The following is a 72089-nucleotide window of genomic DNA, read 5'->3' as shown; positions in this document are numbered from 1 at the left end:
TGGCAACATTTTCAAAAAATAGGACAAGTTTTTTACGCCAAAGCGTTATGCGAAAAGATACCTTTTAGAAAACTATAAAATTGTTATATGTTCTTAAAGAAAATTTTATTTTATTAATAAAATAGTTAAGACACATTTTTGGCAAAAAAACGCCAAAAATCTAAAATTTTTTGAATTTTTAAATTAAAAAACGTATATTTTTGGATCAGTAAATGATATTGATCTGAAATTTTTTGTATATTATTGGAAATTTTGTTGTCTAACTAACAAGAAAAAATTGAGTCCATTTGGTCCAAAATTACGCCCGGTATTCAAAAAAAGGCGGACCAAGGTATGGTAAATTTTGTATCACTAAATTTTTAAATGCCTATAACTCGGATATTATAAGAGATAGTAGTATGTCCAAGCATGTTTTTTCAAGATCTCGTCGAGCGCTTTCACAAAATATAAAAATCTTTGTAAAATGGCACGAGTTTAAAAATTTTACATGTCGTAGATACCCTACTTTGAGCCGCCACAGCGCCGTCCCTGGGGCATTTGCAGGGTTCATCTTCAAAACTTAAACTCGAATACTCCTTGGCTACGCTCACGCCAAATTTTATCCCGATCGGATCAGCCGTTTAGAAATGCCAGATTTATTTCCAAAAAATTTCCATTCTGCCCCACTGTGCATCCGAAGGAAAAGTAAACTTCTTCGAATAGTTACCAACATAAGTACTAATTCCTCGGTGCACTAAGGACTTATTTCATCAGAACACTCACACTGTGTATTCTCGATTCGTCAATGAAATGAAAATATACCATAGGATCGTACAAAGTTTAACACTCACGCTATTTTTAAAACAGAACCTAAAAAATTATGCAGATTTGACATTTCGGAATTAAATTATTAGTCCTGATATTTAGAAAGGTGATATTTAGGTCAAATGTGTTTCAACTTCGCCTTCAATCCTAAGAACCTAGAGAATCCTATGGAATAATTAAAAACACTTAAAATCAAAAATCGCACAAATGTTAACACTACATTTCGTAAACACCTTAAATACAAGAAAGTCAATGATTTCTAATGTTCGCTCATCCTTTAGAAAAACTGTAACCCTAAATATCTAAAGACATTCAAACAAATTAGAGCCTAAAGGGTTCTAAAGATTTGTTTAATTTTTTTTCTTCTTTTTTCATTTACAAACTTGGTCTTCTGTTATTTGTTTCTTGGTGGGTCTTTCATAGTTAATGGTGTCCATTCGTCGTTGGTATTATCATTTTAATTTTAATGAGTCAAAGTGAAAATTTTGTTAAACATTTTCCATCAAAACATCACTTAAGGCTAAAATTTAACGTAATATGACAGATAATATTGTGTGTTGTTTTTTTCATGTTGGACTTGGATTCAAATGATAAATGAAAAACGTTTTTGTTTTCTAGTTTTCTTTGGAAATTATTTAGTTGAACCATTTTTAATTTGTTAGAGAGTTGTTTTGTTTTTAGTTTCTGTATATGGAATTATGGTGTTTTTTGACCAGCTATCAATCCATCGTTAAGTTTTTGTGTTGTATTTTGGTTTTGTTTTTGTGTAAATTATCTTTAAATACTTGAGATTATCGTTAATTATGAAAAAGTCTTTTTGATACCCTACTTATTGTGGCATATGTTTTTTCATTCGTTGGAAAAATTCAATTTATTGTAAATCAGTGATAATTCCTTTTAATATTATAGTATTGCAAAACTGACAGGGGATCTAGTCTTTGTTTAAATAATTTAAAGAAATACAATTTAAAAAACTCTTGCGAATTGAACAGTTAAAAATTATCACTCTGGCCTAAAGTTCTAGTTTGATGAGTAACTATAGATGTTTTGGTGGTGGGTATGTAAAATTCGTTGCAAATGATCCATCCTTACTCTTCAGCTGAAATACCGATAAACATTGATTTCTGTAGATTATTTAATATTTTGTGTCCAATTTTGGTTCATTTTCAATTTTAAGTTTCATAAATAATCGTTAAAGTAGTCATAAAATGTATAATTATGCATAAATTCTAAAACAATGATCGATGATGTTTCTGGACAAAAATAACAAAAGAAAACATACCAAAAAATGTTTTTCAAGTATTTTGACTTACTGCCTTTACATACAGATACTATAGTAAAATGTATATGTATTTATTTATATATGTATTTGCTCTAAAACATAATCACATACACTGAAACTCTTACCAATTTTAAAAATTGTATGTGTTCGAGTTTTTAATTCCTCTTAAGTATGATTTTAATTAACTTAATTTGCGAAACGTTGCAAAAATTCTGAAAAATGATTTTGGAGCTGTCTTCAGTGAAGATAATAACCCATAATTTACAGAAATTATATAAAAAAAATACTCACAAAATGTATGTTTTTCTTTACCAATCAGTTGGAGTTCACATTAAGAGGTGTAAATGAAGAAAATTGGCGTGCTAAAGATTTCTTTTCATCAGATCTTTAGTATTTTGTTAATTACATGTCGAGTTTCAGCAGAATGAAGGTGGAATAGGTTTGAAAGTTCAATAAGGAAATTGTTAAATTTTTTTAATGACATTTGTGATTTTAGAAAACTTTCTAAGATACCAATCAAAGCAGAACATGAAATTTCCTTTTCCAATAAGGGTAGTTGAAATATTTCAGTTTATTCCACAAATATTGTATGGTAAATTAATCTAACTATCATCGATAATCTATTGGAAAAACTTAATGACTTAGGTTTCCGTACATATGGTTATGCCGACGATCTTGTCATATCTATCACAGGGTTTGACGATGTAACAATATCGGAAACAATGCGGCAATTAACATTACAACCAATTGGTGTGAGGAAAGAGGACTAACAATTAACCCCTAAAAAACATTCTTATATTATTTACTAGACGTTGATCTCTGAGACTTATCGAACCAACTCTAAATGGTTCTTTTAGGAAGTCAAATACTTAGGGATCATTCTCGACAAACCCTAAATTGGATCTTACATATATCCAATACGATCAATAGAGCCATTATAGCATTATACATATGTCTACCTGTCACACTTTTAATATCATAATAAAGCCCATTTTGACTTATGGTGCCTTAGCCTGGTGGCAAAAGGTGGAACAGGCAACCACTCAGGGTTCTCTGAACAAAATTTATCATCTGTGTTTCTATAACGGGGCCATGAGAACATATGCTACCTCTGCCATTGGAGCTATACTTCACTACACTTTGCTACACTTCACAAATAGGGGCGCCCATCACCCATTTATCGGCCCGAACCAATCTTTGGTATCCCACAAGGGTATGCCAGAGAAAGCGAATCGTAGGTCGAATCGGAATTTGCTAGCCTGCGGTCTCAGATATCACCAATTTTCATCCTAGGTAACACATATTGTGTAATTGTCCAATGCTAGGATTACGTCGGGCTAAAATCTTGGGTGCTGCTTCGCTAGCCCAGAAGAATATATTTAACATCTCACCAATCAAACCTGTTATTTTCATGCGTGAGTTGAACCTGGTATGGTGAATTTACGGGCTGTACGTATTCAATATTTAAAATAGGGTCGTGGTGCTTAGTTCCCTTTCTAATCTGATCTAACAAAGTAAATGGGATACTTTTAAATGTATAATACTAAACACATAAATTCTAATATATAAGGTAGTAAGTTTATGTACAATTTCTTTTATATATAAAACAATTTAAAATTTAAAAAGTAACACAAAAAATAATAAGGCGCTTCAAAATACTACACTTAATTTATATTAAGAAATTATAATCTCAGTTATTTTCTCATTGGTATATGATTTGCTGCTAATTCATTAATAAATAATTCAATTAATGTCACTTTAAAATTTAACTTTTAAATACAAACATTTCAACTTATTATCTCTTCAGTGTGTTTAATAAAAATTGTATTTACTAGTACAAATCATTAATTATTCTAATTTGAATAAATTGTATATGGTTAGAGTGTTAAAGTTAATTATTTTCAAAATTGTCAAATTAATTATGTCCGTATTAAAAGTCAATACATCGTTAAACATATTTTGGCATTTGGTGAAATGAACGATAGACATGATGTACTACTAAATCAAATCATGTCAACAAATAGTTGTGCAAATTTACATAAAAAATCAATTCAATAATACCCAATAGAAATTTTTCATATTAAAAAGAAAAAGTTTTAAAGTTTCACAAGTAATTTAGGAAAATCGACTGAATAAGAATTTAATTTTGCGCTGCGATTTTCACCGAAAATTATCTATCTATCTATCTATCTATCTATCTATCTATCTATCTATCTATCTATCTATCTATCTATCTATCTATCTATCTATCTATCTATCTATCTATCTATCTATCTATCTATCTATATCTATCTATCTATCTATCTATCTATCTATCTATCTATCTATCTATCTATCTATCTATCTATCATCTATCTATCTATCTATCTATCTATCTATCTATCTATCTATCTATCTATCTATCTATCTATCTATCTATCTATCTATCTATCTATCTATCTATCTATCTATCTATCTATCTACTATCTATCTATCTATCTATCTATCTATCTATCTATCTATCTATCTATCTATCTATCTATCTATCTATCTATCTATCTATCTATCTATCTATCTATCTATCTATCTATCTATCTATCTATCTATCTATCTATCTAGTTGGCAATGAAACAGCGAATGTAATAGCTATAAAAGGAAGGGAGCTCGAGGTAGTTAACCTGATATTTTGTAAAGAACACCAATTTGGTATTTCTAGTTAACAATTAAAAAAATATAACATTTTATCTTGTAAACTGAAGTTCAAATATCTGATGTGACATGTCCTGACATTCCTAAAAAAATACATAAGGGTCATAACCTATCATAAATTTACTCGGGTCATTTTGGTCCAAAAACTCTCCGCGTCAAATCGATTTTCTAAAATCATTCACATACAAATTTACACGAAATTCTAATAGTAAGTATAACCTAAAATTTGAAAGAGCCAAACAATGACACTAATGTATATAAATAATTTCCGATTTTATGTTAATAATTTAACTCCACCTCCGATTATCGTTTAACCTGTAGATATTCTGCCAGTTCAAATATTTTTTGGATGAAAACTGTCAAAATATAACCAGACATTGAGAATTTGGGGTAAAGATTTTGTTTCGTGAACTTAAAAACAATTGCCGTGAAACTTTTATAACGCTCTGGAAAAAGTGATATACATACATACTTTTTCAACGTACTTTCATAGTCTATGTGGATTGGATAGATCCGATTTAAAATTTTCTATATGCATGGGAAGCAAAATCGTGTTTCTGTTACCCCTCTCAAAATTTCCTTTGTTTATGTTGAATCCCAAAATATTTTAAGCGTAGCGTTGGGCATATGTAAGCTGGGCCAAATTAAAAAAGGATTATTTTCAAATTTTAATATCGAGCCCTTTTCGCACTAAAGACGTAACCGACAAAAACTAATTTTTACAGGAGAAAATAAAATAACTAAAACGGGCCTTTTTGTAACCGGTCCACCTCACGAACGGCCGCACTTTTCAGCAGAAGAAGGATGACAGGGTCGCTATTAAGTTTGCAGACATCCCCATTTCCGACCCTGATGGGTGCTCGCGCGCATTTTGCCGGAAATTCATTGAGCACCCTGAGAGAGACAAGGCGAAACGAAGCGTTGTTCGCAAACTTCGCAACCTTCCAGTCACGGACATACCACAGCCCTTCACCCCAGCTGAAGTTGCAGACGTCATCAGCAACGCCAAACCATCTAAGTCCTCGACGGAATATCCATGCTGATGTTAAAACACCTTGGCGAGCGGGGAGTTGAGTACCTGACTATGGTCTTCAACAAGTCAGTGAGCAGCCTCGTAATACCCGAAGCCTGGAAAAAGGTAGAGCCATTCCCATTTTAAAACCTGGGAAAGACGCGACAGAGGGACAATAATACAGGCCGATTTCCTTCCTATCACCAGTAGCAAAGACTCTTGAGGCGCTTCTCCTCCTCCAGCTGTCCAGCCACCTAACAGCAGCACGTCACCAGCATGGCTTCCGCAAAATGCACAGCACCACCACAGCATTAACCGTCATTGCCACTCAGATCTCACAAGGCTTAACTCAGCAGAGGCCCTGTGAAAGGACGGTCCTAGTGGCTCTTGACCTGTCGAAGGCCTTCGACACTGTCAATCACGCCACACTCTTCGAGGATATCCTGAAATCCACAATGCCCAACAACACGAAGAGATGGATCGTAAATTATCTGAGTTGCCGTCAGTCGTTCGTGGATTTTAGAGACAGACGCTCCAAACCTCGTAGAGTTAAACAAGGCGTACCTCAAGGTGGAGTACTATCGCCACTTTTGTTTAACTTCTACCTCTCTAAGCTCCCCGCACCTCCACAAGGCGTGGAAGTGATTTCATATGAGGACGACTGTACAATCATAAGCCACAACATTGATGAATTATGCGTCCTGGTGAATGGTTATATCCACGAAATACATCAGTTCTTCATTGCGCGTAACCTGCAATTATCACCAGCGAAGTCGTCAACAACACTTTTTACCACCTGAACGAAGGAAGTAAACCTAAACCTTGGTCGATGGAGTCCAAATTCCGACCGTGCACCACCCAAAGATATTGGGGTTCACATTTGATAGCCTCTTTACTTCCTCAGCTCACGCCACTGCAACCACGCACAAATTGCAGATATGTGCGGGACCAGTCCTCGTATTCGGCTGCTTTGAACGACATTCATAGAGACCCAATAAATTCCGCGGTAACAGGATACCGCATGAATGTCGTACTTGGAGGTCGCACACCGCCCATAGCAGACACGGAAGAAAACCTGCCGCGGAAAACAAGAGTAGTTCTGACCCAACTAAGATCGGGATGGAGCAACAGGCTCAATGCCTACTGGTCACGTATAGACCGTGCCGTCCCCAACGAATTTCCTGCATGTGGTCGGGGTCCTCATGATACCCACCACATATTCAACTGCTCAGCCAACTTTGTCCAATGGATTTATGAACGCATCCAGTTGAAGTAGCCCAATTTTTAGGCCTGGACATTGATGTAGAACCCCCCAACTAGATTATTGTACAGTTTTAGCTATTACAACAACAACGAACGGTCATCGATAGACTCAAAATATTTTGGGAATCATCATAAAACAAAACTGATTTTTTGAAACTGAATATGTACAAATAATCATGTAAAATGTTGTCGACGAATGAACAACACTCAATCCAAAATATTTTTGGGAACAATATATAACAACGTGCATATAAATATTTAAGGGTAACTCAGTCGAGTCGATCTAATATACATAAATTCATACTACTTATATAACGGCTTTGCTAGACTATTGTTTAAAATCAAACTTTGCTAAACCAATCAATACTTTAACTTTAACTGTCTTTAAAGTTTTTTTCCTTTTATTATAGGGAATTACGATTATGTTTGATATTTTCTATACAATGGGAGTAGAAACTTTTTCTTTCTGATGGGTTTCTTAAAACAACAAAGAGTCAGTCAACAAACAGTATTAAAAATACGTACAACAAATAATAATAACAGCAACAACAAATAAAACATCACAAGCAGCAGCAACATAATGTGCCACAAAGTAAGTAAATCATTAATCAAAGTTGTGCAGCAAGTGAACTTCCTTTGCCGCTTGACAGTCGCAACTGATTGCAAGAGTTTGTATTGGGATTTTGTATTAAAGTTGTTGTTCTTGTTGTTTTGTTTCTTGTTCTTCTTCGTTTTATAATTTTTTTTTCTGATTCCATTTGGACTGAGGCCACCCCATACGATGTACAAGCAGACATGTTGTATTTTTTCCGTTCTGTTGTTTGTCGTTTTAATTTTTTTTTCTGTTTTCAACATTCTTTTAGCCACATTTCACGAAAAGTAACATTAACTGTCATGTCAATCATTTGACTGACTGACCAATGTTATTTTTGTTGTTTTTTTATCAGATATTTCTACTTTTTCAATGTTTTTATTAAAATAAAATACAAATATATTACGTTTTTTTCGATTTGTTACAATGAAAATAGGAGAGGGGAGATCCAAACATTTTGGGCTTAATTCTAGTACATTTCATTCATTCATTCATCAATTCAAGCCAATAAGTATTGAGAACTTGTGTAAATCTTTAAATGACATTTTTATCCAAAAGCAAGAATTTTATTTTCAAAATATTATTGGTGAAAGGTTGATACTTCCCAACCATATTATTAGAATACATACATATGTATATGATAATGTTGCCAACATTGTCAGCATTCTAGAAAAATCAATTGGCGCCTTTCTCCAATATAAAAAAAAAACATAATATGTAGTTACTTTTCATAAACTTTTTACCAACTGCATATACATACATATGTAAATAGTTATGTGGAATAATTAAAATATTTGTTTTTACTTAATTGTATAACAAGTTTTATTTTAATCATTAAACGATTTGCTATATGTTTAACATACATATGTTGCCCACTTTGAAAAGACACAACAAACACCTACGTTTTCAATGAAAATCGTTCAAAAAGTAATTAAGGTTTTTTACAATATAAACAGTTATTTTAATAGTAATTAAGCGACTTCAGTAGTTACAATCCAGTTAACTCATTTGCGACTCTATATTAATTCTATATAAGGTAATGGCAAATAACTTAGGAATACTACATTCCCTTCAATTGGAAGGAGTTGAAAATTTATTCTATAGTTTATTAGTTCTTTCTACGATACATATGGACTGTTACTGTTTTAAATAGAAAATTTCTTAAAATCGTATGTAATATCCCAGATTTGGTTTCCGAATATATCTGGGTCCTCCAAAACCTGATTTTAATAAACAGACGGACAGACATTTGTTGCGGAAGTTTGTTTTTTCAAAATCTCTCGGGAATGATATAATTTTTTTTGTTTGAGTACAGCAAGAATCTGTTTTTGAAATTTCCCAAAAACCTCCAAAATCTTGACTATGGATAAAACTCCGGCAAACCCCAGTAACTTGATTGAGTCTCAAACGATTTAAACGGATTTAGAAAGAACGGTAGGTATGGTTAAAAATTTTTTGAGAGATTTTGGTTCCTATAAGATATTTCTTTGTGTCGAATTTAATTGCTGGTATATTTAAACGTTACCTATTTGCGGAAATAACAATATATATATTTTTGGTACTTTTTATAAAATATAGTTTGGTTTATACATATGAATATTTAAAAGTAGGCTCCCACTATGATGTTCGAATGAAATGTTTGTTGCATTTTCAGGGAGAGAAAAAGTATCAAAAGGGGCGTAAAACTGGAATTTTTATTTAGTCACAGTAAATGATGTTCTTTTTGTAACTCTGATTCCAAGCCCAACTTAGGGCCAAATTTGGGTAAATAATTTGATACTTTTTTAAAATGGTCTTTTGGTAGATGAAGAATTTACAGGAGTTTTTTAACATACATAGTTCTAATGGAACGAGCAATGTTTAGGGGAATCTTTTTGATTGAATTGGAACCAATAATAAAGAACATTGTGTCACTATTTTGTCTATCAATTTATATCAATTTATAATATGGAACCATATCAAATCAAAAGCAATTTTTGTATAATTCTTCTTTCAGAGAAAGATTACACAGACCCACGATGAAAGCACGTTTTAAATAATTTTCACCAATTCCAGTGTTATTTGATGTGCTGATTTCGAATATGGAAGTCGTATCACCCACCAATTTTTCACATTTTCATCTTTTAGTCCTTATGACTTTATACTTGAGACCCAAATATAAAATTCTGGAAAAATTTAGCGCGATAGAACCACGTAAACTGGTAACACACGGCTTGAATATACATATACATAGATACAGAATTTGACTAAAATATAGCTTTTATATACAAACATACACTCCTCGCCACTTGAATAGCACATATATCAATTTTTTTCAAAGCTTATATTTTTGGATCGGGAATTTCTGGAAACTTCTTTATTCCCCTAATTTTAATATTCTTTGTTATTAATAAAATGTTTTTTGATTTTATATAATTTTTTTTTTTGTAAATTATCTAAAAAAAAGCTACTGTTAAAAATTCGCCACTTGAATAGAACATCCCCCAGAAAAAGTGATTTTATAGCAACTTTTGTAATTAGAACTTATTGATCTAGATTATTTACAACGATATAAATTAAATCAAGCTATTTTAGTAATGTGTTGAACCTCCTTGGTTGACTAACACTTCGCAAATCCTGTTCATATAGTTTGGCCATGTAATTCAGTTGTAGTGAGCTCCAGACTTCTTTAATAAACTTCATAAACTTTTCGGGCAACCCATTCCCACAAGTTTTCTATAATGTTTAAGTCTGGTGAATATGGAGGGCAGCTCAACAATTCAACATTTTGGAACTCTATATAAGATTTTATATTCCGATAGTGTGGATCGGGGCGTTATCTTCTTATAGGATCCAAGGGCTAGGTCCATAGAGGTAATTGAAAACCGAAAAAAGCCTTTTTTATTAACCCAATGTAGTTCTTAGCATTTATTCTTCAGCTTAAAAACTGATGCTCGAAGGTGCCATAATAGGAAATTGCTCCCCGTACCATGAAACCACCAACACTGCGAAGGCAATATTGAAGTTTTTATTTGTATGTATGAGTTTTCATTAAATACTTCCACAAATGGGAAATTTTAGCGTTTAAACCCAGCAAAAAATAATTGATGTCATACTTTACAAACGACATCTTAATCACATCTAAAAATGCGATTGCATACTTTTCGCTTTTATAAACCAAACATATCTTCACAAATGAAAACACAGTTAACAAGTAAGAAAGTATAGTCGGGCGTGGCCGACCATATGATACCCTACACCAGTTATGAATATTAAATGTGATTTATTTTTCATAATATCGCATTTATCTTCAATATTCCCTTGTTCCGATACATTTAAGCAATTTATGGATGAAAAACTAATTTTCTGAAAGAGGCTTTATATGGGGGCTAGGGGCAAATATGTACCAAGCCCGATAAAATTTTGTGAATATATTTATATTTACATAATATTTTATTGTGCTGAATTTGTGTTTATAAGTTAATTTGGGACATTCAAGTAATTTTCTGAAGGGGACTTTGTATGGGAGCTAGGGTCAAATGGGGCCCGATCTTTATGAAATTTGGCAGGGTTATCAAGATTTCTATAAAACTTAGTTGTGCCGTATTTTATCGATATATCTGTATATTTAACATAATTATGAGCTCAGAAGCCCTTTTCGGGGGGTTCTGTTCTATGGGGGCTAGGTGAAATAATGGACCGATTTTAACCATTTTCAATAGGCTTCGTCCTTGGGTCAAATAAAACGTGCGTGCCAAATTTCATCCAATTATCTTGAAAATTGCGACCTGTAGCTTGCGCACAAGGTTTACATGGACAGCCAGCCAGCCAGCCTGCCAGACGGACGGACGGACGGACGGACGGACGGACATAGCTTAATCGACTCAGAAAACGATTCTAAGCCGATTGGTATACTTTAAGGTGGGTCTAGGACGAATATTTTTGTATGTTACAAACATCAGCACAAATCCAATATACCCTCCCCACTAAAGTGGTGTAGGGTATAAAAATGAGAAGAGATGTAGAAAAGTCACTACAAATTTTGATGAAAAACCAATGAAATTTACATAAGCGTTTCATTGAAAGAATGTGGATTATTTTTGATATACAAATATCGGATTTTTAAAGCTTCTAAAGATAAGATTAGATGTAGTTCAATGTTGTCAAAAATGAACAACATCCCTCCAATGACACGCTAATGTAAAATTCATAGGTTTTTCACCTGCATTTGAAGCACTGCGGGTTACTATTTGTGATGAAAATTCTACATCTTTTTCCACACTTTTTTGCTGGGAACTATCACCTTAATTATTTTCTTACATATAGGTGGACAGTAGCAAATGTGTACAGTGTTTATAGCTAATTGTTATTTCTTATTAAGTATTCAAAATTAAATGTTAAAAAACAAAATAACCACAATCGCATAAATTGATCAAAACAACCAAACAAAAACCAAGTTAAAATACAATTAATTACGGGCAAGTAAAGTTAAAAGCCATACAAATGAAATAAAAATGATACTTGTTATATTTAACACTTGCAATACACTTTAAACAACAACTAATTACCTAATTAAATTAATTGAATTCAACGTCTACATAAAATACACAAACAATCTATTTACTTAAAGTTCATTGGTGTATGTATTATTTCATTGATTTTCACAAACAAGGTTCATTCAACACAATTTATTTACAAGAAAATGTTGCATGTCATTATGGACAACAAACTTACACATTTACACACACGTCATACATAATTCAAGTAGACTGATATTACATCTACAAATACTCCATCTATGTACATATTTCATCCATATAACTGAAGAATCATTAAATTACAACAAAATAATGATGATGACAACATTAACAATGTTTGTAGCAACTATTTGTAAAAAACAATAGTTTATTATATGTGTGTAATACATCAATTTTAACCACAACAAACATAAAAAAAACTTTAAAAAAATAAAATTGCAAGTCAGCAGAATGTCTGCATCAAAAATCAAACGACCTGAATGAACTCGACCGACCATTATTATGTCGATGTTTTTTATCTTACCACAAAAGCTCCAATAGATATAAAAACGTGCACTTTTACTTCATGTAACAAAAACTAATAATATTTAAATAAATATTATTACACATTTATTAGTAGATTTTTTGTTTAATTTGTCGAGTATTGAATTGCTAAATAGATAGATGTGTACAAATATCGATATAGAATAATACAATTCGCAATAAATCTAATAAATTATATACATAGGGCAAAAGAACCAATCCACAAGAATATAAGACCGCTTTCTGAAATTCACTTTAACTTTAAGACATATCGCCTAATTAATACAAAAAAGTCGTTTCAAGAAAAATGGCTTTTAATATTTAATGGCATTTTACTGTTTTTTAAATAACTTTTAAACAAACCAAGAGATTTGAAAAATTAAACCAAATTCAGATAGTAGAGGTTAATATGTTTTTCATCTATATTTAATTTTTATTTATCTATTATTCGTGAAAACACGAGTTTCAGTTTTTATGTTTATAACAAAAAATCGACCTCACACCGAAAATAACAGGTATATTTCAAATTTAATAAATCTATATGTAAGACTTTAGTATGGCGCTTTCAGTTCAAAAACACGATCTTACTTCTTTAATTATACTCTACATTACTAATATGAGGAAGGGATCATGGGTTTGTGCTGTAAAAGGCCAATATGTTGAAATTACTTTGAAGTTAACTTTTTTAAGTCATCTAAAACATCTAAAAAAGTCCTAATATTCAAAAATAAGTTTTCTGGGCCCGGTGTTTAAAATTTAAACATTTACCGAATAATACACCTTTACGTTAGAATAGTAAAAAAATATACATATATTATAATTGAATATCCAAATTATAGTTTCCATATTTGTTAAATCCACTTAATAAAAGAACTTGATATAAATTTCATAAAATCCATAAACGATCGATTTTCTTCACCTTCAAATGCAAATAAATTGAACATTTCTTTATTTGTTTCATTTGCAGCGAGAGAAAAACAAAAATAAGTGCTGAAATACAAAGTACAACAACAACACAATAGTTGCAAAGCAAAGAAGCAAATAATACAAGTTTTATTTTGTTTAATTTTTTCGTTTAGTACAATATTTGTGTTAAAAATTGATTCTCATTTGAATATGTGTAGCTGCTGTTATTTGTGTGTTTTGTATGAACATTCATGTGGGTATTGAAAAGAGGCGTTACCATGTCAAATACGATGACGTTTCAAAATATTCATGCGCCATGCAAAATAATTTTAAAGAGATAGGCTCTATAACTGTTTCACTCATGTGTGTTCTATTACAATATAAGATGCTAAGTGTAAATAGAAAACAGTCTTGTTCAAATAATAAATTCATATTAACAATATTTAGCCTAAAATGTATTTGAAAATGTATATAAAATTTTATTCAAATAAGAACTCAACGGGATTGATTAAACAAATCGATCACATAAGTTCTTGAACCGAGTGTAAAAATCTATTTTTATGCTGTAAGCTACATAAATACGTTCAAAATTATTAAGTACTCCCCATTCTGGAGTTAATCAAAACGAAATAGTCAGAATGGAAATATTCAAAAGAAGAGAAAGAACAAATTTTTTTATTAACCTTACTATTGATACCACTACAGGTAGTAATGTCTAATTACCAGGGAAATCAATAATTCTGTAAAAACTAAACATATGCCCTTAAAATTTATAAAATATGCTCTAAAAATAATAGTTTCAACGATTTCTTAACATTGAAAAGCTCAAAAGGGCTGAAACTATGTTTGGAAATAAAAATATTATGTATGTGTCTTCGAGGACTAAGGTTCGAATAATCGAACAAAGTCGAAAAGTCGAAATCGACTATTATGATCCAATAAAGTCGATAACTCGACTATCGTCTACGAAAAATGTCGAAATGTCGGCCTTGTAAATAAATGTCGAAAATTCGGAAAAGTTAAAAAAAATCAAAAAGTCGAAAAATCGAAAATTTTAGGTTTTTTTCATAATATATGTCTCATAGCCGAAGGCCGGCTATGAGACATATATTATTTATTTCGCGTGACAAAAGTAATATAATGAAATAACTCCCCAAAAATATTTTTGAGGAATTATTTCATAATGAAATAACTCCCCATTTTAAATGTGAATTATTTCATTTTTGTTTTGTGGAGTTATTTCGTGGGGAGTTATTTCATGACGCCATTTATTTCCTTTCGGAAAAAGTCGAAATAATTCGGAAAAGTCGATAAAACAAAAAATTCGAACAGGCGACTTTTCATAAAACGAAAAAAAGTCGAAAAATCGACTTTTCATAAATTGCAAAAAGTCGAAAAATAGACTTTTCATAAATCGCAAAAAACCGAAAAGTCAACTATTTGTTTCAACTAAAGAATCCTATCGAGGATATGCTTACAAATGTAATTAATATGTATGTTAAAAATTAATGGAATTTTTTACGCGGTTTAGCGCAATTCATAAAAAACTCTACATAGTACTTTCTGGAGAACGCTTTATGTATTGAAATATATGTACTTGCTTTTTATGCACAGATTTGAAGAATTTTGCTCGAAATTGGGTTTAGGAGAGCATTACTTCCATTACTTCAGCGATATTTTACTTTGTAAACATACGCAAAATAAAGAATTTAAGATGATATATTAAATGATATGGTGAGAATAAAAACTAGACAATCAAAATAAAAAACTGAAAGTCTTGGACTTTATGACATAGGGGAAATCATAAGTCATAAGTATCAAATCTTTGCACATATTGCGATTATTGATCCTAGTGCTGCTTGAGATGTAATAACAATTTTTGTAGAGAATACAATTTCCAATATTTTGGTAAAGATTATTTTCGCTGATCATTAGTTGTTTCATTTATCATTGTTATTTTTTTAAATACAATCGAGATTAATACTAATAAAGATATTGTGATTACTATTCTTGCATCTATTTATGCAAAATTTTAAATAGGTTTAGAAATTGCAATTATACTTTTTTCAATTTGAATTTTATTTTCAAAATTCACAAAAATTGGGATTTAAACAAAAAGTTCACATAGAAAAAAGTGATTTTAAGGTGATAAGTAAAAAACCAAAAGCGAATCCATTATTTATAATGTTATACATATTAACAAATGTACAATATGTCACGAAATGGATTGTATATAGGATGATGACAAAAACTGCTAGAGAAAACGTGAAACTTTTGAAAATACCACTTTTTTACGAGACAAACAAAAATTTTATAATTTCCTACTTTAAAATCGGTGGCACATGTTTCAAATCTTATTCGGAAAAAAAATCGAAAAATGGCTAAATTTTAATTTTATTTTCTTTTAATATTTTGCGACAGAAAGTATTAAATGTTAAAATGACCAACAAAAAGCATGTATACTAAAAAAAAATTGTTCATTACTCATCCATATACGAAAATATCGCAGTTTTTGAAATAATATTTATAAAAAACGCAATAACTTTGACGTACCTTGGCATAGTTGAGAGTATGTCTACATGTGCATAAAAGGACATCAATATATACATACATACATATCGTCGCCTGAAACGCAAACGGCCCTAACTAAACAAAAATTCAAAATCGATTTTAATGTTGATTCTAATGTATTGCATCAAAACAAATGTCCACACCAAAAATTGGACTCTTCTGACATAAATTATCCATTTTATTGACCAAAAACAAAAGGCCCTATCTACAAAAACATTTAAATATTAAAGGTAAAAGTTAAAAATTTATCGATTTTTATATACGCCATTGTCAAATATTATAACAAATGATAGGTTTCACTATTAAACAATTTGTTTATTTACTACAAATAAATCGCGTTGATTGAAACAAACTTTTCAATATATGTAAATAGGTTTTTGCTTCTCCTGTAAAATTTTAAAAATGTTAGATATGGCCGTTTGCGTTTTAGATGACGATATCTATATACATATCGTCATGAAAATAAAAAGCGCAGACAAAGTTAAAATTTGTAAAATAAGGAAATAGCGTATAAAAGTCACAATAAATTGGCACATCTGACACTTATAGATCCAGGATGTCTCAACCTAAAGAAATTTAGAAACATTCATTCAATATCGAACATTGCAAATAACATCGTCACTAAAGATTTAATTCTAAATGTAATATTTAACAAAATATATCCATCCTAATAAGTCAGTACACCACTGTAAAATTGTAATAGATTAAGGCCACATTCGTTATTCATATTGGGGAGTGTTTTAAACATAAGCTATTTCACTTTAACATTGCAGTCAACTCGCTCTAACGACAGAACAACGATACCACGGATATGAAACTATAAACATGGTGGCAAACCATTGTGTATTGTTTGGTGGTGCATGCAATCAAAAATTAATGGTAGTGACAGGAAGACGACACGCAGTCATGGCTTCTCAAATACTACACACACATTCGCACACTCTCTTAACCAAATATTGTAGAGTGATACTGTGCGTGTGGGCTGGTCCAAGTAAACACTCATACACACGTTTGACTACATGGTGAGTTGAGCTACCTAAATACGTATTATAGTCGGACGGACAAACGTACGAGCAAACTAATGGATGGATATTGTTTAAAGGTTTGTTATTGAAAACCAGTAAATCAAGTTTGGAAATGAACAAAAACGAAGAGAAGAAAATTGCAGAACTGAGCTGAATGAACAAACAAACGAACGAACAGACGTTATGGAAACATACAAATCAATGAAGTTGGTTGTGTTTCGTGCTGCTGCAAGTTGTATGTACTTTGAACAGTGAGCGAGCGAGCAAATGAATGAGCGAGTGATAGACAGACTGACGGACAGACGGGTAAACTGAGTATCTTTGCGAATGCGTACGAGGCGAACAGGTTCGCTTGCAAACGTTTTTCTGGCGCTTATACACAACAAAAGAACGTCTCGTCACGAACGGTACGGACGGATTGTGTTTTTGTGAATTGTTAACGATAGCGTGTGTTTGTGTCAGTTTTGTTGTAACGTCTCTTGCCGTATGAGTAGAAGTGTTGTAAGCTTAGATCCATTCTAGGCCAAGTTTATTATTCAATTTCGTTTCTCGCTCCAAATCCGCGGAAATTTCATTAGTTTTTCGTGTTCCAAGAATAAATTTCATCTTCTATGATGGTACAAAAGAATAGCAAAACAAAATTATTTAGTTCTTTAAAGAGTTCATGAATACAAAACCAATTTTAATTTAATTAAACAAAAAATTGTTAAAAAAAAATATATTTATAAATAACCAAAATAACAACAAAATACCTCCTGCCGTGCTAGTGTTTAATTAACAAAATAAAAGATTAAAAAATCTAAATACAGAAAATAAAAATAAAAATTAAAAGTGTTTAAAAAAAGTTTGTTACTTCAAGGTTATTTAAGAATCTACAAAGGAAAAAAAATACAAAATATTTTTTTATGTTGTGAATAAAAAAATTAGTAAAAATAACAAAATATAGAAAGAATACTAGTGTGATAAAAAAACATAAAAACCTTAAATAATTCCGATAGAAACCTGTACAAATATGAGCTCATTTCTAATGGGTTATCATCCACATGCTTCCCATCATGTACAAAGTTCCATGGGCATGAACAATGGTCTGGATCCTAAGTTTCCACCCGTTGCCGATGATTATCATCAGTATAACAGCCACTATTCGATGACTGCCTCGACGGGCCACATGGTGCCAGGTGGGGGTACTGGTGCCGGTGGAATGCCCTCACATCCTCATGCCACCCATCCCGCGGATATGGTCAGTGATTATATGGCTGCGGCAGCTCATCATCATTCCGCCACCAGTCATCATCACCCGCACGCCCATTCTCATACGAATAGTGCATTGTCGGGTCACCATCAAACGTCCAGTTATACCAATTATGCCTCAACTACACCCACCCATCATCATCACCATGCCCACCATCAGAATCTCGGTTATTATAATCATCATGCCGCTGCGGCGGCAGCAGCAGCCGCTGTCCATCATACACCGGATTATTTATCGGCCGGTTCAGCGTTACACAATGATCCGTCGGTAACCTCACTTGGTACAAACAATACTTATGCTCCAGCTTTAACATCCCCTAATAGTAGTGGCAATCCTATTGCCACCAATGGATATTATGGTGGTTATTACGGTACAAATGGCAGTGTGGGTAGCACGCACTCTCAGGGTCATTCACCACACTCCCAAATGATGGATATGCCACTGCAGTGTTCCTCCACAGAACCACCAACGAACACTGCATTGGGATTGCAAGAGTTAGGTAAGATTAACGATAATCGAATGAATTTGATTCTATCGAAGTCAAACCGTTCATAACTTGTCAGGGTTTAAGCCTTTAGGTGAAACGTATAAGTTAGTTATCCTTAAAATGTAGTCAGAAATCGGCAAATCGCACTTTGTCATTTTTATGGTCGAAAATCGGCAAATATGACCATAGAATTTCTATAGAAGCTTGTTACAGAATTCTATTCCGATAGAATGTGAAATTATTTTTCCTATTTTTCTTCTTACAAAATGAAAACTACAACTTTTTTGGAATGAAACCACCTGAAATTTTCAAAAAGGAATCGAAATTTGTTTAAAGTTATTGATTTTTAAGTTTTATTCAATTTATTTACAATGAAATAATTCCACTTGCGATTGGAATGGAATTCTGTGACAGACCCCATAGATGGTTAATTGAAGGAGGACTTTAAAATTGGTTTGGAGAGATTTATTTTATTATATTTTTTTTAATAGTTTTTTTAATAGATTAAAAATAATTTTTTTACATATGAACTTCGAATTAAGTTTTTTTAGTGACGTGCCATACAAAGTGCAGAAAATGATATAGATAATTCTCTTTTAATCACAAGTTTCAAGATAAAAATCAATATAATAAACTTTTATATAAACATAGAATCTTGTGGGTCTCCGGTAAGCTCAGTCCAAAGTTCGTGGATTCGTTTCTTGGCAGAGTCACAGTAAAGGAGTGCATAACAAGCCCGAGAGTGGACTAGGTGAACTTTATATGGTCGGCCATTTTTTACTTTTTTTTTATTTAAATATTAAAAATTGTTCTTAACCTCAATATTTTAAAAATGAATTACCATTCAAATAGTAATTACTTTTGCAAATTATGGTTTTAAATATTGTATCAACATTTATATTCGAGTTACTCATAAATGTTTTCTTTTAATGTTAAAGTATAAATATATAAATATAAATCTTTTTTCAAGCAATTCTTTCTAATTCTCAAATCAAATCAAGAATTCTAAGGAATATAGAAGAATATCTACTTTGAAACCTCTGCACTACATAGTAAGAAATTTGGCATTTTTAGAACGACAATAATCAAGTCTGAGAGATAATGAGCTCCAATTTTAGTAGCAGTTAGCGCATAATTGACCAAACATACCACATAAAAATTTAACAAGATTAAGCTGCTGTCACTCTCATCTTTTACAATTTTATATATATTTAATAAAAATTTTATTTTTGTTTACACATATCGAATTGCTATCGATTTTCAACATTTATATATTTTTAGAAAGATGATTTTGTATATATAACGAATTACTTGGATTTAATATGGCTTTAAACTAGTCCAATGTATCGAACGCGACATTCGAACACACTTAAAGTGATAAAAAGGTCAAAATAAAACCAATTTTTTGGCAATAACCGTTACTTGCATGGGACCTAAGTGAAATAACATTATGCGACAATAATAAATACCTGGAAAGTGATACTATTTTTGTGAAAGGTGGACCCGAGTAGAACAAAAATCTGTTTTTGAAATTTGCCAAACACCTCCAAAATCTTGACATACGGGTAAAAAACGGGTTTTCTTACCTTTGAGCACTTATGCATAATTCAGTAACATAGTTGAATCTCAACCGATTTTAAGTTTCTCAACGGATTAAATTTCGCAGAAGCTAAGGCCTTTTTAATGACATATATGAGGTTTAGATAACCTGTAGAATTATGTGTGCATTTCATCGGTAAACATATTTTTACAAAGTATTTATATAGCAACCGTACTATTTATTAATTAGAAAACTATGTCTGTTCATATTTAAAACTCAACTCAACTCTTTTTAAAATCCATTTGCAATGAACGACGTTATTGATCTTTTTCTTAATACAAAATTGTTCAACAACTGATTTTCGGAAAGATGCATGGGAATAGGGTTAAATATGGGCCGATCCTCATGAAATTTGGTGGAACGATTAATGTTTATATGAAGTTATTTATGCTGAATTTCATAGTGATAATAATATAATTAAGAGAATTATAGAATTAAAGTCATGGAAGGGTTTGCAAATTTTGTTAAATTTTCTTGAAAAGTACGAAGGTTTTTTGTTCAGTCTTGGTAGACCTTCTCATGGAAATGCCCATACATATATAATTTTTTTAATGTAGCTATGATTACTTATTAACTTAAAAATTTGTTTTTTGTTTATTAAATGTGTTATACTTTGATAAATGTGATCAAAACCAAAATTAATTTATTACCCTAATGTGTGTTTACATAACATATTTATATAAATATAAAATTTTTTTTAAAATATTTCTGAAGATCGTAGCCAATATTTATATATGAGTAAAAATACATATCGTCACATATCGCAAACGGCCCTAACTAACCAAAAATTCAAAATCAAATATGTATGCATGTTTCTATACAAAATAATTACTATTTTTATACCCTCCATCAAAAAAAATTGGGGGTATATTGTTTTTGTCATTCTGTTTATAACACATCGAAACATTGATCATAGACCCAAAAGTATATATATTCTGGGTCCTTATTAAATTCTAAAACGATCTAGCTATGTTCGTCCGTCTGTCTGTTGAAAACACTATAGAGTCCGAACGAAAAGAGCTAAGGAGCTGAAATTTTGCATAAATATCAATCAATGCAGTTTGTTTGGAATTGAAAATGGGCCAAGTCGGTCCATGTTTTCACAAAGTCCCCATAGAAGTGCCCCCCCGAAAACTGTGTAAACAGTAATAGCTGTCTTAAAAACGTCAGTATGCTAATGAAGTTCCACACAAACAAGTTTTATATGAACCAAAATCTCTCTCCCAAATTTTATGGAGATCGGACCATGGGTTCCTATCCGAAAATTACTTTAAAGCTTATAACTTGCTTCAAAATTCCAGTTAATCAACGAAAATCGACGAAAACAAGTTTTAAAGGAACCAAAATCAATCTGCCAAATTTTATGATGATCGGTTCATAATAGGCCCTACCCCCGATATAAGGTCCCCTCAGAAAATGACTATAACGCTCACAACTTGCTGCAAAATGATAGTAAAGCAATGAACGCACCAAGTTTTCTGGAAACTAAAATCTCTCTGCTAAATTTTAGGGAGATCGGTCCATAACTGAACCTACCCCATATAAGATTCCTTATAGAAAATTACTATATATATATAATTTAGTTCAAAATTCCAGTATATCAACGAAATTGACATAAACATGTTTTATAGAAACTAAAATCTCTCTCAATAATGATTTAATTGTGGTAGCATAATTCACTTAAATTTTAAGACACACGATTTGATGGTGGGTATATAAGATTCGGCACAGCCGAATATAGCACTCTTACTTGTTTATTTTTGTCGTTCTAAAAGTGAAAAAATGTCTCATTTTTAGAACGACATAACGAAAGAGCAAGATAGAAATGCTGACAAGGCAAATTAAAATTTTCAGTTTTGGCCACAGGTTACTTGAAACCTTTAAAATCGATTTTGAACTGTTATCTATTTTCAGAAGCATAAATTTGCCCAAAAAATTAAGACTATTACATAAATCATTGATATATAAATTTAATTTTTATTGAATTCTTTAACAAACTCTTCGGGAAAATTTTATATTTGAATTTATTGAATTTTTGAACATGATCCATTGGAAGGATATGATCATCATGATTTCAGAAACGGTGGCTCAGAAATTAATTTCATCGACCAAAAGACAAATGTTTTGTTTACACTGAATTCTATAATTCTATATAATGCCATAGCAAACGCATTAAAACCAAGGTAGCTAAGGTTCTAGTAGAACCTGTTCTAGAATTGATAAAGTAGAAACCTGATCTCAAAATTATAGGTAACATTATTTTTTTTTTTCTAAAAAACGATTCTAGTAGAAAATTTAATTTATATGGAAGGTACCATGCCCCTATTGCTAGTCCGGTTATTTTTCCCCAAATTGTTCACATTTTCAGTGTTTCTCGTGCAAAATTTGAGGATTCTAGCTACAATGGTGTAACCGTTATTTTATATTATTTAATTTTCATGGGAGGGCAAATACTAACATGGATGATAAAATTGTTTGTGCAAAATTTGAGCATTCTAGCTCCGATAGTTTCCCCGAAATACGAATTTTTGTATTTAATTCATATGGAAAGTACCACTCACCTATTTCTAGTCCGCCCACATTTGTCTTAAATATTCAATTCAAAGTGACTCCGACAATATTTGAGCACTCTAAATTATATATTTTTAAGATATAAGAATTATGGTATTAAATATATATTTGGGAACTGTAGCTGTTATAATTTTCCAAATTTACGTCATTTGATATTGGCTAGTGATATAGGAGTGAGATGTGCCACACCCACTATATCTAGTTCGCCTATTTTATTCCCCAGTTTTCATATATGTGTCAAAGTTATTCGTGCAAAATTTGAGATCTCTAATCGCATTAGTTTCCGAGACATACTACTTTTAATAGTGGGCGTGGCAACTCGCCACTTCAAACAAACATACATTCATATGTACATACAAACAAACACACATTATTTTTATACCCACCATCAAAAAAGATGGGGGGGGGATGGTATATATATATATATAGGGGTAGATTTTGTCATTCCGTTTGTAACACATCGAAATATTGGTCATGGACCCACAAAAGTATATATATTCTGTGTCCTCATTAAATTCTAAGACGATCTAGACATGTCTGTCCGTCTGTCCGTCCGTCTGTCTGTCTGTTGAAAGCACGATAGAGTCCGAATGGAAAGAGCTAGAGGGTTGAAATTTCACATAAATATTTCTTACAGGTAAGGTTTGTTTGGTATTGAAAATGGACAATATCGGTCAACGTTTTCTGATAGCCCCCATACAAGTGGCCCCTCGAAAAGCAGCTTTAACAGCCATAACTTGTTTAAAAATACGAATATAGCGATAAAATTCGACATAAGTAAGTTTCTTATGATCCAAAATCACTATGCAAAATTTTATGAGGATCGGTTCATAACTGACCCTACCCCCCATATAAGGTCCCCTTCAGAAAATGACTTTAACGCTCATTACTGGCTTAAAAATACTAGTATATAGATGAAATTCGACATAAGTAAGTTTCATACGAGTCAAAATCTATCTAAAAAATTTTAGGAGGATCGGTCCATGATTGACCCTACCCCCCATATAAATGACTGCAACGCTCATTAATGGCTTAAAAATACGAGTGTAGCGACGAAATTCGACACAAATAAATTTAATACGAACCAAATTCTGTCTACCAAATTTTATGAGGATCGACCCATAATTGGCCCTACCCCCTTATGTAAGGTCCCCTTCAGAAAATTACTTTAACGCTTATAACTGGTCTAAAAAATACGAGTATATAGATGAAATTCGACATAAGTAAGTTTCATTCGAGTCAAACGAGGTTTGATGATGGGTATATAAGATTCGGCTTAGCCGAATATAACACTCTTACTTGTTTTATATATAGAAGATAAATAGATTAGAGTAACAAGCTTTGAAATCACATTTATTTGGCCTGAGAGTGATGGAAAAAAGTGTTGTACTATTTAGTGTAGATGTTCAAGGCACAAAATTACCCATCAGAGTTCATATAGAAAAAAAACTGTCGACTACTGTGGAATCTAAATTTCGTAAATGTCTAACACAAAATTGGGAAATAACTTTTGAAATTGGTAAATTTTACAACTCAGAATAATTTTGAAGATTTTTTTGCTTTCCACATAAAGTAAAGTGGAAAGTGAGTTTGCTTAATAGTAGTAGTTAATTGCTGATATTGGGAACATAAAAAAATAAACAATGTTTAGCATTAGGGAATTTAACTCTTTATTGGCAAAGCACAAGTTTTATTGTATTCACGTTTTAAATAATTAAAATTAAATATAGCTTTTTACAATTTCATCTATTTAATTCCAAATTAGCTAAAATTTTGTTTTCTTAATTTCAGGTTTAAAATTAGAAAAACGTATAGAAGAAGCCGTACCTGCGGGGCAACAATTACAAGAACTGGGCATGAGACTGCGATGTGATGATGAAGGCTCCGAAAATGTAAGATCAAAGAGCAAAATTAGTTATAAAAAATGGGAACTAAATTAAATAATGTGTTTATTTGTAGGATGATATGTTGGAAGAAGATCGTCTAATGTTAGACCGATCGCCCGACGAAATGGGATCAAATGGTTTAGATGATGATCTTCTAGATTCGGATACCGATGATGATTTGATGGCGGAAACAACAGATGGCGAAAGGATTATATATCCCTGGATGAAGAAAATACATGTAGCTGGTGTTGGTAAGTTATAGGTGCATTTCTATAAATTATTTATTTTTAGTTACATATTTGTTAAGGGAACACACTTACTAAAGGGAAATAAACTAAATTAAGTGACAAAAATAGTTTTTCGTCGAAAAAAAAAACACTACAATTTTATTTTTATTCAGAAAAAATCATTAATCAAATTGAAGAAATTATAAAAAGAAGGAACTTAAAAAAAATATAAATGAACATGTGCTAAAAGTGTTTCAAATAATCATCAGTAAATGAGTGTATAAATATTTCGTCGTATGTACTTAAAACAAACAAAAAATAAATCATACAAAATTATAATCATGTCATATATGTCTCTATTAATGAAAACACAACTCAATCACTTCAATAAATTTGAAGTATGTAGTTCATTAAAGAAAAAATCTAAAAAAAAAACTTAATTATGACAGCCTTTAACACCTAGCAGTGTACAATTCCCAAAAGTACACAAATATAATTGAACACTTTTCTTCATTCTTTGAAATGTGTTTCCACTACTAATTGTTGGTAGCAATCAATGTTTGACAAACCGTGTAATGGAAACAAAACATACGACATTGACAAATATCGACCACCTCCAGACATTTGATACGAATGCCTAAACAGAAGAAAGTATTTAAATATTAGATCTTTCATGTTTAGGGAGCAAGAAAAAAATATATTTTAAAATTCTCAAAGAAAATAGCATGATGATTAACCGCCGCATTGTTTAATAATAAATATCGAAAAAATATCTTTATCATCAACAGCATTCAAATCCTCATCTTCGTTATTTGAGGCGATAATCAAGTTTCTTGCACTCACTTGACTTTCTAGACCGACCGAACGACTGATTGAGTGAGTATCTTCTTGTGTGTTTGGTTGTATGACATTTGGTATGAGGAATGTGTTGCAAGTAAGAAGCATGTTGTTGTATTTTATGTGCGCGCCCATGATAAATGTCACAACATTAACATCAAATGACATGGCTGATCCGTCACTCGACGGTCGGCTTCATCAATGTTTTGTTTGTTAAACTTGAAATTTAGATGATTTTGTTAGGTGTGCGGACGAGGAGAGTTAAGGAATAAATAAATACCTAGCTTATTAATTTTAAATGCTCATTATCATCAGCTTCATAATTACTTTAAATTGATGTTGAATTTACATTGACAACATTTCATATAAAATGTTGTATGCTTTTACGCTGTAGAGTGAGTACAGCGTAAACCATTCCTTGGCCCTAAAAATAATCATTTCTATGGATGTTGTAATGAAATACTTATGCTTTCGGATAGTAATTTCTTAAGGTGGAAGTACACAGCACGCGTTATAGGATTCTGTCAAAAAAAAGTTGAAATAGTGTATTTTCATTTAACAAGTTACACATTGTAAGTAGTTTGTAACGCGTCTGCCGCGAAAAGTTCAGCAACTTTAAAATTTTGACGCGTCGGCAGCTGATCAGGGTTGTATTTTGTTTTGTGTGGAAACTGAAATGAAATAAATTTCTCCAATAGTGTAAGAAAAATATTAAAAAATATATAAAAACTTAAAATTTTTATTTTTAAAACAGTAAAAGTCTTATAAAATATTAAAAGAAAGATCAAAATGGCGCGTGGTGTGTAACTTGCCACATATAAAGCGCGAAAAGTTTTAAAAGCGTGAAACGCGTTGCCGCCTCCACACGTGTTGTGTACTTCCAACTTTAAGGTCCATTCCTTCTTTTTCGATATAAAATCATATATAGATAATTTGAATTTATAAATTTTTTTATAACAAGCTTGTAAGCTTTATTTACCACATTTTAGAAGGAATAGGTTAGGTTTCACAGGTAGCCGTTTTCGGCTTTACTTGGGTCCATGTTGATCCCTTTGTAAAAACACCTGTAAGAAAAAAAAAAAAGAAAAGAGAAGGAGAGATAGGGAAGAGTAGAAGAACAGAGACAGTAGCAAAGAGAAGGAGAGGATGAGAAATAAGAAAACCAGGGCAGCTGCCGTGGACTAATAATGTGAGTAATAGGATTCACACCCATTTTGACAAGTTAATGAACTCTAGAAGACGTTCTAATTGAATATTTCACAATTCGGATAGATCATTAAAATAGGTCGATCCAATCGTCCGAAAACGGGCCTCCGTCAAAGCAGGACAATCGCAGAAAAGATGAGTAATAGTCTCTTCTTCATCCTCGTTTTGACAACTCCTACAGTAATCGTTGAACGGGAGACCAATGGGTCTAGCATGGTTACCAAATTTAGGAATACCTCTCTAAACATTTTTAAAAATATTTTTCTTATAATCAGCTCTAAATATAACATATAGTACTGAGATTAAGATTTTCAATCGATGGTAGGGAACTGAGTCCCCTTTTAAAGAAAATATTTTTTATTTTTCTCGTATTCAGTACATTAATACTCATCAATTGAGAGATATTCCTATACGAGATTCTTAAAAAGATTTCAATTATATTTCTCGAGCTATTATAAATTACTTACATATTACGTATGTATTTGGGCAATATAATTACGCAAATGGTTGCCCATAAAAATATTTTGGGAAATCACCTATGTTTTGTATTTTTTATCAACATCTTAAGGGTTTACATAAATGTCATTTATGTATATTTAAAACATAATTAATAATTAAATTTTTTGTCTACCGTTTCTAAAAGATCATATTACTAGTGTGATCATGTTATGTCAAACTTTACCTAAAAACAGTGGCCCTCCACTACATGTATATGGCACACTACTGTTTTCATTTATTTATAGAAAAGCAGCATGACACTTGTTCATAAAACGATGCATATTTCCAAACTAAATACATACATACTTGTCGTTGTAGTACAAGTTAGTATGTAGTAGTTTCTTAATGATAGACAAGTAAATAAATTGGACACCTAAATACTTTTGTAGAGTTAAATATAAATTCCGAAAAAAGGCAAACATTTAATAGTTATATGCCCAGTGGGAATTAAAGAATTTACATAAAAAGCGTCACAAAACAGTCTCCTTTAACTAAATGTTGTTGTCGTGTTTGTTGGTTGGTAACAAAATACATATTCCCATAATAAAATATTTATTTCTGTTACAACTACAAATCAATCAAAAATTTACATAAATCTATAATAAACTAAAACATTTAGTTAAAACATTGAAAAGTGACTAAAAATAATTTGTTGGACTTTTAAATTATTAAAACGACTGAACAGAGTACGAGTAATTTAAAACCAATTAATCAAATGTTTATTTATTTTTTCATTCCATTACGTTTGATTTGCTTTTCGACTGGACTTTGAATAAAACTTCACAGTAAGCAGCCACTTGTATAAGAGGAGTAAGTTAGAGTAAACAGTCATAAACAAATGCTATACATAGTAGCAGTGGTAGTAAATTTACTAGGTTATTTTAGTTTGGTTTATGTGCGTCTGCTTGTTTGTTTTTTGGTTTATTTGCCGGGTGTCGATGTTCTTTAGTAAGTTAAATGTCTTTGTACAAGACCACATTTATGTCTGTCTGTTTTTCAGTCCGTTCGTCTATCTGTCTTTCTTTCTTTCTAGTTAGTGTATGGTATCCATGATTTACAATAATTTAATGGGTTTTCATGCAAATGCACTCGTCACTTACTAAATTTATGAAAAATAAAGTTTTCATTTACTTCAACCATGGACTAATAAATGTTGTTGCTGTTGTTGGTTATTGGTATGTTATGACAACATATTTGAAATGACCACACAATGATCATTCATTCACTCCTCTAAAATATTTGATTACTATAATTATTATTTAACTATTTATGTTATAAATATGATGTTAATGTTAGTGTTCATGTTATTGTTCATGGGTTGAACTCTATAGGCAGTGTGTCATTGAATAATTGCATGTTAAGCAGACGTGAACTAAATATGTAATTTATTTGTTCATCAAAAAATGCCCTAAAACCAATTGTTTGCATATTGTCTTACTCTTTTAAAGTAAAGGTAGATGAAACTTTTTTATAGTTTAGTGGATCTTTTAACGATTTTTGTGATTAGTTTAACCCAAGCCTATTTTATCATTTAACGAAAAATTTGTGTTACAAAGTAATGCTTAGTTAGTAAAGCATAAATGCTTTGATGTTACATAAATTACAATTTAAACTACAAAAATTAACGTTCAAAGAACTTAATAAAACTATTTCTGTGCAATACAGTTGTCATTTCAAAGTTAGTTGATCTGTTATATCAAGAAGTTAAACCTATAATATTTTGTCAATTTGGTTCATATGGCCTTATTTACATCTGAAATTTACTATATGCATACAATTTTTTTTTTTTTGTTTGAAAATTTTAAATAAAATGTGTTGCTTCATTAAATAGCTTACAAACATTGTCAATATATAATTTTATATATCCTATATACATAATGTAAATATAATTTTACTATAATTATATTATTACTTTTAAATATAAATACGCATTTAATCATGGTTTGTTTAAATATTTTGTGTTTTATTAGTTCGACACAATTAGCTTTACAACAATTATGTACATATGTATGTACGTTGATACATTTGGTTACGACCCTGCAGTTCAGGGGCGGTCATTCAGAACTAGAGATATTACTTATTATTTAGGTTTAACGCCTTATGCAGTTATGTACATATTTACGGAACTACACAGTGAGAAACAGAAATATACACGCCTGGTACCAAAAGTTTATAAGAGTTTATAATTTTTCAATAACATGCATTGTCAAAGTATATATGTCCATATTGCAACAATTCGTTGTCGAAATCTAAATTTTATACACATACGTTGTCTAAATGTTAACAAACGTGGTAAGCTCACAATTGGCAACGGATTGTTTGTCAATAGTGAGCTTGCCACGTTTGTTAACATCGTACGTATGCATGTACTTTGACAACGGATGTTATTGAAAAATTATAAACAGTTTGGTGTCAATTTGGTACCAGGCGTTTATATTTCTTTTTCCTTCTGTGTATACATACTTCAATAATTAAATTTTCGAGACTATGCTAAATGAAATCTTGAAAATATTTCGATCAATTTAAATCATTCTTGAAACATTGAGATCTATGATTACATTGTGGAATTATAAATTGCTATAGCATTTAATTGTAATTGTGTTTTAATATTTAACTTTAATTGCAATTGATTGTAATTTAATAAGTCAATATAAATACATATTAGAAATTGTAATTGCGTTTTTATGGATTGAATAAGAGATAAAATATAAGAAGGGAAATTGCAAAATATTTTTTTATATATTGCCAATTTGGATAACTCTTGTTCTTTCATAAGTTACCTAATGTTATATAAAAATAGTATGAACGTTATTTAAGAATACTATACTAATATTTTGATACATAATTTCAATTGATCACAACCAAACATTACAACAGAAGCTTACTTAAAAAAAAAAAAAAAAAAAAAAAAAAAAAAAACATGTTTAATATCCAAACGATAAAAACACATTCTCAATTTTTTCACCTTTTTCTAACATGAATACAAATAAACATTAGTTAGATTTACCATCATGTGAAGTTATAAAATGTATAAAACAATAAATTTAAACACAAGAAGTCTTGTATGTGTTGCATTATCACAAGAGATTTACGTCAAGTTGCAACATTTTGATACCAAGGATTTGAACATATCAAAATCATGATGAAGATGCTGCACATAATAATGCATTTTGAAGATGATTTTTCGAAAAGAAAAAACGACTAAAAATTTTGAAGGAATACATATGTATACAAATTATAAAATTAAAGCAAAACAAACTTGAATATTTCTATTTAATAATAATCACAGTTTAATAATAAACTCATACATTTATTTATTATTAAATAAAATTAAATATTTCAACTCGCAACTGTAGCCTTGTAAATCGTACAAAATTCAATGGCATGTCCCCCTAGTGGGTTTTAGAGTAACAAAGGCAAGGCCCACAACAAAAACGAAAAGTTCAGTTCAATATTTGATGACTTGCAATAATTTTTATCAATTGCTAAGACTAAAAAATTAACAACACCGACATCAGCAGCAGCAGTATTTAACAACAATATGAGCAATAAACAACAGCATCATACTGATGCAGCAAAAAAATAAAAATAAAAGTATTGATTATTCTTTAAATTTGTATGGGTAAATGAATAATAAATACACATGTAGCGTATCTACTTATATGTATTTGTACATTTCATACATTGTCTACGTGCATGTTGTTTGTAGACAACAAAGAAACAGATACAACAACCGAAAAAAAAATCTGCAACACACAACTGTCGACAATGACTTGTTGAAAATTAAGAAGTTTGCAGTTTATGACAGATGAGCCATGTTTCAGACCCAAAACTTATTCTACGCGATAAAAATATACATTAATGTTTTTGAAATGTAAGGGTTTGGAAAAAAGAACTACAAAAAAAAACTCAAAAAGTGATATCATGTCAGTACCTTTAATAGTTGCTTTCGCTGTTTTTAAAATTGAGACTTTTTTTGAGTTTATATTCAATGATAACATGCATTTTGAAGATAATTAAACTAGAAAAGTTTTGAATGACAAAGGAGGCTTATACAAAGATACTTGTTTCTGAGATCTTGATGGGGCTTCTACTGTAATTGCTATTCGTGTTAATTTCATTGGAATTTTCATAAAACAGGTACCCATGTTTCCTTGATGAAAGACCCTCATCTTGGTGTATTGCGATCCCGCGGTAAAGAGGTGCTACCAGTACCTCTAGTTTGCCGGGACTATAAACTGGTGGTTTCACTTCACTCCTCGGCTAGTCTTTGGTATGATTTGCCATGGGGTCTAACCAGAGAACCACATAATCTGGTACTACGGGTGGCCAGTTGCCCGCTGGACTTGTTCTGGCTGGTCAGTTGGTTGAGGTTCCTTCGGGATCCACATAGTGAGAGGGAAGAGTGAGTTGCGGTTAAAAGACTGATGCACAGTGAAGTCTATATTTCGGGATAAGTTCGCTGCTGTTGCCGAATGACAACAGATACCCCACAGAGGAGTGACTGTGGGACTAAGCGTTGGAAATGAGTTGGTGTTAATTGTATATGATACAGGATGAATGTAGGGGTATACGGACCTTGCCAACCCGTATACCTAGAATAAGTGTGTCGTATGTTGTTCTCTTATGAGTGTGTCGGATAAATGAGAAGTGTGCTGGGTTGAATGATGATATCTTATACAAGTGATACCATTGAATTTTCCTTCCTTGTCCAGTAAACTCTGTTCATACCAGAATTGCCACAGTGTATCACTGTGAGTAATAACAAAGCCTCGGCATATTTGATGGATTTGTACTTCGGTCTAGCGGTTACGTCTCTAGGTGCTGTTGCCGACTCAACAAAGGCCATCTCATCTGCGTGGTTGTAAACAGAAGTGATGTTTTGCATCTTGGAAGTTAAGCAACGGGGCAGCAATGGTCAGAGATTAGATAGCTCGAGCACTCGAGCAAAGTCCACCTATACTTGACCGGAAATTCCATATACGTAAATTGCCACCGGCGCGTAAGAAGCACAATGGGGCAAAATGGGCCTTCAAGGCAGGTGTTCACGTAAAGCACTTCGACATTCAGCCCAGGTACCTTGAAAGTTAATTCTCTATTACCGGAATGGTGGTCACAGTTATGTGAATAAAATTGGACTGTCTATGGATGGTCCTTAAATGTACCCTATGAAACAAATACACTAGTGAGACGGACATTTTTTACGAAGTTTTATCTTTGTGTAACATATCATACAGACTTTTTAAACTATGTGATTGTGGATCCTTAATACTCTGAAAACTCAAATATGTATGTAGATCAGATTTTAACGATAGACAGCGAATTATAAAAAATGTTTATTATGGTTAATCAATACATACAATTAACCCTTTTAAGATACTGAAAAAAAATTATCCATATAGAAGGCAAAAGTGTGTTGGCGTTTAAACAAACATATAATTTCAACAACATACAGCTTTAATTGATTAATTCATTAGTTGACTGCTTTTTTCTCATCTTCAACTTTCTACATTTAAAAACTGCTCATACATACATCCATATACGTATGTATTATAAAACTGGCAGCTGAATGTTTTCCTTGTTCATCTACGAAAAGGATTTCCCTTAAGCCTCCGCTTCGAAATTTAACCAAAACACATACATATGGATATAAATTCCAATGTAATTAGCACCTTAACAATTCTTCTTTTTATAACCATCATCAAAAAATATGAGACTATATTGATATTGTTATTCCGTTTGTAACACATTGAAATATTAGTTTTAGACTCACTAATTATCTGGGTTCTTATTAAAGTTAAAAACCATCTAGGTTTGACCATCCATCCGGGAGGAGAAGTGATCAGTAGTAATAATTGTCGAAAATATTGATACATGAATCCCTGAGTCCAAATATAGCCGTCTTCTAAAATTAACTTTAAACATATTTTGACTGTGGGTATATAAGATTCGTCATAGCCGAATAGAACTCTCTTAATTGTTGGTTTTGAGTTAGTGCTAATCTGTGGTTTGTGTTTTAGAATAAAACAAAAATTAAAATGTACGAATTTTTTTTTAACATTTTTTGCTTTCTTGCTGTTATTTTTATTTAGTTATTCAGCAGATTTATTGGTTATTGATGCTAATTAAATTTAAAAATGTTTGCCATTTTTCTGTGCTGTGACGTTTGTCTGTATTGTAGAGGGATTTCCAACTGCGAACATGAGCAAATGAAAGAAACAACAATGAAATGAAAAGTTAAAGATTTAAGAAAATAAAAAAATATTTTTTTTTATAACTACAACTATAAAAAGAATAGTAAATAATTAATGTCTTTATTGTAGCTACATATTTTATTATCATTTTATAGTCAATGTTGTTGAATCGCAAGTTGTTTTTTTTTTTGTATCTTTTGTTGCTGCTGTTTAAGTTCATCAATTGAATACAAGCAAAATTCAAGGTCGTTCTTACTAAATATATATATTTTTCATTCATCTTTTCTCTCAGTGTATATTTCTAGGTTTTTTTTTTGTATTTGAATAAGTACACTGCGCATATAAGACTATAGACATTCACAAACGTGAGTTTCATATTTCTATTATTTAAGTTTCATGTTTCTATTTATTTTTTAAGCGTTCTTTAAATGTTATTGTTGTTCACTTAGTTCTATTTCAATTTTGTATGAACAAAAGTAAAAAAAAACAAGCAAAATTTTGCATTTAAAGAATTATTTAAGTATTTTTACTTATTAGGTGTATTGTAGTATCTTAGCCCAAAGTTTATTTAACTCCATTGTTGTCGCTATAATGTACTTTTGTGTTGGCGGTTTTCATTTGGAACAATATGAAATTTAAACTAAGAAATAAAACAAAAACCCACACCTAAAAGTTAAAAAACTAAATAGTTTTTAGGGTTAACATTTTATTTGTCAATTTCCTTCAAACCTGTGATATTTTATTTTGCCCCCTAAATACTTACAATACAAATTCCAAACTTTGCGTACGTTGCGATCGTTAAGCTGGAGGTTTACGCCACGCGTTCTACGCTTCTTTGCATTGTACGAGTCTGTCAAAAAAGTAGAATCAATGTAGTTGTGTGCTGCAAATTACAATCACAAAGGCTTCACAGCATTTCGACAAAGAGGCAATGCATCCGAAAAATACACTGATTTCCACTAACGTCTAATTCGTCTTTCGTCACGGATGTACTCTTTATAAAAGAGGGTCAAGATAATCGTCACTTTAGTGTCCCCTTTATAAGCGATAGAGTGGAAACTTAAAAAATAAACTTAAGCTTTTTGTCTGTCTCTTCGTAATCTCTGGGGTGACGACTGTATTGTTCGAAGAACAAGCACATGTTAAAATAGCTAGTCACCAGGACTGTCGGTGGCTAGGGGCAACCCTAAAAAGGTAATCCGACCGAACTGCTGGGTTACGATGCCTTGATGCGTAGAATGCTTAAAGTAGGTCCACTTTTGTTTTGATAAATATGACTGCGTTTTACCAAAGATTATTAATATGGTTCTAAAGGAAATTTATATATAAAAGAATTTAAATTGGAAATAGGGAACAAATCAGAACGAACATTAACCAAACATTATTTTATTGATTTTAACAATAATATTGATCCCATTGGACTAGAGTAGCAATGTTATACTAAATTAAATGATATTTTTATTGTAATATGTACATTGAAATATCGATCCTTATACGATTCTAAAAGAAGAGATAGATAGGAGAAATTCTTTCCAAAAATCTCTCTTTTGATAAGGTTTGAAAATGGACAATATAAGTCCATGATATACATATGTATATTAATAAGCTGTTGAAATTTAACATAGACTGAGTTGTTCATAGATGTTTTATTTTTATAAACTCACAATTTCTTAAAGACATTTATGTTTTAAATATCTATAGATTTATGTTCCCATTATCTGGCCATAAGTCGAATCTCTATCTATCCATCTTTCAACGAATGATATGTTGACGACAATGAGCTCATATTTATTTTTGAAATTTTTAAAATAAAATACATATAGAAAATAATTAAAAGCAAAATGCAAAGTCATTTGACAAGCTGCTAATGCAGCTCCCGCTGTTGCTGAAATCTTGTCGACTGTTGCCTAATTTTTTGTTTTATTTTTCCTGCAAAAATTAAAAAAAATACATATTTATAAAATTTTTACGCTCAGAAAAATGTGTCAGTTATATATTTTAACTTCAAAGTTAGAATGAAAAAGAAAGTAATTCACCGAAGAAAGTGGTAAAAATAGAATGGCTTATGGACAACTAGAAAATTTTGAATGAATTATTCTATGTAAAGCATAGAAAAATTTAGATTCAGATATGTATATGTGTTTGGATGACTAAATATAAAAAACATGATCTTTTTCAAAAAATTATTTAATTAATATATTTGCTTTTTTAAATAAAACTTTTCTAATCAGCTTATAATTTACTGTTTTTCGAGTGTTTGATTCCATAAACTGCATTTTTTTATAATTAATGAGAAAATAAATAAAAATAAATAGTTAAACAAATGTCATATATTATTTAATAAATTTGTCCGCTTTATTAATAGAGATTAAAAATCACTTGCTAAACTGAAAAAAATATACATATAAATAGTTATTTATACATTTAAATAAATGTTTTTCACTTAAATAGAAATCATTTAAATAAACATCCCAAGAAAAAGTAATTAATCATATTTCAATTACATACGAGTATTTTGGCCCACTATGAATGAACTCATAATCCATCCAACCGACAGACTAACTATTCATGATAACGAGTATAAATTCACTTCAATTGTAATTGGTGTGTGAGTGTACAAAGGTGTACGAGTGGTGAGCATGTGCATTATCTGATCGTGATTTAAACTATTTTAAAGCCCGGAAGTTGATTGCCAAGACGTCTAAAGTATTTACATGCTTTGAAAACTATTGTTGTTGAAAATCTTTGAATTGATCGTATGTATGTCTGTCTGTCTACTTTTATGCTTTGCTGACTGTCTAACCAGATCAATCAATGAATGGATCATGTTTGCTGAAGGATTAAAAAGATATTGAAGACAATAAAACAATCATAAAAAAAGTAAATTTTATAAAGACGGTATAGTTTGTGTTGTTTTGTGATCTCTTCTCCCTCTATGCTTCATATAAATTTGAAACTTAAATGAAATTTGAAATAAAAGAATATAAAAATTGAAACGAAATGATAAAAAGTAACGACTGACATAATTTCTGTGAAATGACATTACACTGCAAACTTGATCAATACCCGTGCCGTGCCACCGGACAGACTCTAAACAAGACTACAACAACGTTTACATATTTCAATGAAATGTAAAATGTGTGTGTACGAAACATACTGAACTGAAATACAGAAAAAATGTGTGTCTGCAAATGGCGAAAACTGTTTAGTCATATACAAGTAATAAATCATGGAAAGAAATATGTACAAGTCGAAAAATTTGTGGGTATGACGACAGCAGCGACATGCGGTGGCGGTATTTAAAAAACGAACTTAAATGAACGCATAATTGTTGTAAATATGAAAAATAAAAAAAAATAAAATTAACTTTTAATACTACATTATGAATAAAAAAATGACAACTACTAGAACCACTTTACTACACTCTCAATAAACTGTGAATTCTGCATATCAACATTTTGACACTCTACAGTAATGTAGCTGATGCTTGTCACGCATTAAAATCTGCTACACTTATCTACCGTAAACCAATTTACGAATTACTCAAAGACGAATTCTTTGAGTTCATCATTTCACAACTCAAGCCCCCATACAAGTGTTGTACGAAACTGAATATTAGAGGACATGTATGCATATATGTATGTAAATTTGAATTATTTAAAATTTAGTGTGTTTCGGACCATATTTGGACGATCATAAAAATATACAGTAATTCCTTTTGATACTGAATACCCAACAAATATGCTGACTCCTATATACATTAGGGTATAACTTTTATACGATTTTAGGATATTTCAAATCGGACTTATCTATTCCACATAGAGCATAAAAATATACGTCGAAAAAGTATACATATTACTTTTTCCCGAGCGCTAAAAAAGTTCTGCGCGGCAAATGCTTTGAAGTTTTCCATATTTACTCTAAACAAAAATTAAAATTTTTTAATACAAAACTGCAAATTTTTTATATAAACTAGTGTCATTGTTTTACCACGACATCTATACGGAGAAAACTCATGGATAGGGGCTGCGGTTTAAACCCTTTCAAAGTTAACTCCCAAAAATATATATTATTAGCTATACCCAGTGTGCTTTGCTATCCTAAAATCAATGTATATAAAAAAACACTTTACGATTTTGAAGATTCTAACTATAATAGTTTTCCAGATATAAATTTTTTACATTTTGGGGATGCCACGCAAATTATATATATTATATTTATATTTAATTCATATGGAAGGTTCCAATTTGTTAGTCTGCCAATTTATTAGCCAATTGTTCACATTGATGTCGAAGGATTTTTGCTCTAATTGTTTCCCAGACATACGATTTTTTCTACTTATTTCATATGGGAGGTTCCAAATCCAAAACTACATATTGATTTTGATTTATTATTCAGTCGGTTTTATATTGATGTAATGCATCATATGGTCGGCTTGGCCGATTCAAAATGTTTATTTAATTTGTTTTTTTTATTTCAAAACACTTACTCACTCAAATGTGTATGATATAAAATTATAATTGGAATTTTATGAATGTTAATAAAAATTAAGCAAAAAAAACTACACGCATAAATTTTAAACAGAAATTTAAATGTTACATTCAATAAAATAGAGCAAACTAATTTGAAACAACTCATCATTTTGGCAACAGAATATCAAGGTTTTCAGCCTTTTTCCAATAAGTAATACTAACTGAGGGTTTTTATTAAAGCACTACATTTAACCAAATTAAAAGAATACACTCCTTCACAACTCTGTACAAATTGAATTCACACTTTTTTATTATGAGAGTTAGTGGCTTATTTTCATTCTTTTATGATCAGGCAAAATTATGATACTTTATTGTATATACATAGTAGTTTCGTTTTCATTTTAAATTGGCCATTTCATCGCATAGACACTAAAAAAGAGAGAATGAAAAAAAATATATCATTACAATTGGCCTTATTTTGCTTCCCTTTATTCTTGTATATTTTTTATAATATTTTTTTTTTTAACTTTTTTGGAATAAAAATTTCATCCATCCTTTATTACATGTAATCAATGACAAAGCAGTTTATGTTCAAGTTACTTTTTTTCTCTTCTTTATGACATGACTTTTCAAATGTGGCAGTTGTTGTAGTTAAACCACATTCAGACTAGCTATCGGGCTGCCTGCCTGCCAGCCAGCCTTTCATCCGTCCAGCCATTTGTATGAAAAATAAAAGACTTCATCATCAAGACATCCGTCAACAAGAATTTCGTAATATCCATATACATTTCTTCAAAATGTTGTTTTTCTTGCTGTTGTTGTGTGAAACTGTTAAAAGCTGAAATGATACACAATTATTGTTATGAAAATTATTAAAATTTCTTTTAACAATACCAGAAAAAGAAAGAATAAATAAATTATACTAAAAAGGCCATCATGAACATGAAAAAATTTTGGATATTAAAGTTGTATGAATCGACCTTATAAATATCTTAGTATTTACTCAAAATGAGATTTTATATATTGAAAAGTGTGTAATAAACCATATATAATCCATTGATAACTTTATGAATATAAATGTTTAGCAATGGTAATTAAAATAATAGCATAATTATAATCGTTTAATAATAGCATCAATATTGATGTTAATACCAACCTCTTGGCATATTTGTTTGCTTAGACTCTATAGATAATAAACGGCTGGACCGGGTTTCCTGAAATTTTCGCAGCCTCTTCCTGTATCTCAGGCACAATTTTGACATTCATGCAAACATTTGTCGATATAATTTGCAGACTAGCATTAGGGGGCGTATCACTGTCCCTATAAGTTAAATACAAAAACTGGTATATCTTGGAAATTATTAGAGCTAATATACCCTTTTATACCCTTCTCCGTAGTGAAGTGCTAAACATTGTTTTCGTTTTCAATGGTTAACAAGCGACAACAACGTACACATATACAATCAAGCATAATCTCTGCGTTTTTATTATTATTTTACTTCTGCATGCTAAATATTCTCTTTTTTATGAAATTTTCAGAGGTTGTCTCGGATTTTTGCCTATATCTTCGTTATTTATTGACGGATTTTGCTAATGTTAAATAGGAAACTTCTCGAAAACATGTCTGACAGAATTATTGAAGATCGGGATCCCGAAGATATATGGGGTCTTCAGAAAACTGATTTCAACAGACATACAGACGGATATGGCTTAATTTAAGGATCCAGAATATACATACATATATACTTTATGGGGTCGAAAAATTATATTGAGGAAATTACAAACGGAATGACAAACTTATATATACCCTTCTCACGAAGGTTAAGGGTGTAATTAGAAAGAGACAAAGCTAGTTACCGTTACCGAAAACTACTATTACATCTAAAAAAAACATTTCAACTTTAATACCGTTACTGCTGAAACTGCATTAACGAAACAAGCCTAAATACCGTTACCTTATCATCGCATGTATATCGCATCATCGCACGATGATGTATTTATCTTATTAAGTTCCTTTTAAAACTTTTCGCCATCAAACAGATTTCTCTGTAACAAAAACTAAATCAAACCAATGACAACTGATGAAGCTGTCACTAATAAAACAATAATTCAAACTGAATACAGTTTTGAATTGTTGCAAATAAAAAAACCCAACAAAGTAACCTTGAACAACTTTTTCGGCAACACAAGACTTTATACATTTGAATGATGGTCGATGATATTAGTGGAGGGGGATAAGCCCGAAGGCTTTATTTTGATAAAGACTGTCAAAAGTTCCACAAGATTAATTTAAATGGAAGTTCAAATTGTAGACATGAGCAAACAATAAATAAATAGTGAATTTCTATTTTAATTCAAAATTCTGTAGACCAACAGCAGGTGTGAGAATTATGTGAAAATGTATTAATTTTAAATGAACTTCAACTTTGTAAATTTACAGCAAGAAAATAACTGCAAAGAAACTAACAAGAAGGGGTTGTTTTTACGCTCTATAAGAAACGACTGCGGCGTAAAAAAGAGGTTTAAGGTGCTGCCTTCCTGTATACTTTTTTAGATATACCAATACGGCTAGTTTATCTGTTACACAAATGTTACTTACTGCACAACGAGTATTTACAATTTCGTCATATCTTTGAAGTTGATTAATTATCCTGACGCGAAAAACGTCAAATTGGAAATGTGAACTAATATGTATACTACCAACAACATTCTTAGCCGTTTAAGACGCCAACAATGCGTCGTTGCTTTTGAATTTATTCGCCCTTTTGTTTTTAAGAGAATTAAGAAAATACACTCGCATATCCATTTGGTTAACAAAAACATTGGTCAATAACACTTCCTCAAGAGGCCTTTAAGGCTTAAATTAAGGAAAAAGTTCATAACAGTTTTGTTTGAAAATTTTTGGATTACAACAATTACGCACAGCTGTGTATTGTTGTTAGTTAAAATATTTTTAAAATATTTTGTGCAATTTTTTTTGACAAATGTTATGCGATTGATCTTAAACCCCACTGGGGTGTTTCTGGGGGCAACTAAATATTTAGAAAAACTAATTTTTAACGTTTTTGACATTGTAATTAATTGTGAACGTTATATTTGGGCAAAACTTAAAGTTAAGAATGACAAGGAATTATTTATAAACAGTATTTAATGAATTTGTTTTAAAAGGTATTGGAATTATGATTACACTGTGCAACAAATTTTGGGTCATCGATTTTTTTCTGAAAAACCAACGGGGAATGAAATAAAATTAAAAACTCACATTTTTGCTTTTTCGGTACACTCATTGTCTATTTTCATTTCCCGTTGGTCTCATTCGGAAAATGTTTTTTTGTTGCACAGTGTTATAAGAATATTTCAAATATTTACCAGTTAAGTAGTATATTAAATTTTGTTCGAAGAGATGTATATTGAGATATATGTATGCACGTATATTGAAGAAAGAAGCTAATTTTAAAAATACAACCCAAATAGATTCAAATTTATATTAGTTTTATAACAACTATAAATGTATTTATTTACACATATGTTTAGTTTTATTTCCTTATTTGAAATTTTACAGTGATTTAGTTATTAATGTATTTGTCTGTTTCTATTTTTTTCTAATTTTCAGCAAATGGTTCATATCAGCCAGGCATGGAACCAAAAAGACAACGTACCGCCTACACACGTCATCAAATATTGGAATTGGAAAAAGAATTTCATTATAATCGTTATTTAACCCGCAGACGACGTATTGAAATTGCCCACACATTAGTGTTGTCGGAGAGACAAATTAAAATTTGGTTCCAAAATCGACGTATGAAATGGAAGAAAGATAATAAATTACCAAATACAAAGAATGTACGCAAAAAGACCGACGCAAATGGTAATCCAATAACACCAGTGGCCAAAAAACCCAAAAGAGTCAGTGCTAAAAAGCAAGCGCAACAGCAACAACAACAACAACAGCAGCAACAACAACAATCACAGCAGCCTGTGATAAATGAGGTAAATATTGTGAATATTTTGGGTAAAAATCTCCTGAAATTAATATAATTTATTATTTTTGTCGACATTTTAAAAGGTGTAAATATTGAAAATTCTTAATATAAAAGATATAATTCCGAATTTTTGAGGGTCTGTAGTGAAAAGTTTTTGAGTGTCCTAATTTCTAGAATTTCTGGATATTAACATGAAAATTTGATGATTACATGTACTGTACTTTATGTGAATTTATTGTGCAAAATTATTTTATTTACTTTGTAATATTTAAGATCTCTCTGTCAAATTTCATGAGGATAGGTCCATATTAAAACCAACTCTCCATATAATGTCGCCTCATGAAATGACTTAAACGCTCATAAATAGCTTAGCGATAAACAAGTTTTATGGTAGCCAAAATCTTTCTGTAAAATTTTATGAAGATATGTCCATAGTAGACCTTTATAAGATCCCATGACTTACGAAAAAGCAATTTAATTCATTATTTTATCACGGTAATTTCATTAGAAGCAAAAACTTTTGTACTTACCTCAATCGCTTACAAGTTCATATTTATATAACAGATTATTAATAAGCCCTTATTAAACTATTTCTATGTAATCAGGATAATGTTTATTACTTAGTAATAATTTAAAAGTATGTTATAATTGAAAGTCATTACCATTGTTGCCAATTTGACGTTTTTCCCGTCAAATCTGCCGTATTTGAAAAATGCGTTTTAGTGGTTAGCGGGAAAGCATTTGGAGATTTTAAACGTTACAAATGTCTATAGTCTAATCTAAATTCCAATGTGCAGTATAGTGTATATTCTAGTCTATAGTCTAGTCTATAGTCTAGTCTATAGTCTAGTCTATAGTCTAGTCTATAGTCTAGTCTATAGTCTAGTCTATAGTCTAGTCTATAGTCTAGTCTATAGTCTAGTCTATAGTCTAGTCTATAGTCTAGTCTATAGTCTAGTCTATAGTCTAGTCTATTGTCTAGTCTATAGTCTAGTCTATAGTCTAGTCTATAGTCTAGTCTAAGTCTAGTCTATAGTCTAGTCTATAGTCTAGTCTATAGTCTAGTCTATTGTCTAGTCTATAGTCTAGTCTATAGTCTACTATATAGTCTAGTCTATAGTCCAGTCTATAGTCTAGTCTATAGTCTAATCTATAGTCTAATCTATAGTCTAATCTATAGTCTAATCTATTATCTAATCTATAGTCTAATCTATAGTCTAGTCTATAGTCTAGTCTATAGTCTAGTCTATAGTCTAGTCTATAGTCTAGTCTAGTAGTCTATAGTCTAGTCTATAGTCTAGTCTATAGTCTAGTCTATAGTCTAGTCTATAGTCTAGTCTATAGTCTAGTCTATAGTCTAGTCTATAGTCTAGTCTATAGTCTAGTCTATAGTCTAGTCTATAGTCTAGTCTATAGTCTAGTCTATAGTCTAGTCTATAGTCTAGCTATAGTCTGGACTACTTTCAATAGTCGACATTCAATAAGGGGATTCATGAAATACGTGGGCAAACTTGCACTTTTGTATTATTTAGAACAGAAAATTTATTTTAAAATGATTAGTTCAAATAGGCGATCAAATGTATCAGTGTTGCGCAAGTAACATCCCATAAATTTGTGACAAATTCAATGTAAAATCCAAAATGCACACATTGCACAATTTGCGAGAGGCTTTTGAATGTTTACATATTTTTTGATAAACATCCAGTTTAAATTTGACGTTTTCTAGTGGCTTTTGCAAAAACTTAAATCTGAGGTTTTTTTGACATGGTTTAACGGGAAATTATGGAAAAATATTTTCAACACTGGTCATTACCAAGTATTTGCTGAGTATTTATAATCTAAGTCATTTAGATCTATGATATCTTTAGTATCCGATCATAACTTATGGAAGTACAGACTATAAAAACTTATTAATTTCATGCAATTTTTCAAGCTTTTGTCTGCTTTTATATTATTTATATTATATATTTCTATAATAAATTAAATCAATTTGCTCATTGAATTTTTCATTTTCATTACAGTGTATGCGCTCAGATAGTTTAGAAAGTATGGGTGATGTGAGTTCATCATTAAATAATCCACCATATATACCAGCAGCGGGTGATGCTGCAAGTTTAATGAACCCACAACAAATGCCCTGTAGTACGTACAATAATGGATCTCAATCAACGGCAGCACAAAATTCCCATGTTAATGTTAATACCAGCAGCGGCAACACCAACAGTAATAACAACAGCATGAATGGTAACAATCCAAATAGTAACAATAACAACAACAATAATAGTCTACATCTCAACAACAACAACAATAATAGCAATAATACAAATCAAATGCAATCAAATCTACATTCACAGCAACATCAGCATCAACAAGGGCATGTGCAACATACACAAGATCTAATGGCAAATTTGCAACAACATATAAAACAAGATTATGATCTGACCACACTTTAGAATTAAATAAGTTTTAATTGATTTCATTTTCATTGAATTTATAATTTAGTAAAATCAAATCAGTTTGTCCTCAATTATGTTTTTGTAAATGATTTTAAGTACCTAAATCTGTTTGTAAATTTTTTAACAAAAAAATTAAAGAAATATATTAAATTATCTGTTTTTATAAATATTAGTACACTGAGAAAAATTATAACGATTGTAAATAACTATTGAAACAAGTAAATTTTAAGTTTATATTTAGATTTCTAGTACCATACCCCAAGAAATGCAAAATCAATAACAACAATCATCCAAATCATATTTAATTTTGTGCAGTACTTTAGTGCAGAATGAAAAACTGTCTCAATTAAAACTAATACTTAATTAATTAAAAATTTTAAAATTAATAAACTTTATAGTCAACTTGTTCTAATAATGACAATCGAAACATTTTTTATCAGTGTATTCATAAAAGGTTTGTCTCTATTGTGTCAATATGTTAAAACCAACTATCAACCAAGTGATTATTTGTGTAATATTTTTCTTAATTATTTTAATTTTTTTCTATTTAAAGCATTTTTTTTTATTTTTTTACTATTTGCAAATTTTTGTTTTAATTTAGTTTTTTAAAAATAGCATTAAAATAAATTAAGTAAATTAGATATTTGTATATTATTTAAATGTGGTTTATATTTGTTTAAATTCGTTTTAATGAAAATAACTTGCATCGGAATATTACAGTGAAATAGTTAAGATTTTTAAATATTGAAATAATTTTATTCAAGGGTTCTTTGATCAACTTAATTTTATATTAAAAAATTAAAAATATTGAAAAAAAAACAAAAGAAACAAAACTCTATTCTACTTCATTAGTTTATAATAATTATAATTATAGTTTTAGCATTAAGTTTGTAAATTACAAAAGAACAATTACAAATAGTTAATCCTTATTCACTAAAAAATATCTACATATTAAGGAACACACATATTATATGCATACATACATATGTATGTATGTATATTAATAAGCGTATGTTTGAAATATTGATTCTAATTATTATTAAAATTATTATGTTAATAAATATTTAATAAAACAAAGAAAAACAAACAAAATTAGACAATATTAAATACCAAATAAAATATAAATGAAAGTTTTACAAAAAAATTAAATTGCATTTTTTTATTTATATGTATTTTAAAAGCTTTTTCTTACCTGGCGTTGAGCATAAATTTCAAACTGAAATTTATATGATTTAGAATTGAATTGAAATAAAAACATCAAAAAATACATTCTGTAAACTTTTAAAAATTTTCAAAATTTTTTCATATGTCTGAAAACTTAAGTTCTGATGAACATTTATTAATAGAAATAACTCAACTCTCCTTTTGAAACACTTCAATGTTTTTCGAAAATTTATTTTTCTAAAACATATGTATATGTTTTGGCTGATTGTAGAAAAATTCTTCTCAAGTACTTAAATATTTCTGAAAAAGTATCAAAACAACACACAATTTCCCGTTTTCGCCCTTAAGTTTCAATTTTCAAAAAAAAAAAAAAAAACAAGTAAGAGTGTTATATTCGGCTATGCCGAATCTTATATACCCACCATCAAACCACGTTTGACTCGAATGAAACTTACTTATGTCGAATTTCATCTATATACTCGTATATTTAGGCCAGTTATAAGCGTTAAAGTCAATTATGGGTCGATCCTCATAAAATTTGGTAGACAGAATTTGGTCCGTATTAAATTGATTTGTGTTTCATCGCTACACTCGTATTTTTAAACCATTAATGAGCGTTGCAGTCATTTTCTGAAGGGGTCCTAATATGGGGGGGTAGGGTCAATCATGGACCGATCCTCATAAAATTTTTTAGATAGATTTTGACTCGTATGAAACTTACTTATGTCGAATTTCATCTATATACTAGTATTTTTAAGCCAGTAATGAGCGTTAAAGTCATTTTCTGAAGGGGACCTTATATGGGGGGTAGGGTCAGTTATGAACCGATCCTCATAAAATTTTGCATAGTGATTTTGAATCCTAAGAAACTTACTTATGTCGAATTTCATCGCTATATTCGTATTTTTAAACAAGTTATGGCTGTTAAAGCTGCTTTTCGAGGGGCCACTTGTATGGGGGCTATCCGAAAACGTGGACCGATATTGCCCATCTTCAATACCAAACGAACCTTACCTATCTATATATATAAAATTCTAACGTTACTGACTGACTGATTCATCATCGCACAGCCTAAACGGTTAAAGCTAAAGTGCTGAAATTTGGACAGGGGGTTGGTCTCCCACCAATAGATCCACTAACGGGTAAATTCGGTAACCTCATATCTCCTAAACTAGAAAAGATACATAAATAGCTTAAAGCTTATCGTCGTTTATTTAAAAAATAAGCGGACAGGTGTCTGGTACTTTTTCAATTTCGGCCCCTTTAGGGAATAAACGGGTAAAAACTGTATTTTGGTACTTTTTTTGCACCCCATGTATCTTTTAAACCAGTGAACATTCAAACAATATTTTTAACTCCTTCATAACTTGACGAAAAAATAAAAATATAAATTTAGTACTTTTTGGTTATTCGGATGTTTAAGGGGTAAAAATTGTACCTATTTTTGGTACTTTTTTCATAAAACATTGATTTTTGTTTATTAACCACTACGATGTTGCAACATTTTGGAATAGAATTTTTATTTCGTTAATGGGTAGAAAAAAAGTACCAAAAGGGGTAAAAACGGGAAATTTGATTTTATTCAAACACAATGATCCAATTTAGATAAAATTTTTAGATTTAGAAACACTAAATATGCTAATGAAGTGTTATTTGGAACCCCGGTACCAAGTGATATTTTTTGGTACTTTTTTATTCTTCATCTGGTACTTTTTGAGTTTTCTTTGATATTGAAATCGAAACATGAAATTAATAATAAAGGGACTTTTCGGTACTTTTTCGTTCTACACAGGTATTTTTTTGAGTTTTCTTTAAAATTAAACCTAGAAGCATGAAATTAAGCATGTAGAGCCCGGAGTAAATGAGAATCTATAAAAGGCGACTTTTTGGTACTTTTTCGTACTTCGACTGGTACTTTTTGAGTTTTCTATTAAATTTAACCTAGAAACATGAAATTAAGCATGTAGAGCCCGGAGTAAATGAGAATCTATAAAATGGGACTTTTTGGTACTTTTTCGTTCTACAAAAGGTACTTTTTGAGTTTTCTATAAAATTTAACCTAGAAAAATGAAATTAATCATGTAGAGCCCGGAGTAAATGAGAATCTATAAAAGGGGCATTTTTGGTACTTTTTCGTTCTTCAAAAGGCACTTTTTGAATTTCCTATAATATTGAACCTAGAAACATGAAATTAAGTATGTAGAGGATGGATTAAGTGAGAACCTATAAAAGGGGACTTTTGGTACTTTTTCGTTCTTCAAAAGGTACTTTTTGGATTTTTCTATAAAATTTAACCTAGAAACATGAAATTAAGCATGTAGAGCCCGGAGTAAATGAGAATCTATAAAAGGGAACTTTTTGGTACTTTTTCGTTCTACAAAAGGTATTTTTGAGTTTTCTATAAAATTTAACCTAGAAAAATGAAATTAAGCATGTAGAGCCCGGAGTAAATGAGAATCTATAAAAGGGTACTTTTTGGTACTGTTTCGTTCTACAAAAGGTACTTTTTGAGTTTTCTATAAAATTTAACCTAGAAACATGAAATTAAGCATGTAGAGCCCGGAGTAAATGAGAATCTATAAAAGGGGACTTTTTGGTACTTTTTCGTTATTCAAAAGGTACTTTTTGAATTTCCTATAATATTGAACCTGAAAAATGAAATTAAGTATGTAGAGCCTAGATTAAGTGAGAACCTATAAAAGGGGACTTTTTGGTACTTTTTCGTTCTTCAAAAGGTACTTTTTGGATTTTTGTATAATATGGAACCTAGAAACGTGAAATTAAGCATGTAGAGCCCGGAGTAAATGAGAACCTATAAAAGGGGACTTTTTGGTACTTTTTCGTCCTTCGACTGGTACTTTTTGAGTTTTCTATAATATTGAACCTAGAAACATGAAATTAAGTATGTAGAGCCTGGATTAAGTGAGAACATATAAAAGGGGACTTTTTGGTACTTTTTCGTTCTTCAAAAGGTACTTTTTGTATAATATTGAACCTAGAAACGAGAAATTAAGCATGTAGAGCCCGGATTAAGTGAGGACCTATAAAAGGGCACTTTTTGGTACTTTTTCGTTCTTCAAAAGGTACTTTTTGTGTTTTTTATAATATTGATCCTAGAAACATGAAATTAAGCATGTGGAGCCCGGAGTTAATTAGAATCTATAAAAGTGGGTCCTTTGGTAGACATAAAACTAAGCAATCAGGGACTTGAGTGAATGAAAATTTAAACAGGAATATTTTCTGGTACTTTTTCGTTCTTTAATTGGTACTTTTTGAATTTTCTATAATATTGAACTTAAGAACATGAAATTAAATAAAATAGGTCTTTTGGTACTTTTTCGTACTTCACTGGTACTGGTACTTTTAGAGCTTTCTAAAATATTTAATATATAAACATAAAATTAAACACGCAGTATCCCAATTGAACGAAAATTGAAAAAGGATACTCTGGTACTTTTTTGTTCTTTTACTAATACTTTTCGAATTTTCTATAATATTGAACCTAAAAACATAAAATTGGACATGCAGCTTTCTGATTGTATAAAAATCTGTATGCGATATTTTTGGTTTCTGGTTGAAAATTAAACATGTGTCATCCTGATTTAATGAAAATATATAAAAAGGCACTGTCTGGTATTTTTTCGTTCTTCAACTGTTTTTTTTTCATATTGAGACAAGAATCATAAAATTAAACTTAAAGAGTTCTCTAAAAGGGGAATTTTTGATATTGCAGATATATATACATTTGCAATAATGATATTTATTTTATTCCATTACGATGAGGGTAGCGAAGCACACTGGGTATAGCTAGTAAGAAATATTTATGTGAAATTTCAATTCTCTAGCTCTTTCCATTCGGACCCTATCGTGGTTTCAATAGACAGACGGACGGACAGACATGGCTAGATCGTCTTAGAATTTAATGAGGACCCAGAATATATATACTTTTGTGGGTCTATGACCAATATTCCCTTTTTTCCCAATAGAATTCCCTTTTTTACCCATTTTTGCCACCTCAGGATTGGGTTTCAAAATATGTATATACATATGTATGTATTCGTGTCAAGTGACCCAACCTTTAAAATCAAAGTTGGACATTTTGTTCATAGAGAGTTTTATTCAAAGAAGTGTAACTTTTCACCTATTGGTCCTTGCAAAAATTGAGCATAGGATTTCAGATTGGAATTCCTGGACCGATAGCGCTGAAAATTTGTGCCTGGCCTACTATCCTTGGTGCAAATTTCGTCAAAATCGATTTTTTAAGCTGGGTCAGCTGAGACTTTAGAAAGCAGAAACGTATATGAGCAATTATCAAAGTTTTTTAATTTTCGAGTTAAAAAAATCAAAAAATTTTTTTTGATGGCACATTCAAAATATTTTGTGTGAATATAAACAGACCCTAACACGTGATGAATCCGTTCGCGTTAATCATTTTGATCGAAGTTATAGCGGTTTTCACATAAATATTTAAAACAATTCTTAAAAATAGTATTTATATATGTTATATTTGAAAAATAAATTGCGCACAATTGTAAAAATAATTCGAACTCAGCGCAATAAATACATACCATAATATTTATTTTCAAAATTTTTAAAAATACACAGTAAGAAATTTAATTTCTGTATTTTTTTAACTTGTTGCTTATAGTTTTTGAAAAATCGCGAATTAGTAAAATTCAAGAAAAAAAAAACAGTTAATATCTGAATTCTACGAGCTTGATTTATAAGGGAATGCAAATAAAAAATTATAGTTTGAAGGAATTAAATATTTATGGAGTGATGCTTTTTGATGCTAGGTACATTTTATTTGGCCCACAAAACCTACAATTATTTTACTTTCTTGATGCGCCTCAGTTTTACATTAAAGTATTGAGAAAACTTGCAAATGGTGATAGTTTTGACGAATTTTGAGCAACATCCATGATGTGACTTTGCAAAATGTGTTTAGATAAATGTGATGTCTTTGTAGCTTACAAGGACTTTTAAAATACATTTATGATCCCAAACCATTGTGCTTGTCATTACCTTCATGTCTATTCATTAAATGTTTGTATAAGTCGATGTTTGATATATAAAACCGCAAAAATAAAAAATTTAAAAAGTTCATAAAATTTTTGCATTCGAGCGAGAAAATAACCAAAAAATCAATTTACGCAATAATTCAAATTATTTCCTATATAAGTGCGAATGTGCCGCGCCAAAAACTGATATTTTAAAAAATTTACGTTCAAGTTTTCCAACTTTTGTAGCTGTCGTACCCATCTCCTATTCAGGGCACATTAACGAAATATATTCCATAAAAACTTTGATATTTGCTCATATAGTTCTTTTAAAACAGACTAAATTCCGTTTTAAAGCACAAAAGCACAAATCGAAAATATTTTCGCTTTAAAACTGACAAAAATCATTCTTCGTTCACAAAAGTACTAATTTTTCCCGCTTTTCGCCCTTTTCTCCCATATTATTTACACCTTCTCACCTAACTTCAAAAAATATAGTCTATATACCTTCAGACATATGTTCCAAATTTCAAGAAAATCGTTCCAGCCGTAGCCGTGATGGACACAAAAAAATTAATTTATGGGATTTTTTTGCAATCAAAGCATTTTATATACAAATTTAGGAACTTTTTTCATCATAAATTATAACTTCTTCTACTAAGCTAACGATATAGTAAATGTTTGATATGACATTAAAAGTGCCTTTCGAAGACCTTTCATATACTTAATACTGTATCAATATCAATATATAGAATAACTATGCCAAAGTTCCCTATGCCCGTAGTTAACGGAATGCGATCTGAATTTTTCTCATCGAATTACATCCATAGTCGTATTTTATTTTAGATTTTCGTTAGCCGACCGAGAGTCGAAGCATTTATTTCGTCAGGTTTTATTCCTTAGGTACTCATAGTTAGCCAATGAAAACGGTATAATTTCTCTCATCGAATTGCATATATAGTCGTATTATTTTATCGATTGTCGTTGGCCGACCGAGGGCTAAAGCATTTATCTATAAGTTGCATTTAAATGGCGAGTGCTAAAGCTGAGTGCTGTAGTATTTAACTCCTCGGATGTCATCCGTAGCTAACATTTACGTTAGCTTCCCGAGAAGAACTTCATCAAAATCTTGAAAGACCCAATCGTACCCGAAGACACGGGTTAAAGGAAGCAGACCTCTGATTGTTGACTCCAATACCAATAATTTGATAAATTATATCTTAGAATGAACTAAATTTTCGCTTTTGACGGGAAAATCAGCAACTTCCATTTTGGGTCAAATGTTATATTTTATTAGCGCTACTGGGTCAAAAATATTTTGTGCGTAAAACTATTCTAATGGAATGGAATATTAAAATATTTCTCAAATCTCAATGTTTTGCGGCTTACTCATAACATAATTACAGAATTATCTAAGAAAGATAACCAGATAATTCTTAACAAATTCATTAATTGTTTGTACTGTTATTATGCTTGTAACTTTAATTTAACACCTTATATTTAGTAGTGTGTGTTTGAACTTTTTATTTATCCATTTAAGACGAACGTTTGCTAATAATGCAATTCACTCATATAGTCATGTATGTATGGAAGTAAAACTTAATCCTTTTATCACCTCTATTAGTGAGTGGGTTCTTTCTTTGACCATTCGACAGGCAGTCGGTCTGTTTATTTGTTTGTTTATTTATGAATTGTTAAGTAGCGGATTAATGCCAAAAACAACAACAACTAAAACAAGAATATGACAATTGTTTATTTATGTTAATAAATAAATAAAACACACACATATTAACATACACATGAGTGCACACAATTATTCTTGGCTACCAACCAACCTACCAAGAGACTAATATTTTCCTGACCACTAGGATCAACTGAGGAAACAAACAAATAGAAATTTTGCAATCGGTTAAGACGAAGTAAGTGTACCCATCACAATCCCTTTTTTATGACTTTGACTTTATCATGAAGAACAGATATTGCCTTACCATTTTCAAAATATTGGAAATTTTTAATGTATCTTAATTGGACCTGGCTTTTAAACATCAGACGAAAAACACCTTGTTTTGATAAAAGTCTCCAGGGGAATCGAACTTTCAATTCCCATACTAATAGAGCATATTACAAATTAATTGACTAAACCGATAAACCTTTTCCAGTTGTAGATGGTGATTATACTATAAACTCTTGTATCACATGAAGAGGACATGGAAATATGTGTGTATTAAAATATGGAATGGAAATACGAAATAAAAATTTTGCAAAGTAATTCTACCTACACACAAACAGTATAAAGAAAACGAAGAAGATCTTTTTGCGATGATAAATTAATCGCTAAGAGTATTTCCATGTTCTTGTAAGACAATCCAATGTCAAAACGGAGTAGATTGATTATTCCTCTTCTTGGGTTTTACTATGACCAAAAGTACAAACACATAATTTGCTGGCACATACTTATTCACTGTATACGTAGAACACATGTATATATGCATGTTAATATTTTTGCTCGTACTAAGACTGTATGTGTTTATGCAAAGTTAAGCAAAAAGTTGGAGTATCGGAGCTGTATAAGCAAAATGAATTGAAAATGTTGTTGATTTCACGCTTGAAATGTCACCAGTTTCCTCTTTATTATTTTATGTCCAATTCCATTTCAAAAGGGATGGGCTGGTTAGTTTGCTAATATTCTTTACTCAATACAGTAGTTAAATTTTAGCTTTTGTTGTAGCTTGTATCAAATCTTTAGAATTTAAGAAAATCATTATTCTTAAGTCAATTCAACTACTGAAAGTTGACTCTAGAAATCACTTGAATATTGAAAGTTTAGCACGGATTCTACTTCTTTAACTTTTGCAGCATTGATTAATGCCTAAATATTAGGTGACGTATAATTTCATTCAGTTAATCGACTACCTATTCCCAGTACTCGGCCAGATATCACAAAGAATTAATTTGAAGTATTTATAATTTCTAAAAGTATATCCCTTAATTTGTAAATACGTTGTTTAGACAGTTCAGATGAAGACTTAGTTCTTTTGATATTTTGATCTGAAAGTTTGTACTACATTGGATCGCGATGTTGATGACATACCTGCGCTTGATTATTTGATTCTACAAACAATTATGACAATTATTCTCTGTATAGTCTGTTGGATACTAGCAATTCGTTGTACTATATACAAAATTTACTTTGCATATTTAGTGATCAATTTAAGATTAAACTACATTTTTTCATAAAAGTCACATTGTGCTTTACGTACTTGATGCTCTAAATTATGTTTCCATATAGCTTAAAACCAATTGCAAATTCCACAAATGTACCATCTAAATAATAAAAGACTTAAAATAAATTTTATTGTTCATAATTTCCTTAATTAATAAAGAAATTGTATTGGGTAGTTTTACAGTTTAAGTGGCACTACCTACCTATGTATCTCTTACCACACAATGTATGTTATATGGCTAAGTAGGGTCTGTTCCCTATGCCAATAGCGTTCACTCTGAGTCCGGTTCCAGATGTAAAGGACTGCTGGAAGTTGCACTTCGGTATTGTATATCGAATTTTGGTGAAACCCATTACAAATCCATGATGTGTCTCATTAATTTTAGTCTGACTCCAGAGCAGAATCAGTGTTTCTCACATAAAGTACAAATATAAGCTTTTAAGATAATTGAAAAAGAAAAATGCATCCTTGATCCAGTGTGTTTAATCCCCAAGGATAACGTGAATACTCAGGCGGAAGCGACAGGTCTGAATGTCACTAAAACTACTGCTACTACGATTAACCAGCCAGATAACTCGAGTTTGATAGTTGGCACTGTTACCTGAGACCGATTTGGTAAGACAACATAGATTCGAACTTTTACGCAACCTCTTCTTCGGTTTAAGCCACAAAATGTGGAAAATCCCGATTGGACATTTAATGCCTCTAATCCTGCAAAGTGCGCTACGTAGAAGATGTATTGTGCTAGAGATCTAGGGTCCTTGTGTAGTACAGCCCGTGGTTGTTAATGATACTACAACCGACCTAATATAAAGCTGCAAAGATCAAGAGATACATAAATAGGTACCTACCATAGGATACGCTATTGATATTAGTTAAGCTGAAAATAAAATTTTCTACGAATAGATGGGAGAGACTATACTGCGGACTCTACTTGACGAACTCTCACATATTATGGTTAAAGTTCGTAAAGATCATCAAAATTGGCAACGAAAAGGCACTCAAATTTCTTCATAACAAGATTCGAGATGTTGGTGTAAAGATAGAAATCGTTTCTTGGGCAAAGAGGAAACTTGTTGAATAATGTCTACACGCAGAGAAAAAATATAGTTGTGGTAACCATAATCTAAGAGCAACATATGATGGTTAAAGTTAAAACATATTATGTTCATTATTAGTGTCAAGAAATATCATATTGTGATAATTATTAGTATAATAAGATATCATATTATGATTAAATATAGTCTGAATATTTCGTCATAATATAGTTTTATTAATCATAATGTGATGTTGTAGCATCATATTGTAGTTTCAAGTAACCATACTATGGATTCATATAATCATATAATGGTTTCAAGTAATCATATTATTGTTTCAAGTAACCATATTATGGTTACATATTAAACATAATATGGTTAATCTAATGTGTACGCCGTAATTTGTAATTAATTTTTAGTTTTCTTTTAAACAAACACAAAACTTCCAAGCACTGGTATTCTCATAATTTAAAATTTTTTTAAATATAAATTTTTTATGTACCATATTTTCTGTATTTTAAATTTTTTTAAATTTTATAATATTGTCTACAATTATATTTTTAGATATTATTTATTTTTTACAATTATTTTAACACTTCATTTGTTCAACACTTTATTTAATCGGATCTAGTACAGATAAACCATACAACTGATATCAAAATGGCGATACCAAAATATTTTTAATAATAAACGTATTTTGCTTATATCTTAAGAATTATATGGATAAACATGTAAAAACCTACCATTTAATGGTTATTTGAAAGTTTAAATGGTTTTAAATAATATAATACGTTTACATAGTTATCTTTATTTATTTGTTGTAAACATAATTATTTTTCAGAGAATCATTCTCAAATTTATAGTTGTCATAAACATATAAATATTTACAGTAACTAAAATATTGATGACATTCAATAGAAATAACAATTGTTTGGTTATGGCAACAAAATATTGTTACAAAAACAATAGTTGTCCTAACCATGCCGAAACATGTAGAGTTTGGATTCAAACCAAAATTCTAATAAAAAAAAAAAAGTGAAATTGACAAAGGGAAAGGTTAAAGATCTCTGATCAAATTTAGCTTAGAATCCCTCCGGATGCGACCGTTTTGAGATGCGATTAATGATAGACTTTAGCTGCTTAGGTTGATTTTGTACATAGAGTAATGCAATGAGGCATACAAACGGACTAAAAGTTATGCAAATTAATTTACATCAGTGCGAAACTGTTACTCAGGTCCTCTAATCTAAGATCTTTGAAATTGGTTCGAGTCATCCGATCACGAAACTATTCTTTATTTTTCTTATAGTAGGATCAAGAAATATGTTATTGACATCACATTTATTAGCAATACTGACTAAATTATGATTCTTGATTAGAATAATCAACTGAATGTTCATTTGCGATATGTATTGGCCGATATTTCAAACTGGTTTTTGCGAATATCTATTGATTGACACAAGCTCCAACGAATTGATTCCTTTCCAACGTCAATTCCAAATAAACTCTCATGGCTGAGTAAGTTGACTGTTAATTTTTTCTTTACTTTGCAAGCGCACTCGAGCATTGAGTTTAACATGACAAACATACATCTACCAAAAGGGGTTTTATGACTCCTTTTCTTTATGCTCGTGTTAAACACATTTCCAGAAGCCAACAGGTGCCAACGAGTTACGATCAATCATCAAATGAATCGATTTTTAATTAAGAACTCTTGTTACCAGTACCCCACCGCACAACGATGTATATTATTCGTCCGTTTATGTGTATCATCATTATCTCTATTTAACATCGACGCGTCAGTTGACATTGATTAGTGACAATGGCATGGATGTGGATAGCTTTACTCATAAGTACTTCTTTCTGCTTGTTTATTGTATTCGCACTAATACCAATTTGGATCTCAAGGAATGCAGTGCGGGCATGTGTCGTTATTTAACGAAAGTCTTAAACACTTTGAGTGAGTTTGATGTTTGTTTTGAGTTTATGAACAACAACAACAGCACAAAAATTATAACAATATAAGTATCCAATTTCCAGGAAAAAGGTTGGAGTTAATCTCAGCATGCGTTGTGTGTGTCTAATATAGCAAAAATTTGTTCTAATTAGTTGACAATCAATGATAATGAATCAGCTTTAAATGTTTGTGATTAGTTTATAGCATTTATATTGATTGAATTAATAAAACGTTTTTCAATAATATTTTATATGATGTTTAATGAACTTTAAGTTTATGGAAAAAATTTTAATAATTTGTCTTGATGAATTTGAATTTGGCAAAATTTGAAGAAGAATTATCAAGATTGAAAGAATGGAATTTAAAATATTGTGCCTGTAGATAAGCTGTTTCCGAGAGCGTGGCGAAGCTTTCAGTCACCATAGAGACCAGCTATATTTTAGAGATGTAAATTCGTCACCATATCAAAATGCTTGAAATAAACACATTTTTAATATGGAATTTTCTTGTATTATTTAGTATTAAAAGGTTAAATTTCTAGAAATTACAAGTTTACTTTTGGGATTATTTTCCAGGTAAGTATTTTCCACATTTCACACCAAATATGGAACAAATATATACCGAATACCCACAATAATTTGAACATCTTCCCTATATTTGTATTAAAAACTTTTACAATGACTTTGTAGCAAAAACAAATATTTATTTAAAGTGCGGATTGACTTTTAACAAAATAACTATTTAATATATTTTTAAACGCTTCCTGAATATACAGTGGTCATATGGATTAACATTGACTTAAACCCTTTTAAAATGTGCCGACAATTAAAAGATTAATAGTTTTTTGCTATTTGTCTTTTAATAACAAACAATGCCGCTTAATCCCTTCTCATAGACTCTCATCCGGGATTATCCGGAAAAAGTCAGTTACAACGTACAACCCTTTTATTGAAATTTTTTCATTATTTTTGTGAAAAAGACAACAATACATATTTGCATTTGGAAAAACAGCAACAAACTCGAAAATTAAAGTCGTCTACTGTTGCTAATTTGAAATGCGCAAGATGAAAAAAGGATTAAAACTTTGACTTCTTGGCATACATACATGCGTCTACAAGATGTTACGCCCACCAAAGAAAATCGTACACACAGCATGTGAATACAAAGGAAAGGATTAAAGTTTCCTGTAAATACTGGAAGTCAAACTAATGCGGTGCTTTGATTGTTTTCTAAGTAGCATTTAAATTTGACTTTTGTTTTAGAATTCCTGCTTTGTTTTACCGGCCTCTAGGGTACTGAGGGACGTACATAGATTTAACTCTTTCTCCCGTTATGTTTGAAAATTAAACGCAGGCTTTCAAAGGAAGCCGCAACTAAATGTATTCGTTGTGCCTACGACTACTGTGATCAAAAGGTACAAATATGCAAATATTTCGAAAGAATATTATAGAGTTAAAAGAAAAAGCAATTTTCAATAGATATTGCAAAAATGATAAATCTGTAAATGATCTTTCGCCAATAGTTTCTTATCGACTGTTTTTCTTAGAAGCGATTTGTTTTCTTTTGTTTACAAGAGTGTGCGAGTGTAGTGTGTATTTATTATACCTGTCAATTAATGAACAATAAACACTCTTCACTCGGTATCTCGGCAACTGTCAAAATAAACAATTAGATGAAATTAATTTTCATTAGCAACGATTTAAAATCAATTTCCAAACATGTTGCAAGTACCACAATGATCGAAAAAGTATTGGAATAGTATTTTTTGAAAACAATTTAAAAACAAAGCTGAAATGATTGTTATTCTTCATTCGTTTGTATTTTTGTGTGAACTTGAAATATTTATTACACAAGGGGCGAGTTCACATTTAGTATATTTTACACATACATACAAACACATACTCCAAAAGTATCTTAACAATAGTTTTGTATCACAAAAAAAAAAACAGAAGAGCACAGAACTCAAGTGTGTGGCCTTACAGAAATCAATCAAGGCTCATCAACAAATTGTTGCACTTCACATCATAAAGTGTTGTAATTTATTACACTTTGGTTTTGGTTTGAGTACTGAAACTGAGTTGAGTTGATGGCCATTAAAGCCTTGCTCTTCATCATTTTTCTCAATACAAAATACAATAACAAACATGCATATTTATGGGCTTAAGCCCTTTTATTTTAGGAGGAGTGTTTATGTATCATATATTTATGCCTGATCCCGTACTCAAACCGTCTTAACGAAACCCTATAATTAATGGGTGGCCATTTATAACATTGGCAGTTTAGATTCATGTGCTTTTTTTTTTCGTTTGGTTACTTTTTATATAAACAAATGCACATTTGTATAGAATTTTAGTTGAGGTAGATTTTTCTTTTCATTCTAATTTGTAATCATTAGTCGTTCCTTATTAATGTTTATTTACCTACTGGTCTGATAACAGATTTTCCTCAAATACAATTTTAATCAATAATTTTGGTTTTATTTGAAACACAATACATCAAGGACATTAATACTATAATATATATATATATACGGTTTCCTATAAAAATCTTGAAAGTATTAAACATTTATATTGTATAAAATGTACTATTCCAAAAAAAATTAGAACTTGTTTAAAAAATTTTCAAGGGACTAGTTTTTTGACATTAGTTATACATTGATACTAAACTAGTTCAATTACTGCATACTAGTTCCAAAACAAAAAAAAATAAAAAAAAATTAAAAATTCATAAACTTATTTTTACTGAAATAAAAAGCGCATTCGTATGTATATTTCTGCTTACAGTTGAACTACATATAAGGAATTCAAGAGACCCTAATTGAATTGTACCAGGATAGTAGAAAGTTTGGCTGGTTTCGTATAAACTGCAACAGATGAATTTTATGTAAGATAAATTGTAAGTAAGTTTTTTTTTATAAAATTGGTAAAAATAATAATAATACATATGCAATTATTCAACAGTTTCTCAAAATTGGTCCTTATCTAAATAATTTCGAAATAAAAGATGAAAAAGAACTATTTTTAAATAAACCGTATACGTTTTGTGAAGCTTCCCTAGAACTAGCTCCGGAACCCTTCCAAAGAACGAGTGTCAACTCCATAACGTTTCCTCTGAACCAGTTTGGAAGGTGACAATTTCGAACAAAAATCATTGGTCCCAACGCCAACGTACAGCATACAATCATGCGTTCTAGAACTAGTTGTCGAGAGGTTTCCGAAGAAATAAACCTATGTTACTCTCAGGCCTGTTGTGCGCTCCTTTTAATGGAAAACAAGTAAGAGTTTTATATTCGGCTGTGCCGAATCTTTTATACCCATGATGTGTTTAAAAACAGTCAGTACATGTCAGTCATGTTTCTAGGTTCAATATTATAGAAATTTCAAAAAGTATCTTTTGAAGAAATAAAAAGTGACTAAAAGTCCCCTTTTATGGGTTCCCACTTAATCCAGGCTCTGTATAAATTAATTTCATGTTTCTAGGTTCAATATTATAAAAGATTCAAAAAGTATCTTTTGAAAAACGAAAAAGTACCAAAAAGTCACTTAATCCAGACTCTACATAATTTATTTCACGTTTATAGAAATTTCAAAAAGTACCTTGTGTAGAACGAATAAGTACCAAAAAGTCCCCTTTTATGTGTTCTCGCCTAATACGGGCTCTACAAACATAATTTCATGTTTATAGGTTTAATATTATAGAAAATTCAAAAAGTACCTTTTGTAGAACGAAAAAGGTACCAAAAAGTCCCCTTTTATGCGTTCTGGCCTAATCCGGGCTCTACATACTTAATTTCATGTTTCTAGGTTCAATATTATAGGAAATCCTAAAAGTATCTTTTATAGAACGAAAATTTACTAAAAATTCCTTTTTTGTAGGTTCTTACCTAGTCAAGGCCCTACATGCTAAATTTCATGTTGATAGGTTCAATATTATAGAATATTCAAAAAGTACCTTTTGTAAAACGAAAAAGTACCAAAAAGTCCCCTTTTACGTGTTCTGGCCTAATCCGGGTTTTACATACTTAATTTCATGTTTCTATCCAATAACAAAGTAACGTAATGTTCATTATTAGCTTTGTGATGTTTATAAACAAGAAATCACAATAACAAAAAAAATTTACCGTTGGATACTGTGTTTTGTTTTGTTTGTTTATTGTTTTGTGTAAGCATGCACGAAAAATGTAAATTTTCAGAGGTGGTCTCGGATTTTTACTCATATCTTCGTTATTTATGGAGCGATTGGGCTGATTTTAAATAGCATTCTATACGATCGTATTTCCGATAGAATTATTGAAAATTCGAATCTCGCAGATATCTTGGGTCTTCTGAAAACTGATTTCAACATACACACAGACAGGCAGACAGACGGACATGTCTAAATCGACTTCGCTATCTATAAGGACCCAGAATATATATAGGGTCGGAAAATTATATTATAGAAATTACAAACGGAATAACAAACTTATATATACCCTTCTCACGAAGGTGAAGGGTATAAAAACAGTGCTCACTGAATTTATTATCTTTCAATGTTCAGAAACTCAGTTTCCTGGACGTAATTCCTAAGAATTTACCAATCAGTGTTCGTGAGGAATGTTATATCCGGAATAATATCACTCCCATCTAACTTCGACGAATGCCTAATAGTGGCAAAGAAAGTACTCCAGAGTTTCACTATCCTCTCCACATGCTCTACATTCCTCTGAATCCGCACGTCTAATTTTGTATAGTTGTGCTTGTAATCATGTGTGTCCACTCAGAATACGTACCATCATACTACCTCAGACTTCCTTATTTTGAGGAGATTTCTCGTCTTGATCTTATTAGGGTTACCTCATAGGAACTTTGTGGTTCTACCCTCCGTTTCATTATTCCAATATGCCTTATGGGATTCTCTTACCCATATTCAGACAATGTTGCGTCGAATGGTTTTGCGTTCGTCTGGTTAACTACCTCCCTTCCCTTTAAAGCTCTTCGTTACCGACTACTCAAGAGTGGCCTGGTACCCATATGATGTAAACCTTACCTCTGGGAGAGTATTAAGTTAAGGCTTTATTAAAATCTAATACGGTCTTAGAATTAACATTATCACCTGATATTGCCCTAATTGCCTTCTGGCTATTGGTAAATATGTTAAGGCCAGTGGGCTCCATATTTATTCTAATCCAATTTACGCATTCCGTTATTGCTCGGACTTCTGCTTGGAAGTTTGTGTTGTGATTAAATAAACGTTGGTACATGTATTTCTGTTTCTGGTACTTCAATGTAGAACCCCAGGTACACTTTGTCCCCTAAGTTAAATCCATCTATGAGACAACGGATCCTTATGGGTATTTGTTCTAATGTTTCGCTTAACCAACACATTCTAACTGGCATAAGTGTTTCAAAATTTCCGATATAATATGTATCTGGTATGCGATCAGGCACGTCCGATGATTGTGTATAGCCTTCCAATGTGTCCGGTATACTTGTCCTATAACTGCTTTTGGCCTGTTCGCCTAAATTTGTGAGTCGATCTGCTTTAAGGCCGCCTCATATCTTAAATATGTTTCAATGGGTGGAATATCTAGCAACGTTTCCAGAGCCTTGGTTGACGTACTCTTGGCACCACTTATACCCAAGCAGCACGTACGCTGAACTCCCTGTAGTAGTTTGATATTACACTTTTTGTCCAATGAAGTCCACCAGATTATTGAATAATTGGTCTAATTACACTTTTATAAAGCCAATGTGTCATAGTAGGACTAAGACCCAATTTCATGCCTATGGCTCTCCTACATACATATCGCCTAGAACAGATGTGCCTTGTTGATCCTATCCTCTATGTGGTATCTCCATTTTAATTTCCAGTCAAGGTTTACACCTAAGTACTTAACTCAGTCTGCTACCGGTATCTTCAGGGTTCAGTATACTTAGAATTTTTTGACTTTCTTGAGAAAAGACCGATTTCCATCTTCGCCAGGTTAACATTGAGGCCTCTGAATTAGACGTGGAACTAATTTATTTATTATATATTTAATTACAATTAATAATGTTTTTAATGTATACCTTTTTACTAGGTTTCGTAAGCAATTTTTAAATTTGTGATATCATAATTATTTAAAATAATTTATGCATCAGTGTCATAATTATTTCAATTCAATTCTAAATGCTTCTTCTAACTGCTGAATATGATACTAATTTAACGTAATTCAGATGATCTAGCTAAACTGAAATTGGAGTTTTGACACTGCCGCATGCGTCTGAAAAGTTTGCCATTTATCATTTATATAGCTATTAAGTTTGTCTGGACAGTTGGATAAGAGAATGGATGAATGGCTGGGTACGAACAGCTTAGCCAACACAACGAACGGATTTTTATTCGTCAGGATTACTATCCTCGAGCTGCGCTTATCAATTGTGTGTTTAGGCAGATATTTTGGATATTTTTTTTATATGATTCCGAATTTAGTTGTTAGAAAACTAGAAGAGTTATAATTTAAAAAAAAATAGTTAAACAATTTAACTTTTAACAAGTTTTTGGTTCTTCTTATTATTGTATTTTTGCAATATAACAAGTTTGATCTACTCCAAAACCGATTTTTGAAAATTATTGAAAAATTGGTTCTTCTCATTATTGTAATTATTGCAATATAACAAGTTTGATCTACTCCAAAACCTAAAGGTACTTAAACCTGTCGATACCGTTCTGTTCATGAAGCGGCAGGAATATTCACTCGCTATAAATATATTATATTGCTATAATTAGTAAGTAGGATGTGTGATCTATTAGTGCTTCAGAATTTTAGAACGTGTTACTATGATGTAAGATTAAAACAAAAATTTGTATTTAAAAGTGTAAAATTGGAAATATTTGTTGTCCTTTCAGTAGGAAAACTTACTTTATACAATCATTATTTAAACTATTTATGTAGTAACAATTCATCTATACTGTTAATCGATTTTTTATTTCTAGAAATTAACATTATTTATGTAGATATGTACGTATACTCATGTTTATGAGGATTTGAAATGTCTGTTAAGATAAGACGAAATGTCTAAAACAGAAACTAACTACAAGAACATGTAAAATAATATGTATTATGAAAACAATACATGAAATATTTATGAAATACTTTAACTTGGATAGATACGCATACAACAAACTTTAAGCTTTCTCTACTCAAGATGTTTAACAAAACTATCTACGGGTAGATAGTCGTGTGAATTTTTCTTTATTAGACATAATTCACATTGAGCCCCACATGTCCATAGTCCATGTAAAAAGGTGTTAAATATGGGTTTTCATTTAATTTTCCAAATGTATTCTGTATCTAATGACTACTGCAGATGGGATAAACATGAAAAAATATCAAATTTTTTGTAGTTTTATTTTATTTGTAAATCGGCTGCTGTGCACCTTCATTAAGCCCCCAAATGCTCTATAATCTTACGAAGATACAAAAAGTCGTAGAATGCATTACAAAACAGCAGGCGCTTTAGAGAATCATCTGAAATAAAATTAAAACAAAAAAATAAAAAACAAGAAGAAGAGAACTAAAATAGAAATAAAGTAAAGATACAAATAAATGTGGACATACAAATGAGAATGTGTGTGTATAAAATAACAACAAAAATTGGTATGTCTGCAACAGCATGCATTTTGATTAATGATCGAATGTCAATTATTTCAAAAAGATACAATTGCAAGACTTAAATAAATTCACGTATGTATTCACTATTTATGTATGTATGTACTTATACATATATGTATATCTATGTGTGTGAATATATGTATTAACTGAGTGTGTTGGTGAAATAATTTGGATTAAACCATAAATAAACGGGGACTTCATAGGTATGTATTTACCAATGCTGTTGTGTGATTTTTATTTCCCAGCTTGACTTTTCTAAATCTTTTGTTAGAATTAACTTCTAAACTAAAAGGCTAAAGCCAAATTTTACATAATTCAAACACATATCCTACAACTCGGCTCCTAAATGGTGGAGACAGATACTTAAAGATCTGTAACATGTGTATCTACTTAGTTTCCTTCGCCTAAGTAACAATCTTATTGGTCTTCTTTGACCTATACTAAAGGTTACTCATCCTGCCATCGTATAGCTATAGATGATTGCTCTTGACTGATACTTAGGAGCTTTACTATTGGGGCAACGTGTTATAAAATCACTTTTAAGGTCATGATTATTGGTAGGGCCTGAATGACCAATTAGCTCTTATAAGTCAGTTGATCTGTAATTGACTCCAAAGGATGTAACCGACAGAGTTATCGAACAAAGTGACATAAGGGTAGTAAAGGTGGACACTGCGGCTTTCAGAGACCGGACATTACTGACGTTCATGTTAGGATCTGGAGCATGGGGGATTTTTAAAGTCTGTAATGTGGACGAGCTTCTAGGGCTGTCGAAGTAATAATTTGGAGAATCTTCTGCCACTTGGGGAGATGGCTTTGACCTCTGACGGGGGGAACGATATCACTGTGGTGTATGTTCATGGTCGGAAGTCAGAGACATCATAACCTACTGATGAGGCCAAGGGGAATCACAGTAGCCACATGGTGCGTAGGACGCCAATCTTTTTCGGCAAGAATGAGTCGTACAGAGCCCCATCAATGCTAGTCTGGCGAAGATGATGCAGAGAGATCTGGCGTCGGCCTCCGTTAAAGAGAAGTACCTCCTCAAGAAACGCAACATAGTGTGGGACCTTCGACATCAGCTGTTTGGCGTTACAGTAAAAATATAGAGAATGGCGTTCTTGCTTCCGAATAGCACAAGGATTCAGTTAGAGATCTGGAGGGTAGTAAGATGTCATCAAATGTGGTTCTAGGTGCTTTTCCTGCTGCTTTCCTAAGGGTTCTCAAATCCGTACTGGACCTGAAGGCAGTCACAACTGCAAGCTAATGGGGCCAAAAAGTCTTCTTTGATGAAAAAACTGGTACAAAAACGGCTAACACCTTTTATAAGTCTTTGAAGGCGACCATTAAAATATCTAGATCTAGGGATGACCTGCCGACCACATCAACGAAGAAAGTGAAAAAGTCCATGAGAATGAAAACTTTCGAGCAGCTGCCATAAATCGGTCTGATCCGGTTGGGAAAATCAGTCCTGTCATGTTGCAGCTAGTCGAATGTTGGTTCCTGAATCGGATGATGTTTCATTTAAGGGTGCAGACTGGGCAGTGCAGTGTGTCAAGATTGTCAATTGTGTCAATAAAAATTATTTTGCATTCTTATGGGCCACACTTGCCGAGCTTGGAAGTCCGGACGCCAAGCTCGATGTGATTCATGCATTTGAATTACCACTTAGGTCGATATTTACAGTGTGGATTCCATCACCCAAAAGAAGGAAAACTGGCAATATTGGCCAAGCAGAACGTTAATCTCCTTACAAACCAATGTAAGTTGTGCTGTCATAGATAACTTAGTACAGAGGGTCCAAGGACTTGGGAACTCTAGTTATTCATCTAGTCACATTGATGAAATAGTAACAAATTGGGTTAGACGGTGAACATCTATAAGCCAATCGTCAAGTAAGATTTCCGTTTTTCCGACCTTAAGATGCATTTAGCACATATTTTGGTGAGAGGTCAGGGTAATATTTATTATAGAATTTTAGACCTATCAGCTTACCGTCTCTTTCAGAAACGAGTTGCCCGGTGTACACCACAAGGAGGAGTGTTATCACTCCCTAAGTATAGTGTGGTTGTTCCGTGTGGTGGGTAGCAATGAGGAAAAGCAACTATAGATCAATACTCAATAAGGTTCAAAAGCAACTTTTAATGCCACTGTGAATTGATCGCAAAAGTAGTGATCAGTAGTTTTGTATAACTCATCACGATATGATCATTTACAGTTTTAGTTGATGACGATTTTTTCTTATCATATTAGTTGTTTTCGAGCTATAGTGCAAAATTTTCCAATTGCACTGACATTTTTTAATCTTAATATAGATTGCACGGATAACGACTTTGACTTTGTTAATACATGCTTATCACTATCATATGTTTTATCTCAAAATCAATCTATGCAATGTCTGTCTATCCATAATTTCAGATAGCGTCAGAGGTCATAATTCAGAGTAATATTCTCACTAAATTTTAATAAAATCAGACTTCTGCCCTTTTACAATTTTCAAAAAACTAAAAATACTATGATTTGGTATTTGAAAAAAATTAAAGCCGGTTGTCTATATTAGAGCTAATTGAAGCCGTAGTCTGATTTCAATTAATTTTAGTGAAAATAGTCCCTGACTTTGTAGAGTTAAAAATATTAAGATTTGAAAATATCATTGCAATGAAAAAACAATTCACTATAGGTCGAAAACAATTAATGGAAATTTAATTTAATTAAGGAAATTTAATTCTATATAAAAATTACATTAGGATCAAAATGCGTACTCATAATAAGTGAGATATTTGTAAAAAACTGATTTTTGTGACCTTTGACCGAAAAAATAAGTCGCTTAGCGCCCACGATATTTATGGTGACTTTAAATACCATATTAGCAATGATAAGGAGAAGCTATGTGTCAATTTTCATTTATCTAATTATATATTTTTAGCAAAACGCCTTTTTTCCTTTTCTTGAGAAACTTTAGAGGGCATGTTTTGTAGCCCTCAATTCAAAATTTCCATTATGCCACCCTTGTAGTAAATGAGCGATTTGAAAAAATATAAAAATTAGTAAAATTAAAAGAAAACAAGTAAGAAATTATAGTCGGGCGTGGCCGACCATATGATACCCTACACCAATTGCGAATATTAAATGTGATTAATTTCAACAATAATAATGCATTTCTGTTAATCTTATATAGGTTCCAAATAATGTCTGTTCATGTTCGATTGTATGCTGACTAGGAGAAATAAAAGACCGATTTCAATCATTTTCAACAGCCATCGTCAGTGGATCCAGAAAATAGTATGTGACCCATTTTAACAAATTATATTCAAAATTGCGATCTGTTGCGTGCACACAAGGTTTATACGGTCACAAAGACGGACATAGCTTAATAAGGACAAATATTTTTGAGTGTTACAAACATCAACACATAGTGCCGACTTTTGGATAGATAGTAGTATATTAGACGTAGTTAAAAGATAAACAGCCGAAATCGGAAGGTCCGGATGTATGGGGGCTAAGGCAGAAATTGAGCCGATCCTTATAAAATGTGTTATTGGGAATTATCTATATACATATATAAAAATGAATGTGTGTTTGTTTGTATGATTGTTTGTTTGTTTGGAATTTTGTATGGGGGATAGGGTCAAATAATGCCCGATCATTATAAAAATCGACAGTGTTATTTATAATTATATCAAACTTAGTTGTGCCGATTTTTGTAGAGATAGTAGTATATTTGACAAAGTTATGAGCTAAAAGGCCCAAATCGGAAGGTCCGGTTATATGGGGGCTAGGGTAAAACTTGGTCCGATCCCTATAAAAATTATTGTTGGGAATTATGTTTATATAAAACTCATTTGTGCCAAATTTCATCGTGATACTAGTGTTTATAAGTGAATTGTGGACATTCAAGTCATTTTCTGAGGGGGACTTTGTATGGGGGCTAAGGTCAAATAATGCCCGATCTTTACGAAAATCACTGTAATTATTAAGACATATATGAAACTAAATTTTTACAATTTTTGTGGAGATAGTGGATCATTTAACATAATTATCAGGTCAAAAGCCCTATTCGGGCGGTCCGGTTGTATGGGGGCTATGTAAAATAATGGACCGATTTCAACCATTTTCAATAGCATTCGTCCTTGGATCAAGAGAAGTGCATGTTCCAAATTTCATCAAATTATCTCAAAAATTGTGCGCACAAGGTTTACACGGACACACAGACAGACGGACGGACGGACGGACAGACGGACATAGCTTAATCGACTCAGGAAGTGATTCTGAGCCGATTGGTATACTTTAAGGTGGGTGTAAGACTAATATTTTTGGGTGTTACAAACATCAGCACAAACGCATAATACCCTTCCCACTATAGTGGTGTAGGGTATAAATATACAATGTTTAGCTTATTTGATTAAGCGAATAAATTAAAATTTTAACCTGGATCACAAATTATGTTATTACGAGAATTTAGTTGACAAAGTTCTTGTAAAAATCGGTTAAGGTCGATAAATGATTTTTTTAAATACTTTTTTTTAATATTAGAGTATTAAAAATAATTCCAAAAGTCAAAAATTTTCAATTATAAAACTTTAGTACTTTAAGTTAAAAGAATATATTGGAAAATTATTTAACCTCCTACAAGTTCGGTACTTTAAAAAGATCTAACACCAAAAAAACATATAATTACAGTTATTTAAAAGCTTTTAATAAAAGTAATAGAATTAACTAGTAATTAATTCCAAATACTTTACTTCAAAGTCTTTTATTGAACACCTCGTCCCAATATGTGTAAAATGTCTGGGGTTGGGACTTTAAATATTCCAAACACATTCTTACACGCATTTTCATTCTCCACAATATTCACAAGAGATACATAAGGACACACACGCACACACCTTAGTTAAAAGGACACTTTGACAAAGTGTTGAGTGTTTTCTGTAATTAAAAGGATTCTAACTAATTTTGTGTCCATGTTAAAGTTTGACCATTAAACCATTCATTATACGCATATAAGTAGCTGATGATGAGCAGATGAAAACAAATAAAATTAACTAAAATATAATGGAATGAAATTAAATGAAATAGTATAGAAAGTATAAATACTTTTTACATTCGTTGGGGTGTTAATTCATATAGAGAAGTATTTTAGTACCACAGAGCTTATTTAGGTCTTTTGTTTTATTATATTTGGTTCGGTTTAGCAAAAGCCATCATTAAGTGGCCACCCTTGTAAATGAGAATGGATATGGTATACAACCCACAATTTTTTCCTTTTTGCAACAAACATGAATGGTGTTAAGGTGGTGAATGACATGTGATTCTCAACAAATGGTCATTCCCAAAGAAATCAAACATAGAAAAATATTTGAAATTTCAAATACACAACTTACATACAAACATACATATGTACATATATGGTTTGTGTTTGTTTACAATTTCAGTTTTCTTAAAACACATGTGAATAGGGAAAACAACCATTTTGTCTTTGAATCGTTCATATATGACCAACATTGTCTATTTTTTTTATTTCTTCCTTTTCAGCAATTGAGGGTGTCTCCCTTAAAATGGTGAACGGTCTATATAACATAAAATGTAACCTTTAAAAATATTAAAGTGCTCTTCACACATTTCGTTTTAAAATTTACACATCCACGATACGCTCAAATGTGTCTCAGTGTGTGTATAAAAAATGGGATCTTAAGGATTCTAAACTAAATAAATTCTTATTTAAGAAAAAATACATATTTTTACATACTTACATATTCGTACAACACATTAGTGTTGTTGTTTTTTTTTTAAGCCAACCTTTGTCAAACCGTATGACAGCATTTAAAGATGTTTACACTAGCACTATGTTACCATAATGTTTTTTTTATCTTAGCTTAAGTAATATTTACCCTACAGTTAAAAAAATAGTAAATAAGACTAAGAAAAATTACTATATTCGAGATACGAAACTTGAATAATTGTATACGCAAAATTCGGACGAACGACGAATTTCGTTCAGCAGGACGAAACATTTTTTGCGTAAATTCGTAGTCTGAAACACAATAAAAAATTTTCGGAATATGTGCAGATTGTAAATATTTTCATATATACATACATATGTACATTGTATATTATTCAAGTGTGTTCTATGTCTGACGACGAATATTTTTTTTTTCGAAATTTATTAGAAATTCTTTCTTTAGAAATTATTAGAATTATTTTATTCGAAATGTTTTCGAAAAGTAATCTTTTTCCAAATATATTTTCAAAATTTGTTTTAATGTTCTTATTTCGAATACGATTGAAAATTATGTAATTTTATTTATATTTTTAAAGCTTTTTATTCATAACTAAACTGAAGCTAAAATTTCGGTCCGACATAATGAATACGGTGGTAGTAATTAATTAATAAATGTCAGAAAATAATTTTCTGCCCTTTTGAGCTTTTCAATGGTAAAAACAATAAAAACTTTTATTATTAGAGCATATTTAATACATTTTAAAAGCATATTTTTCCTTTTTTAGTGCATATTAAATGCGCCAATAACTCTTTGATTTTTATAGTTTTTTTGTTTTATTTTTAGATGAAAATGTAATTCATAAGAAATTGTTTTAGCTAATTATGAAAAATTAGGTTCATTATAAAATGGCGTTCACTTTGCTATTGAAAGTTTCTGACTCTAGTTCTGCAATTTCTGTGCGGTTACTACACTGAAGTTGCTGAATATTTTGTGGTTTGCTCCTTCAAGAAACCGCGCAAAATGAGCTTTTTTAAATTAATGATGTCATTATAAAATTTTATTAAATTGTTTATTACGTGAAACAAAAATAAAATAAAAAATGTAGAAATCAAAATTGCTTAAAATTTATAAAAAAAAGAGTATATAAAATTCGACCAAATACAATTTTTTTTACTTGCTATTATGAACTTGATAATTTGTAACAGTTTGTACACAGAGGGAAAAGGAAATATACACGCCTGGTACCAAATTGACATCAAATGTTTCAATAACATCCGTTATCAAAGTATATACATAATTACGACAACAATATGTTGAAATCTAAATTGTATACACATCCGTTGTCTAAAAGTTAACAAACGTGGTAAGCTCACTATTGAAAAATAATTTTAGATTATGTTCACCAATTAAATAATTTGAAGTTTTTGACGTTTAAAATATGTACCTACATATATCATTTTTTCAGAGAATATTATCTTCAAATCCGATATAAATTTCTTCGTA

The 72089-nt window shown here is 31.0% G+C and overlaps 1 protein-coding gene across 1 annotated transcript; it reads left to right on the top strand.

The window, feature by feature from the left end:
* Positions 1–18134: 18134 nt before the first annotated feature.
* On the top strand, positions 18135–45334 carry LOC119616224 (homeotic protein deformed). The gene is made up of 5 exons (XM_037972552.1): positions 18135–18933; positions 24884–24984; positions 25052–25229; positions 42026–42402; positions 44417–45334. Exons 1-5 carry the CDS (start codon positions 18195–18197, stop codon positions 44846–44848), a joined length of 1827 nt encoding a protein of 608 aa, XP_037828480.1. The 5' UTR covers positions 18135–18194; the 3' UTR covers positions 44849–45334.
* The last annotated feature ends 26755 nt before the right edge of the window (positions 45335–72089 follow it).

The sequence above is a fragment of the Lucilia sericata genome, unplaced genomic scaffold (assembly GCF_015586225.1).
Source record: "Lucilia sericata isolate MDLA Ls3-8-SP2 unplaced genomic scaffold, ASM1558622v1 Contig000062F_arrow, whole genome shotgun sequence".
Taxonomy (NCBI): domain Eukaryota; kingdom Metazoa; phylum Arthropoda; class Insecta; order Diptera; family Calliphoridae; genus Lucilia; species Lucilia sericata.
The sequence above is the reverse complement of the archived record's forward strand: the minus strand, read 5'-3'. Positions and strand labels throughout refer to the sequence as shown.

Excerpts from the sequence above, each read along its gene's own strand:
- LOC119616224 (XM_037972552.1), top strand. The coding sequence starts at position 18,195 with ATGAGCTCATTTCTAATGGGTTATCATCCACATGCTTCCCATCATGTA. Across the intron at positions 24,985-25,051 it reads ATGATGAAGGCTCCGAAAAT|GATGATATGTTGGAAGAAGA; the intron begins GTAAGATCAAAG and ends GTTTATTTGTAG. Across the intron at positions 25,230-42,025 it reads AATACATGTAGCTGGTGTTG|CAAATGGTTCATATCAGCCA; the intron begins GTAAGTTATAGG and ends TCTAATTTTCAG.